A 72,089-nucleotide genomic window follows, 5' to 3' on the forward strand; every position below is an offset into this window, starting at 1 on the left:
CTTAATCATATACTGTCTGCATTTCCCTTGATTTCAGTATGCTTTATATCACTGAGATGGAATGTTAGCATATTGTTTATCATCTATCAAATTATGAAAAACATAATTAGTTGAAGTAAGAAAGTTTGGTTTCATGAGATTAAAATAGATACAATGTGTGTGTGTGTGTGTGTGTGCATGTATGTGTATATACATATATGAACGAATAACTTCCCCAAATATGTTATTTAAGAGATTTAGATTCCAAAGACATTAATTGGATGCTACATTCCATATTTTGAAAGGTAATTCAACATAACAGAAACCAGTATGTCTAAAACATGAGAAAAAAATGGACAGTGTCCACAGTGAAACAAAAAGAGCTTGCATTTCTTTGCTATCATAAGTTGGTAAGACTCTATTAATTTTGATTCCGCTGTCTCTTATTTCAGCATGAAGCTCTGACAGGGGAGGTTTAGGTTGGATGTTGGGAAGAGGTTTTTTCTGGACAGGGTGACTGGGCACAGGAACAGGCTCCCCAGGGAAGTGGTCACAGCACCGAGCACGGCTGAGTTCAAGAAGTGTCTGGAAGATGCACTCAGTCCCATGCTCTGACTCGGCTGGCCCAGTGTGGAACCAGGAGTTGGACTTGAAACTTATGGGTCCCTTCTAACTCAGGAGATTCTATGATTCTATGTTTCTATGAACCAAATGTCTGTTTATATACGGCCATCACAAGAAACAAAATGACCATGGTAACACCATGGAAGTCTCTGTGCATTCAATGTATTCCTCTCATACTTAGCAATTAAACAATGCCTTTAATCACTGTAAATAAGGTTTGCTTTTTAATAGGCTTTCAGTATGAAATACGTTGCTTTTCCATATAAACCATTGGAACACAACAGCAGTTTTTGCAGCTGCCTCTCCTGGTTTCTTTGAGAAAGGAAAGATGTTCTCCCACAAACACATAACTTACTTTAATTAAAATCAAACCAGATGAGACTGGTGACATCTCTTTCAAAGTTGATAAACAGTTATGACATATAAAAATATCTGTTTATAGTAGGGGTTACTTGTTAGAGGTTCTGCAGAATCAGGAACCAGAAACCAAGCTGTTGAGCTCACAGAAAAAAAAAAATCTAAACTATATAAAAGATTTATGCATAAAGTAAAAAAAAATAGTGCTAAAATCTGGGTTCATAGCCTTTGTTTCATTAGCAATATTCCTTGATAAATAAAAAATAAATATATTTTATTAGTTTATTTTAAAAAATGACAAAATTTACTGGTTCACATTGTTTTCTTGCTCCTTTTCACTAGTTTGTCTCAGGAATAGTTCAGGTGGTAGGTCCCGATTTCTTTCCAGTTCTCCCTGAACAAAAAATATCTATGGAGTTATGTCAGCACAAAACCAGAGTGAGGAAACAATAAATTAGACCCAACAGAAATGGATGTATAGACATCTGAGCTAAAGATCACAGGGAAAGCAATGCTGAGCAGCCACTGAATTCGCCAAAGAAGGAACAAAATAAAACCTCATACGTCAGATCACACGAGTGTGGGACTTCACTAATTGCTCGTAACAAGTGTACAAAGAAACCACTTGAAAGGAACTTCTGTATATCAAATATTCTCACTGTGGCTTATAAAGAAAACAGAGCAGAGGCTTACTGCCACTATGTCATGAATATTGTCTTTCAAGATCATAAGTTTGATCAGTTCCTTTTTTTTTCTCCCTGCACTTCCTTGAAAATGTTTTTCTCTTGCATTACGTGTATTTCTCTTGGATAAAACTTTCTTACACAGACTTGATACTTATGAGGAAAGCGGAATTGCATTATGTGGAAAGCTGAGAGCATAAGAGGTATTCCCAGAAAAGGTAACATCTGGCAAGATGGTTTCACAAAAGACAAAAATATCAAGTAACAGTCACTTGTTTTTTTTTTAAATAAAACTGGTCAGGTGTGTAGTCTTATTTGCTTGTTTACTTATTTGCTTGTTTTTCCTTAATTTTTGCTCTCTGTCCCTTGTACTTTGCTTTCTCAGTGACCCCTGGGAGTGGCTGATATAGCTGTCACAGAGCAGTATAGACTGTGTGACATTAATTATTAGTGTTAATCTCTAGCAATGTCGGCCACTTCAGGATGCCATAGTGATTTTCTTACCTTTCAAGTCATTGATATTAAAAAAAAAAAAGCAAACAAGAAAAAGTTAATTCTCTCTTGCACTTTCCTATGTGTTCCTCTCCCTAGCTGGTTAGCTCAATAACTCTCCGAGCTCCATTGGCTATGTCAACTAGATCATTGACTGTAAAAGGATATTTAACATCTAGGGCATATCTTGGTACCTGCATTAGATAAGTAAATTTAGTCTTTCCCTGAACTGCACAAAAAATGCTTACAGAGTTCTTGCTACTAATTGATAAGAAAACTGAAAGATGTACAGCATTCATTGGCCCATAAATTTGGTTTGAACACGCAGATGTTAGGAAAACAGCTTGGTGGTGTCTACAACACTGTAGGCAAAGGTGCAGGCCAGGTGCCAGACCTTAACATCAAGCGTGGGCATCCACCACCTCTCTGGGAAGCCCATTCCAGCACCCTACCACTCCATTGACCTGGCTCATGTTAAGTTTTTCATCCACCATGACACCCAGGTCGTTCTCAGCAGGGCTACTCTCAAGAAGCTCTTCTCCCAGTCTGTATCTATGTCTGGGATTCTTCCGGCCCAAGTGCAACACCTTACACTTGGCAGTGTTGAACCTCATCAGGTTCACCCAGGCCCACCTTTCCAGCCTGTCAGGATCCCTCTGGATGGCTTCCTTTCCATCTGCCAACCATGGTCCACCCATCAAATCCACATCTCTCCAATTTAGAGATAAGGATGTGGTGGGGGACTGTGTCAAAGGCCTTGCACAAGTCCAGGTAGATGACATCGGTCGCCTTCCCTTTATCTACTGATGCTGTCACTCCATCATAGAAGGTCACCAGATTGGTAAGGCATGACCTTCCCTTGGTGAAGTCGTGCTGGCTGTCCCAGATCACGTGCTCATCTCTCATGTGCTCTAACATGTCATCCAGGAGAATCTGTTCCATGATCTTCCCAGGCACAGATGTGAGGTTCACTGGCCTGAAATTCCCTGGGTCCTTCTTGTTCCCTTTCTTATAAATGGGAGTGATATAATCCTTTTTTCCAGTCCCTGGGGACCTCGCCCATCAGCCACGACTTTTCAAATATGATGGAGAGCAGCTCAGGGACCACATCATTCATTGACGACCTTGATGAGGGAATAACATCCACCCTCAGCAAGTACGCTGATGATGCAAAGCTGGGAGGGGGTGGCTGACACACAGGAACACTGCGCTGCCATCCAGAGAGACCTGGACAGGCTGGAGAGCTGGGCAGGGAGAAACCAGATGAGATTCAACAAAAGCAAGTGTAAAGTCTTGCACCTGGGAAGGAGTAAACGCTTGTATCAGTACATGCTGGGGGATGACCTGCTGGAGAAGAGCTCTGTGGAGAAGGACCTGGGGGTCCTGGTTGATGACAGGTTGGCCATGAGCCAGCAGTGTGCCCTGGTGTCTAAGAGAGCCAATGAGATCCTGGGGTGCATCAGGAGGAGTGTGGCCAACAGGTTGAAGGAGGTGATCCTCCCCCTCTACTCTGCCCTGGTCAGGCCCCACCTGGAGTATTTTGTCCAGTTCTGGGCTCCCTGGTATAAAAAAGACAGGGATCTCCTAGAGAGAGTCCAGTGGAGGGCTACAAAGATGATTAAGGGCCTGGAACATCTTCCCTATGAGGAAAGGCTGAGTGAGCTGGGACCGTTCAGCCTAGAGAAAAGAAGACTAAGGGGGGACCTTATTAATGTTTATAAATATCTGAAGTATGGGATGCAGGGGGAAATGGCCAGCCCCTTTCCAGTGGTCTGTGGAGACAGGACAAGGGGCAATGGCTGCAAGTTGGAGCACAGGAAGTTCCGCACCAACATGTGGAAGAACTTTTACACAGTGAGGGTGACAGAGCCCTGGGACAGGCTGCCCAGGCAGGTGGTGGAGTCTCCATCTCTGGAGATATTCAAGACCCGTCTGGACGCCTATCTGAGTGGTATGAGCTAGGGAGCCTCCTTTGTCAGGGGGGTTGGACCCGATGATCTCTCGAGGCCCCTTCCAACCTCTATGATTCTATGATTCTTGAGGCAGTAATAATTACAGCTCAAGGCTATAGCAAAAATCATCCTGACATGAAAAGGTCTAAAATCCTAAGTGTAAAAAAATCAACAAAAAGCAGAAAATCTGCCGACACTGCAGTTCTGCAATATCAAGGCACAGACTCTTCTGGGAAAGACCACAAGATGATCCTTCCTCATCTGACTGACACATCTCTGGCCAGCAAATCCTCATCTAGCATCTAATCAGCAGTGGCGAATATATTAATGCTTAGCCTAGTAGCTCATTAGTCATAACTATCCATTGTGTGTGTTGGCCAATACATAATTGCTTTGTTGTGTATGTACTCTTGCACAGTTTCTTTGCTCATCATAAAAGAGGCCCAAGCATAAATAATCAGAAGGGGAGGGTTATGGCTGGATTTACAATGCAGGTGCTTAAATGCCAGTTGATATGCAAAACAGCTATTTTATAGCCTCACCAGGCACCTCTGTTAGTACCAGTCCAATGACTATGTCATAGTTTTAGTTAACAGATCTGATGAAATTAATTCCACAAAGTGATAAATTCATGAATATATTGTGGGGACTTAAAGGTCCCACATCTATGCCAATTAGAATAACTTCAGCAACGCCACTGCTAATGTTATGAGCTGAAAATTGGCAGTAGATAGTGTTCAGTTTTCTAACAGACTGGCAAAGTGCTAGACAACCATTTATGATCACAGTGATGGCATCTTGTTGATAGTGTCCAAAGTAAAGCGCTTTCCTGTTTGGAATGTCAGGTTTTCTCAGACCACGTTTGGTACAGATTGCTGGTCAGATCATCAGCAAGCAGTGCAATATCCCTAGCTGTCTGACGCTTGCACAACAGCCAGCAAATTCTCATTAAAATACTAAATGCTGTGTCATTCAACACAGCAGTTACAAAAAAGAATATGATTGGAAAGTAAACTTGTTACTGCATCTGTTCAAATACAAGAAACATAGAAAATGAAAGGTCTCAAAGATGCATTATAGAGCTTCCCAGAAAACTACCTCTGTTTTGTCAAAGATAGCTCTTGGGATGGCTTTAATGGAAACGGCAGTTCCATGGTTCACTATTAGATGCATGTACTTCATGAGGTGGGGTAAAAGATTTGTATAAACCTTCTCAACACACAGTTCAAGGAAACCCGAGAAAAGTTTCCTGTCCTGGAAAATAAGTGATGCACAGGGAGGAGTTTCAAGACACTGTTGATCAAATAAAAAATTCAAATAGTTCCCTGAATTTTTGAAATCAGTCTATTTTCTTAAATCCTAACTGGTGGTGTGCCACTCAGTAGTGAAGGTGGTCTAATACAGCTAGGTAGTGAGAAGAATTCCCAGCAAATGTGTTCAACAGTTTATGCAATTCTCTGTCTTCCATCTCTGATGGAATAACAAGTGAAATACAGTGGGCAGAAAACTGCAGTACCATGTACTGTGCTGGAGATTTTCAAAACCATGAAACAGATGTCACAGTGCAAGGCTAAGTACTGCTGACACTTCTGCCAAAATAAACAAATCTGGAGGTTAGGATCTAATCATAAATGATTGGAGCTCTTCACTGCTACACGTTAAATGAGAGTCCACAGTAGCTGAATGATGCAGATGTCATCCACCTTCTCAAACTGAAATCTGTCCCATCACAGTATGATAATGACCAGGATATATAATTTCTGCCAGTTGCTGGGGAAATTTTGCTTCAGTAGATCTCTGCAAGCTTGAGGCTGAAAGTGGTCCTCAGGAAGTCAGCATTAAGGCATGGTTTATGTGACTTTTAACACCATGAAGATTTAAGGATATGAACAGAACAACAGCACAGTCTGTGAGTGATCACTGTCAGCCAGCAAAAGCCTTTGGCCCTATGACTATACTGTGACTACTTGTCAGGATATCTTGGAGAGAGCTTTACTTCATTTAGCTCTCCCTATTTACAAGCAGACACTTCACTTATTTCACAACGGCATGACAGCAACCATCCTTCAGCAAGCGGCAGCGCTAGGGTCTTCTGCTGTCACACATGGTCCTCAGTAAGGCCCTGTTGTTCCCTGAGACTGCTGTGAGCAAAACTGCTTACATTTAGGCACCATGCTGTGCAGCCCCAAGCCCTTTAGTGCGGATGATGACATGCTGGACCCACAGAAACCTGAGCTGACCTAAAAGCCACAGAGCAAGTAGTTCCTGATAGCACAGGACTGCTTCTGGCTCAGGCTGCAGACCTCATTCCTATCTGCTTTTCTTTATTTGCACCATTGAGCATCTCAACCTGCACCTCAACATGAGGGAAAGAGCAAACCTGTCTCTGGCTCTCTCAGCCCCGTGCACTGGCAATACAGCATGGAAATCTGTAGACAAGCTCTGCCAGTCTAGCAGCATCCTCTCTCACCACCTCTCTTGATGATGAAGTCCCTCTTTTGAGAGATTAAATCATCATATCTGGAATTAGGACCTCTGACTTCAAACAAATGTCCAAATGCAATGTGTGATTGTCACCATTCTTCTCTATGGTTGTAATACTGTGACAATTTAACACTTTTCACATCAAACTCTCCAGCCAGTTCCAAGTGAATCATCTTTATGTCCTTAATGGTGTTAAAATGTACAGCACCATGCAATCCCAAGCACTACTGAGGCAATGTTTCTCCAGGGCTGAGCTACACTGATCCAAGCTTCTGATGCTTACCTCAGAAAAATGATTGCTCAGAGCTATTTTCTTATTTTAAAATGTATGAACAGCTGAGAGGTTGGCCAATGAATTGTTAACCAAACATGCTAAAAGCAAATCTTCATCCATGTGGCATTAGCTCTACAACATGGGACACTGCAGCTAAAAAAATGATCTTCTGTGCCAGTGATTATGAGCTGATGTTGTCAAAACCAATGAGCAAAACTGATTGAGATTGTGTGGCAAAGAACATAGCAAGGGAAAGCAGAAGGCTACCTCTCGTGCATGTAGCTCTATTGATAATATCAGGCATATACCCCACCAAATTATCCATAAAACCAGAATCTTCATATGACTAACTAGTGGAAGATGGGCAATAGCATTCTCCATGCAGATACTTCAGTTTTGAAGTTTATGAAATTGCACATCTCCATTTACCCATGAATAGAATATACAATGGAAAGGCTGATATAAAATTATTTTAATTCTGTGAAAAGTGCAGTTGAAGATAGTGACTGGGGAGGCTGAAACCCTTTGGACAAAAAACTTTAATTTTTTTTTCTCATGAGGATTTTTTTAGGAAAGAAATCTGCTCTGAGCAGCTCTTTATAGACAAGTGAAGTATATAGCAGTTGTTGGAATCTTTTAAAATCACGTCTCTCAGTTGTTACCTTTTTTATTGTTGCAGTTCAACATTCTGCCCAAAAAGAATCTATGGAAAACTGACATAAATTTATATTTGCAGGAAAATATTTTCATAGAAGATAAAAATATTTTGGGATTAGCACAATCTTTTCAGCAATCTTGGGATTTCCAGACATAAATCTTTCACAGATCATTTCTGTTCTATGAAAAAAGTAGTGTAGTGCTTTCAAAGTAAATTTGTTTCTCATCCATTGATGCCCATTAGGATGAGAGGAAATGGGTTAGGATGAGAGGAGATGGCTTAAAATTGCACCAGGGGAGATCTAGGTTAGATATCAGGAAGAATTTCTTTACTGAAAGTGTTGTCACGCATTGGAATAGGCTGCCATGATCCCTGGAGGTATTTAAAAGGCATGTAGATGAAGTCCTGAAGGACATGATCTAGAGGTGGACTAGTCAGTGTTAGGTTATGATTGGACTTGATGATCTAAAGGGTCTCTTCCAACCCAGGTGATCCTATGATTCTATTGTGTTTGGACCCATGAACAGCAATATCGATTAAGTAACCTTCATACTAAATTATACTTTTTTTTCCCTGGCCTTAATTTTAATTTTTTAACCTCCTGAGGTGACAGCATGAGTCTTTCACGCAGCACATTGTTCACAAGGCTTGCTTCAAATATAATCCAAGATGATTATTCTGAACAATAAATTTCTAGGGTTTTTTTAGTAGCTTAAATTAAGCCAGCAGTTTCTGTCTCAGGAGCTTGAACACTGGTTGAGGAATAGAGTTCCTGACTGCCAATCTTGGCATAGCATTCTCTAGCTCTCCTAAACCTGCTTTGTCCTATGTGAAAGGACAGCATTAGAATAAAGAAAAATGCATACCTTGGACGAATACTAGAATAATTTTTTTTGGCACATATTTATAAAGTAATTTGAAAATAAAATAGATCCCACCTCTCTGACAGTGTTCAAGGCCAGGTTTGATGGGGCTTTGGGCAATCTGGTCTAGTGGACGGTGTCCCTGCCCATTGCTGGGAAGTAGGAACTAGATGATCTTTAAGGTCCTTTCCAACCCAAACCAGTCTGTGATTATATAATTCTATGATAAAAATACCATTGTTAAGGGTAAATATTAATGATGTTACTGCAGTCACTCTAAAGCACAGGTAGCTCAAATATGTTTCAGAATAGAGTCAAGAAAATAGTACCCCAGAGTAGATATTATGGGCATAGTCTCAGTGGTAGGCAGTTCCTGAGCTTCCATCTAAAATTATAACAATTTAAGCTTTTGTGAATTTGCTTTAATTTTCATAACAAAGTCTTGCACCTGGGAAGGAATAACCTCTTGAATCAGTACATGCTGGGGGATGACCTGCTGGAGAAGAGCTCTGTGGAGAAGGACCTGGGGGTCCTGGTTCATGACAGGTTGGCCATGAGCCAGCAGTGTGCCCTGGTGGCTAAGAGAGCCAATGGGATCCTGGGGTGCATCAGGAGGAGTGTGGCCAGCAGGTCAAAGGAGGTGATCCTCCCCCTCTACTCTGCCCTGGTCAGGCCTCACCTGGAGTATTTTGTCCAGTTCTGGGCTCCCTGGTATAAAAAAGACAGGGATCTCCTAGAGAGAGTCCAGTGGAGGGCTACAAAGATGATTAAGGGCCTGGAGCATCTCCCCTATGAGGAAAGGCTGAGTGAGCTGGGACCGTTCAGCCTAGAGAAAAGAAGACTAAGGGGGGACCTTATTAATGTTTATAAATATCTGAAGTATGGGATGCAGGGGGAAATGGCCAGCCCCTTTCCAGTGGTCTGTGGAGACAGGACAAGGGGCAATGGCTGCAAGTTGGAGCACAGGAAGTTCCGCACCAACATGTGGAAGAACTTTTTCACAGTGAGGGTGACAGAGCCCTGGGACAGGCTGCCCAGGCAGGTGGTGGAGTCTCCATCTCTGCAGATATTCAAGACCCGTCCGGACACCTGAGAGATATGTGCTAGGGAGCTGCTTTGTCAGGGGGGTTGGACCTGATGATCTCTCGAGGTCCCTTCCAACCCCTATGATTCTATGATTCTATAGCTGACAATGGAAAGGTACTCAGATCTCTCAGAAGTTGGTTTTGTTTAAATTGGAGTGGATAATACTTTCAAACTTTTAAAATGAAGAAAAAAATTAAAGGGAGAAGGCTGCTTGAGCAAGCTCGTGCCCAAACAGTCACCTAGTCTTGATCTGGCATAAAAAGATAGGATTGATAGCATATAAGAAATTTGTGGCCCACGTTAGGGAGAATTATGATAAATAATCTGATGAAAGTTTAAATGTGTATTTTAAGAATAAGAATTTAGGAGAAGATTTTTTTTATTTAATATTTTAATACAATGATAACAACAGCAGCAGCAATAATAAAAATATACCAAAATCTGATGTCTTTTGTATTTAAGTTTTTAATTTTTTTGTTTTGTTTTAGGTTTTTTGTTAAAAGTTAATTAGTATTTCTTAAGATTCTCATACCATTACATCACTTTTCCTGGGTAAAATAATTAAGAAGCAAAAATGTCCAACCCAAAATTTATAACATTTCTATATACATTTTACTTAAGAGAAAAAATTGGATGATATTTACAGGGAAGTGAAGATAAAATTTCATATGCATTAAAATCATAATGTCATGCAGAGACTTTGCCAGAAATTATTCTGGAAGTTTGCAGTAATATAGTTATATAGTAATATAGTTATAGGCGAGATTTAATGTCTTCACAGGCATTATAAGAGATGTAATGCCTCCATTGCCAACCATGGCCCTTACTTATAACTTTAGTGAAGTTATAAATTGGTATTTTCCTTTGATAAAGGATTTTGCTTTCATTGCACGTTGTTCATACAGATGTAACCTGGTAAAGTCTATAAACTAGAAGATTGATTCTAAACCTCATGGGAGTTAATTCTGGAGTAGCTTCCAAGTACCAGGAGATGAGGAAAGAACCTGTGGATATTTAAATAGATGTTGGTAAATTTGTGCTAGGGGTTAGGTGACAAGCTATCCTGGAAACTCTTCTATGATGTAGGAAAACTGCTCTCCCAAACTATGTTGCTGTAAGATCTTTATTCTGTGCTTAGTATATTGTCTGCTGGTAGCCAGCTTTTAACACTTCAAGAACAAAAAACGCACTTAGTGAAAATGAGATGGCTTCATGCTACCTGGCTTTAGATGTCTAAGATTTAGAGAAGAGTAGCTAGTTTTCATTGTACAAAAAGGTCATAAAGCCAGTTTCTAGTGTGTATGAAGGCTATTTACAGAAGCAGTCCATAATTAAATGACTTACACATATTTCCCTGGTTTTGGTACATCAAACATAAGATGCAGCTTGAAAAATACATATAGATCACTCTAATTAGGTACAAATTTCATTATTTAAGATCTGCTTTAAACAGTTTTATACTTAAAATCAATAAAATTGACTTTACAGTCATACTGATGTTGAAAAATTTTTCCCCATTTGCCGTATCATTTCGCAATTAAATGTAGTCAGCTAGCCTATAAAGGTGGAAGAAGGGAAAATATATATCAAAAATGTGTGGATTCAGAACTGGTGGATTCTGTTTGCTTTTTTTTTTCTTCTCCTTTTTTTTTAAATTTATTTTCTGCAGCCCCTACTTGAAAAGTATAAACTACCCCATTGTGCCCAGCTTTCAAAGCAAAGACTTTTTTAAAACCTGTATATTGTATTGAGTGATATGATCAGATTTTGGTCATTTCAAAATCCAGGGATCAGGTGGTCACAGACTAAGTTGCTGAAAGTCATCTACTAACTAGTTGTGCCTCAGAGAACCTATTCCCTTTCATGACCTTTGGGATAAGTGCTGGGTGCACTTATATGTACAGCAGTGTGATATATTGGGCATTTAATGCTGTTGTCACTATAGCAAATGTTCATTTTCCTGATGGATGAATAAGATCAGTTTCTGCTCACAGATTTTTTTGTTATGGAAAATTATTTTGCCTTAACCAAAATATTTCCCTTTTCTCACTGGCTACCCTGATCTTTATATTTTTACACTATCTGTATGCTTATGTTCTCTTCTCTTGTTGCTTCTATAAGAAAACAGGGACAGGTAAAAGCTTCTCTAAACTGTGAAATTGATTAGGCTATGAAACATCTGTTAACTCTATGTCTAAACCTATATGTTTTTTGAAAATGTTAATTTTCATGAATTCAGCTTGTTTATTTGCTAAATAAAGGGTTTTTTTCCCCTCATAACAGTTCCCCAGCTCTCCAGTAAAACCTGAAAATTTAGAAATCATAGCAGCCTCCTTAATTTTAGGGAAGAATGTATCCATTGTTAGAAATGCATCTAAAAACCTGCAGATGCTTGATTACAGCTTCCAGGAGTAATCACCTTGTTAAACTGTAAGTGGCTTAGCATTTGCTGAACTTTATTATCTCTTACAATAGCAAACATTTCCAAGAAATTGATTTTTACATAAGAATAAAAGATTTCTGTAAAATATAGGTAGCATTTTCAGAAATCACTCCCAGCAATAAATTTCCCCCCAAAACATCCTCTCAATTTCGTTTTTTCATGTGCTTTCAATACATTTCTGATAAACTTCAGAATCAACTGTGAAATGTGAAGCTTTAAAATAATAAACAATCGTTATATCTGATCAATTTCCTTCATTTAGACTAAGATAAAAATTACAGTAATCTATAAAAAGCCTAGACGTTATGATGGACTGGTATATTTTCTGTTAATATTCAGGCAAAAATGTAATCAACATCAATAAGAAAAGTTGAAATTAACATTTAAAATAAAAAAACAACAAACCCCCAAGCATTCCTTTGAAACTGAAAACACTTTTAATGTAAAAAATAAACTAGGCTCTGCTTTTGCCACCACTTACCAAGCCCTAATTTATATAATCTAGTTGGATGTCAGTGTAACATTGTTATCCGAAGTAGACTAGCTTAAATCTATATCTGTGAAGAAATGATGTAAATTTTATTGATGTTAGAGAACCCTACATGACTGCTGTGTACCATAGCAATGCTTCTTTTTGCACGCCCTATGTATTGAAGGTTAATATTAGATATGTCATTACCTGACTGATATTATTTGGAATAGGTACACATACCTGTGAAGTGGAATGACTAAAATACCATTCATTTGCATAGTAACTGAGTTTCCCAGTCTGTTCTTCCAAAATTAATTCAAAATTACTGACAGTGATTATTTATGCATGAACATTATGCAGCTGACTGCTTAGTCGATATATACTGTAAATCAAAGATTAAAAAATCATAAATATGGGTACGGTGCACACCACCATGAAGAATGTCTTTGTTTACACTGGGTCTAGGAAGATCCCCAGTCCTTACTGAATTCTTCAGATTTCTGATCATGTACTGACTTCATTGGTAGGGTTGTTTCTTCCAAATTAATTTCTTTAATTAAAAAAATACATTCTCTGCAAATACCTCTTCCATTTTTATTGAATATTGTTCTAATATCTCCAATGACCGAACATTTAGTAATTTTATGGGAAGATCTTCTGCCTCTATGCTGTCCCCGTCCTTTATAACAGCAAGGTTATCAATCTCCAACTGTGCAAAGCTCTGTAACTGAGAGAGAAGTTACATTTTGTCAAACATCTGCCCATGAGAAATGCCATGATTTACTATGGAGACTACAGCCAGTCCATCTTTGCTGACCCTAAGTCTGGTGGAGCCAACATAAGAAAAAAAGGCTGAACAGAGCTCCTTTTGCAGTGGTTCTTCAGAGCTAAAAGTGATCATACCAATTGAAGAACCAGAAAAATGAAGAGCCTGAAAAGAGACAGAAATTGGGCTTATATTCAATTTTTAGATCAAGAGGAAGGATTTTCTTTTTTTTTTTTTTTTAATCTGAAACAAAATAGGTGTTATTAGAGTGATCTTAAAAGTAAAAAGGAAAGATGGAAAATCAAAAATATTATTTATCAATCAATTCAAATATCATTTATCTAAATGAAGGTTAAAAAATGCCTTTGAAAAATATATTGAGTTTAGAAGAGGCAATTGAACTAAATGCCACATAATGTCCAAAAAATGATCTTAACATCACTTGGAGAATAGGTGGAAAAATGGATCAGAATTATACAACTTTGATTCTGGGGGATGCACATTTCTGCACTGTAAGGAATTCTGCTCAAAATGGAACCCCTGAATCCCATCTTGCAAGAGAAGCACATTCATTAGATCAAAGCCAAAATATCCAAAAGTTGTAATCTTTCTAATGACCATCCAATCAAGGGCCAACCAGTGGTAGAAAAATATTTTCATTAGTGGTAAAAGCTACAGAAATACTTCTAAATGTAGATCTGTAAGATTCAGATTCATTCCCTTCTGAATCAGGCAGCAGATACATTATTATAAACACACAAAAAATAAAGTTCCTGTATATAATAAATCATGGAAAGATGTCTGTGTATCACATTCAGAAGTTATTAGACAGTTCGTTAAGTCTGATGGTGAGTTCTTGGTAAAACTTACACGTTATCAGACTAAACATTATATAAGAGGAAGGCTCTTATTCAGACATGGCTGAATGTCTCAGTTTCCCCTGAGGGAGACCCAGACCTAACGAATTTTTTATTGATTTTTCTGATATAAGTTTCCTCACCTTAGTAAAATAGTTCGACTGAATGTGTTGGCTTGTCTTATATGGCTCCGAAGACCTAAACTAAGAGAAGAAACACTATTGAGAGATGTAAGCAGCCTACAGAGACTTCGTAATTTGAGACATTGTTAACTTTGTGTGGAGTTCAGACATTATTCAGCTGATTTGTCTTAATTCTGTAAACTATTATTTTTTAATGCAACCAAATAAGAAAAAAAAATTTAGATTCATTATATGTAAATTTTTTTTTTTTTTCAGGCGGTTAGAACTTCGGAGTGTGACACCTCAGTTAAACAAGGAGACTTGTGCAACATGTTCCTATATTATTAGAAAAGTCAATAATATTAGAGACTGTTAAAATGATGAATAAACCTTACGGAACTTAATTGGTATATAGAAAATTCATGAAATGCTTTAATCTACTTAGATTGGAGATGTTTTTAAATATAAAATTGTATTTATACAGAATCAATTAAGTTGAATCTGATGTGAGTTAACAAAGGCGCTAACAATTATTGATATTCAAGCTGAATTTCAGTTAATTTTAGAAACATTTTTAAATACTAATTTGGGCACACGTTATCTCTTATGTTTACATAGTAAAATAATGTTCTTAAATCATTTCTTCTTCCCCAATGGATACCAATAGGTTTTATTTAACATAAATAAATGTTAGCTGGCTTTTCCATCTTTCATTGCTTCAGGCCTCAAAGTTTTTATGCAATGCAATGCAATGTAATGCAATGCAATGCAATGTAATGCAATGCAATGCAATGTAAGGCTTACCGTATTTCTTCAATTGTAGAGATTTTAATTGCATCAGACATATCTGCCAAGAATTATTCAGATGAAGGGTATTTCTTGGTAACTAGGTGCTATCTGTACATGGAACCTGAGTTTATTGGGATTCGTTTGACTCGAATTGTATAATAGTCAAGGTGAACAGTCTAAAATTTAAGGCTTCAAAGTCAGTCAGTGAACAGAAATGTCAAATAGCATGTCCTGATAGTGTTTTGTCTTAGCCTAATTTTAGATAGATAGGTGTAGTGGTTTGTGGTGGCTGGCAAGCTGTCTTCCTCGACAGTGGATTACCTCAGGTGGCAGCTAAAACAACCACACAGCTGTTTGCTCCCTCCCTCCCCAGTGGGATGGGGAAGAAAGCGGGAAAAAAAAAAAAAAAAAGAAAGCTAATGGGTTGAAATAAAGGCAGTTGATGATGGCAATAACAACAGCAGGAGTAGAATATACAAAACAATTGGTGCACAGCACAACCACTCACTACTTGAAGCTGATGTTCAACTTGTTACTGACCCACCTCCCAGTCAAGCCTCCAGTTATATATGGAGTATGACATTTTATGATATGGAACATGCCATTGCCTAGTTTGGATCATCTGCCCTGCCCGTGTCTCCTCCCAGCTTCTTGGACATCCCCAAACTTCTCATCAGCAGACCAGTCTGAGAAGCTGAAAAGTACTTGACTGTTTGGCAACAACAAACAACATCAGTGTGCCATCAACATAATTCTCATCCTAAATCTGAAACACAGCACTACAGCAGCTGCTGGGAAGAAAATTAATTCTATCCATGCCAAAACTGGGACAATGGGTAAACTGTTTACATGAGCATTAGGAAGAGTCTAACTGACAAACTGAGGATGGGCATCTCAGTGGTATGCTCCATGGAGAATATTCCCCAATATTTTAGGATTAATATAAATTTTCATTATTCCCTAGGTATTTGCTTAAGTGTTGCATTTTTCATCCTTCATTCTGAAGGAACAAATAGCATTCTCCCACCGCTTTTTTACTTCAAATTATTTCAGCTTATTTTTTAACTCTGTGCTATGTCAGTTTCTTAGGAAAATCTCAGTGATCAATTTCTTCTTTAAGTTTTCTAGGTTTTAGCAGTGCATGGGAAAATTTTCTGAATATGGAACATTTGGGGAAAAAATTACATCCTTTAAAACAAAAGGATGTGAGAAAGAAATTATTCTTCAGGGACACTTCATCAGTCATCTATAAAGTATAAAAAAGCAATGCTACTCTGGTAAGAAAGTCTTGGTGTCACCATCCACAAAAGAAAATGTTGATGAAAGGACTAAGAATTATTTTTATGGTGCTGACAATTAATTATGTATGATATGAATGTGGAAGGAAGATCACATGAAAGGGTATCAGTATTGTCACATGGAGGCCATCAGTTACTCCACAGAACAATTCTAGAAAAATTATATTGAAGTACTTGCAGAGCCACATCTTTGAACCTAATAACCTATGACTAAAGTAAAAGTAGTGACACTTCCATGACACATTAATTAGACCATAATCTATTTGCTTTTATATTCATGCTACCAGAAACAGTAAAGAAAAGGCTATTAAAGCTTTTACAGCACTGTTTCAGCCAATATAAGATGGTGAGGAAAAGAATAACTTTGATCCTAATAAGCATAAAAATTAATTCTATTAAGAGAGAAAGAAGGATTCTCAGTAACAATATAAAATCATTACTTTTTTTATTCTGAATACAATTTCTCGTAAGTAGCACTAGGAACTTACCTGCCTTGAATAAATTCTAAGTCAACTTTAACAAAAAAACCCTGTAAACTCTGAGTGTAATGATATTTTCTTCTATTCGTTGTTAATAGTTGTGCATGAAAAGGTGCAGAGTCTTCACAGTTAAAATATATGCCTTGTAAATCATTACCTCATTATATCATTATATTGGTGAGTCCCAGTAAAGGATTTTTGCATCCAAACAGGTAGAACCTAGGATCAGGAATCATTTTATAGCTATGCAAAAGATGACTTAGATGTCCTAGTGGTAATCGAAGAAGTCATATTGGTAAGCAGCATGCAGAAAAGCACCTACAGCTAACCAAAAGGATAAGGAACACAGCGTGACATATCTTATATTTAATATTCACATTCCAAACTTTGGGCTGCAAAAAGACTTTTCTGCTGCCTTGGTACCCAGAACACAGGCTTTTTGAAGAAGGCTGTCTTCAGTATTAGAAACTCCAGGAACTTCAGTATTAGGATTAGATTTTAATTTCAATGATCTAGATTCTAACAGACGGCATGATCTTTGAGGCTATGACAAATTTTACTTTAATGGTGCTGAGTGTTGTTTTTTAGTAGGGTCATTAGCTGCTATCCAATCATTAATGGTAGGAAAAGAGATAGAAGGATCTTCAAAACAGAGAACGGGTCAAGGGAGAGCTTTGTTTGGTAAACCACTGAATTTTATAAATATTCAGACCACTTTTATAAGATAATAATTTAGAAAAGCTAATAAAATATGGGACATAGAAGCTGAAATAACTTTCCTAAACAAGTCAAAACATCTATTTTTTGTGCCTTGTCTTTACTGGTTTTGTACATTGGTGATCTTCTGACTAGTTTTCTTAGGAGAATTTTTACTGCTGTGCCCTTATGATGATGATAAATGGAAAGATGAACAAAATTTAAAAGATGAACAAAATGAAATAATACATATTTGGTGCACCCTTTGATAATAACAACTATTGTAAAGCCTCAAAAATTCATTTTAAGGCACTGCTCATTTCCATGACATTTACTTTCTGTATCCACAGGTTTATCAGCTCCTTTACTCACGTTTACTACAAAATGAACTGCATATTTTCCATGGATTTTTTTCTTTACAGAAAAAAACCAAAATCTTTCCCTAATTTTGTAATGTCAATTGGGAGGGAGAAAAGTGCAGAGAGTACTAAAATTCAAAATAATTTAGGACCATAGGGAACAACCTGTCAGCCTTTCCTGTTACAGTCTGCACTCCCAACAGCAACCACTGAAAAAATCTCCACCAATAACTATTAAACTCGTTCCTCAGTGTGTTATAACCAGAGGAAGATTTGGTGGGGGGGGAAGGGAAAAAAACTGAAAAGGAGCACCTTTTTATGGTAGTAATACATGAATCTAACTTCTAAGCTATCTCTTCCAGTTAATATTGTTAGTTTCAAAGGCCATAGGCTATTTCTGATCATGATTTAATCATATTAATATCTTCACTGGCAGACAAAAGGATGGAGTCATAATAACAGTTTCTTTAATTTTGCTCCAAATAGATATTGAAATAAACATTGACTCAGTTTTCTGAATTTCTAAGAAAGCAGAATTTGGACTCAGAAAACAGAGCTAAAGGGAATGCAATTCAAGGTATATGGCCCTTTAATTTCTTTTCAGTATTACGCAACTTCAGATGGGACACAGCTTTGTATTTAGCATGTCATGTTATTGTCAGATGGCATAGTCAGACTTTGTCATTGTAGAGTTGATGATAAAGAGGAAATAAGCACAGAAATCAGTGCTGTAGAAGGGATGGTCTACTCAGAGATCTTTGTAGTCTTGCTGGTACCATCCAGTCAATGACAGCCTTGTTGTCTGAAAGAAGTAGAGAAGTTCATGTGGTTATCTGAGGGAGGCAGAAAGAAGTCCAGTATATGCTATATTATATATATACATTACATGGCTGAGGCAGGAATATTAAAATCTGGGTGAAAGCTCATGTAGTACTTCAAACAATAATAATGTCCACAAAAATGACTAAGCAAGTATGACATGACACAACTGGATTGGAGGCAAAAAATTCTTCGTTTTGTTTAACTGCAAGAGATTCCTTATAACAAAGTCATATTTTTAGGACATAGCAGAGGTTCCTATCTGAGCTAATTGTCTATACATCCTTTATAAAGTGGAACTTCTGTGGTAATATTAATGTCATCCTCAAGAATAGCTCTAAATTAAGCTACTGGCTACCTTGGGAGACTATCTGATTTTGTCAGATATCTGTAATTCACAGATGAAGTGAATAGCAGTCACAAGTAACACAAGAAAAATACATCCTTATAAAAAGTTCCTTCAATTTATTTTTTTAATTTTCTTTCAAAATCTTTGTTCTTATAGGTATAATTAAAACCATACATATATCAAGCATTTCTGTGTCCTGTGCAGCCATTATTGTCAAGACTGTGATGACCAAATCCCTTTACTAATTCTGTGAAATTCCTTACAATACAGAAGTTGCTCTTAATAAAGTGAGTCTAAACCTCATCTTCACACATGAGGAATTAATGAAATCACACATATATGAAAAAAACCTTTCCTCGATATTTCTCATTGCTATAGATAACAGTTTGTACATGTTAAATTTCAATAAAGACAGTATTGTATAGCAAAGACAAAAATTCAATGAATTCCCATACAGTAGGAGATACGACAAATTCAGGCATTACCATGGGCTTCTGGTGACTCAATACAGATCTGAATGTCATTTCCTCTACCACAGATATTCATTATTTAATAACGGTTCATGTCTGTCTGGTGCTTATTATTCAGGAACAGGCATTTGCTTCTTGAGAATTTTGTGGTGGAGTAGACAAACATGTAAAGGTTAGAGAATAGGGAACAGATGTACTCAGATCTAATATTAAACTTTTAATATCAGTGGTTTGACTAACGTTAATTCCTTTGTAGGCAGCCCACTGCAAGAATAGGTCTATGAGGGATGTTTAATGAGGAATAGGTATGAGTCTCACAGATAAGACCTGGAAGTTGTACCATGCAAATGAGCTATGCATAAGAGGACAGTGAAATAATGACTATGGGAAAAACCGTCAAATGAACTACGGGGATGAGTACTGGGAGTGGGAGTCTACAAGAAAATTAAGAGAGAGGATAATGTAGGAAGAACAAAATTATTTATAACATTGAAAAGAAATACATTTTTATGTGAAAATGTTACAAATCCATGAGGTGTTCAGAGACATGTTTTTTAGCATTCTTGGCAGACTCTTAGATGCTACTCCCTTCTACCTATGACTGCACACCTGCAGTCTTAGAGGTCTTAATTCCCAGGAACTAGGCAGTCTTTTTACACTAGAGTCTTTTACCCAGATGCACCAGAGTGTTTATGGTGCTATAGTGCGGAAAATACACTTTTACTTGTTCTTTATTGTGCTACATGTTATGATTTTTCTTCTGCTTGATTTTATACCATAGCACACACTTCATCTGCACCCTCTTAGACAAACCCGGATAGCTGCTGAGTTTGTGATGAGCAAGTGGCCTCCAAAGATCCCTAAAGTGAGGTCATTCATTAGCTCTGAGTTTTGACCCACTCATTATTTGTCTATTTAATTCCATATTATTCCTCGTATGTACAAAGTTGTAATTGCATTACTGGACCACTTGGAGCTTAAAATTTTCCTCCAGAGAAACATACTATGCTATTCTTGCTTTTCCCAAAGTATTACAGATCTTATATGAAAGGCACACTATTTGCTATGCCACAGTATCTTAATCCTATTTTTTGAACAAGAGCTCAAAATACCCACTATTCCTTTACTATGCAAATTCTCAATAGTGCTTACATATTTTACTCATTTTCTACTTATCTGCAGTACAGTTTGAAGTCAAAACTAAAATATGCATATACAATAATATAATACACATTCATACATATATATACACACAAGAATACAGTGAAAATACATTCTTCTTTTCCTAATGTACAGTTTCCCTTCAAAACCTTTTTGCCACTGCAAAACTTGTTTATCTGATTTCTGAAAAAAAAGAGTAGAGTTCAAGTAAGTATAAAACTCTGCTCAGCTGAGCAAACAGCAAAAAGTCACAGAAGGAGAAATAATGAACATCACTGATTTTTAAAGGTCTTAAAGAATCAGAACAGTGATTAATTAAGTTATGCATGTTTGTTTGCTTGATATAAACACAGAGGAAGTTTGAAACACAGTCATATTCTCTTACTGGTCATTATTTTATTATTTCTTTAGGATACTCTTTATACCTAAAGCATAAGCAATGGTTTAATATAGATGTTATGCAAAAGTGTAAATGAAAATAATGTAATAAAATTTATGTATATCACAATAAATGCAGACTACATTCACTGAAAACTATTATTAATACCAAAGGCCAGTGTGAGTCTGTAAGATATTTCAAAATTACCACAGCTGTAAGATAAATGACAGTGAATCAGTAAATTCAGTGTGGCTGAATGACAAAGTCTGATGATAGTTATAATAGTTTTATAGAATCATAGAATCACTTAGGTTGGAAAAGACCTTTTAGATCTTTGAGTTCAACCATGAAAAATGCTGTGAACAGTATATAAGTCTAGCTGCCTTCCTGAGAAGTAAGAATTCATGTTTTTGACAAGCAGTTTCAAATGTAGAAGAATAACCTTATGATGTGTTGATGAGTTTGGTCTAATGGTAATACAGGACAAGTGAAATAAAATTACGCAGAAGGAAGGTAGGTATATGGCATAATCATATTAAACTTTGCATAGACTTGTGTACAATTTTAAGAGTAATACTGTAATTGGTAGCAAAAAAGAATAAACCCATTCAACAACTGCTAAAACATTATGGAGTCAAAGTGTTCTGCAGGCATGCCTGCAGAGGAAGATACGAACATAGGACAGTAAATTTTGGTATGTATGAATGTGTTTGTAGACAAACACGAGTGAGTTCTGTTTGAAATATGTTTTGACTACACAGGGGAGTTTGTCCATTTTTGAAATCACAAGAAAGGAATTCTCCTGCAATAAATCATGGCATGTGTTTACTTAAAAATGTCCTTGTAGACTATCTTACAAATTTCATTTTAAAACATGATAGTCTGTCTCAGAAAGAAGACTGTTGAAATCTTTGCCTTTTGTTTTAACAGTGTCCCTAGAGAAATTAAAACAACCACACCAAATATTTCTTTTATCTTTTTCATTTTAGATTGTGCCTTAAAAGAGAAATCCGTCTAGCTGTTCATTTGTAGAGACAGTTTCTTTCGATGTAGTGCCCTGTAATTAATGGGTTCAAAACTAATCAGAGACATAAAAGACTTTAATGACAAGTTAAATAGAAAGTAGAATGAAGGAAAGGTACAATAATCATCCTTAAATGGGTTTATATTCATTTCAAGTGAGAGCTTTAATAGATGGATTAGCTTAATTGATAAAGGTGTGATCATTTTTTGCACTTTTTGGGTCTAATTTAAGGAGATGAGTCTTGGAAACATAGCTGTTAATCAACTCTGTTAGGCATTTATGAGTAATCTTACCTGTCTGTCTCTAAGGACTACATTTAGAAAGTAAGTTTCTGATCTTCATTTAAACCATTGTAGCAGCATGTTAGCTGAAGCGCTCTAATGGCTCATGCTTGAGGGTTTCTGACAATAAATGACAAATGGGAACCATGCTATGCAATGAAGCAAAGATGAGAGTAGCTGCCAAATTTGTGACAACATGTGATTATGCACACAACACTCTTGCTTATAGATCCTGAAATAATTTCTGTAACATCTGGCAGTAAAGTGGACTAGATTTATCAATTTATTCTATTGGAGAAATCTGCTACATTCAGTGGCATACATAGCAATAAAGATTTATTTTCAACATTTTTAAAAGTCAATTTTCTCTTAATAATTTTGGCTATGGTTCACGGATTTATATTTCTTTTAGTTCTTTGCTTCCATGCTGACACTTAAAGGGGCCAGAATTTCCTCCTCATTCAAGCTGAATACCACTTACTCATGTAAGTAGCTCAATAATATGCATTTGAGTTTGTTGCTAGTAAATCTTTTTTGTTCAGTATATGGAATTATTTATTTTTGGCCAGACTTGCACCTACATTGTGTATTAGCTACTACGATAACTTGCAAGACTAAGTACAAGTCTGTCTGACCTTAAGTAAAAGATTCCAAACTTCTACTAATGAATGGACTTACTGCCAACAATCTTAAATCCAATTATTATCCATTTATATATTATTATCTTTATATATATTATTATCTTTATATAAGTAGGATTTTCAAACCACTATAGGGAACAGCACCTTGGCAGAAGATCATGTTTGCTAAAATGACACGAACATAATAATTACTGGAACAAGAGAATGTGATGTTCATTTTAGCAATGTGGACAAAGCAATACTTTTGGGTATCTCATATTTTACATATTCTCAAGAAAATGTAAAGGGAGAGATTGTTGAGGTTTTTCATTCCTTAAAAAAAAATATCATAAGTTACTTTGTTTTAATATCTGAAGTGACAATCAAAAGACAAAGTACCGTAAATAAGAAGTCCAACTAGTTCTGGCTCAAAGAATCTGTCTTCCATACCTCATACTTGATATTACCTTAGAGACACTCTCCAGACTGCCGATGCTGCAATCCATCTCTACTACAGTCTGTTATTTCAGTAATTATCACTGCATACAAATGTAATAATGCAAGAGAAGAGGCTTTTTCTCCAAGGAATTCTAATAAGGAGACCATGAGTAGCACATGAAAATATAATTCTTTTAGAAACTAAGCAGGATGCAAAGTGGATGCAACCTCAGCATAATGTGTTCATCTTTGTCTCTCTACTGTATGACATGTTAAAGGAATATATCCTTGCATCTTTGTCCCTCTAGTTAATTCAAGTCTACATGAGAAAATGAGATAGTATTCATAGAGCAGCTGGCAATTTTCAATACAAATTCCCCAGACAGGGACATATACAGAAGTATTAGAGAGTGAACACCTCATTTTCTCCCTTTAGTTTTCTGAAAATATATGATACAGTGATGGTATGGGCAGGGTTGTAACTGGAGCTCATAGAATGTATTTTTATCTGTTAAAAGGCATGTAGAACAACTCATACCCTTCCTGCGAAAAGGCCTGTCATAGCATCCATGGTTCCTTAGAGGATGTTCAGTGGCCTGAACTACAGAGCAAGAATAGCTCAGATGAAGCTCTTTAGACTAGTATTTACTGCCTTCTCCCTTCCATGCATAGCAGACTCACCTCTCTGATATGAATGACTTAGTGCTATCTCATCATCTGCTCTTTTGATGCCTGCCTTTGTGCTGCCATGTTCCATGATTTTCTAGGACATTTCCAAGATGGCAGGAAGGCTGCAGCATTGGATGAATATAGTTTGGCAGATGCATACCAAGAAACAGTCTATAAGGGCTATGCTGTATTTCCCCTTGGCTTCACATGACCCATGGCACAAGGCAGCATCACTCTACAGAAACAGCAGCTATTAATAAAAATAACAGGCCATGGCTCTGCCAGTGTCCACACAGCTACCCAATTGCATGGCTGAACTCAGCCAAAGGCAGCCTGGTTGTTGTGGTCTCTTGTTCAACTCTGTCCTCTACCACGTTGAGAGACGGCTGTCAGCTCAGGTCAAGACAGAACTCCAGATCTTGATGAGTGTGCAAAAGCCCTGAAGGCTCAGCAGTGCCTCTTGAGCCTGTGTCTTGACCCTGTTTAGTTTGCTTGTAGAGACACGGTGAATTTGTCCTACTACGAGTAAAAACAACTGAATAGTCATTTATACAGGCATTGATCATCTGAATAAGTGAGCATCCCCCCGTATTGCATTTTTGGCGTCTTTTAATGTTTCAAACTGGGTTATAAATGCTACGTGTATGCAATTCCAGCAAAATTTCTAAGGTATAGAAGTTCAGTATACTCATCCCTCACAATAAATTCAGGAAAATTATCCAACAAGAATTCTTACTTTTTTCAAAAAAAAAAGGCTCAAGGCATCAAATTCTTTACTCAAAAATCCTACACATGAAATATACACATACCTCTGTTGAGTTATAGGTAATACCTCCTTGCAAGCTATTTGTACTTAAAAAAAATTAAAAAACAACTTTTCTGTAAAAATTCTGGTTCCATTCCAGATGGTGACAAGTTTTCAGTACAGTGGAATTTCATAATCATCTCCTTATGCTGCCTGGGTAATATAGCTATTACCCTGATTTGACATGTGTCAAAATATCCCTATAGTCTCTGTCGTGCTGTTTAACACACCTCAGATGACAAGCTGCCTTAGGTCTTCAACAGTATGAGTGAGGAATATTAAGTGAGCATCATGTCAATTCCCAGTTCTATAAAGGTTAAGATATGACTTTTTAATAAACTTATATTACATCATCACAATTAAAATCTAGTGCTGCTTAACATTATTTAATAATAGTAGTAACAACAATAATTTGTATGTTCCTAAGCCTTGAAAATCTAAAACCTTTCAAAATATTTTACAGTCAGTATTTTTAGGAACCACTTTTCCCAAGATAAAATTTGACTATACACTAGGGTTCTACTTTTCAATTTAAATATTAGCAACTAAATCAGTATTTTAGAGAGAAAAAAGAACAAAATTAACTGTTAATAAATTATATATTTCTGAATATCATAGCAAGAATTTTCCAAATGTGTTAGTTTTGAGGTCAAAACCATAAAAAAATATTCGTAACTGGAGGATTTGTATCCACACTATAAGTGGATTGGCCTCAGCAAATCCTGAAAGATTTGCCTTCTGTAGGATAAATTATCAATTTCCATTAATACAACAAAAAAACCCAGTGTTTTCACAAATTGATACAAGTGATTTTTCTGTTTTTTCACTCTGTCATGAGATTTTTGTGAAACTAGCTTTTGGGATTGCTGAAAACAAGAATAAATAGGATTTTTATCGGTAAAACTATTTTATCCAATAAATACAAACTTATATTTAGATACCTCCTTAATTGTAGGCTTCAGAAGTGACTTAACTTTCCAGAACTCATTGAATATGATAGATTAGGAAAACGATATTATGACCTAACAGCTGGACTCTCTGCATGAAACAATTATTGCCAGTGAGGAAAGATGTGAGCAATTGGGTACAAGCCTAATGGAGACAGAAGGGAACCTTTTCAACCCAGAGGTAATAATAGAGAGATATGATTTAATTATTTCTAAACTGAGTAAAGCCAATAAATCTTCAAAATCTAAACTAGACTTGATTAAAAAATGAACTACCGAGCAAAACAGTATTTAAATATGGAGGTTTTGATTCAAAGTTTTTCTAAAGATACGACACTTCATATTAAAATGAATGGCAAAAGTATTTAGAATTCTTTTTCATTATTCTTCAAATCCAAGCCATTTTTCCCTATTAAGAAGTGAAGTTCTGTGTTCCCTCCAGGTGCAAAGAGTGAACTCTGTTTTGAAATGCCATCTTCCCTTTTAGTCCAGTAAGAAATATGACCAAATACGATAGCAAAGGAAAAAAAAAGAAAAAAACCAGAAATTTAAACAATAAAATGCAGGGCCTTATTCTTAATAAAAGCCACTTCTTTAAGAAAGTACTTCATGTGAATGATGCAAAATATCAAAAGAAAAATATGTTGGTGATAATAATAATAGCAATAATTATAATAATTCTGTCTCACATCTTGAATATTCAGAAGTTTGTCAAGTGATAACATTAGAAAGATGGTTGTATTCACAGCAGACTAGAAAAGTTTGAGACAAAAAATAAAGTTATTTAAAAGAAACGTGCTATACATTTTCCTTGAAGTTATGTAAAACTGATTTGCTGCAGATTTTTTAATGCAAAAATCAATTAGTCTTAAAATAAACCCGAGAACTTTAAAAATTATTATCTTTTCTTATACACTTCTGGACAGTTGTAATAAAATTCAAGCCAAAGAAGAAGAAAGAAAAGCTTGATAATTGTGAGCTTTTAATGGGAATCCTTAATTCAGTTCTGCATCCTGAAATTTCAGTCTAGAACCCCTTCTCCCCAAGAATTTAATTTACCACGGTCCACCACATTCCAGGAAATGCCACTCCTAGTCTTTGGTTTTGAACTGTTCAATCTGTTAAGGGTCTTTCTAACTAATTCCAACTAATTTCTTGTCTCTTTATCTAGATGAGATTAATACCCTCTGTGCAGGCCTGAGGATCACAGCAGGTTGGAGGAAGAGGTCACTGAGCTTTAGAGCAGCTTTGCCCTTTGGAAGAACAAGCTGGAGGAGTGGATCAGTGGATCAGTCTTGAATCTAGAAAGAAATAACCCCAAGTTAGCAATACAGCCTGGGGCCTGCCTGCCTGAGAAGTTGCCTTGCTGAGAAGTCCTGGGCTGTGTGATGAGACTGTAAAGCCAAACAAGGTGATGAGACTACACCAGTTTTGAGTCCTCAGTAGAAAGACCTGCAAACGCACAGTAGAAGATGTCTAGGGGTGTAATGCAAAGGATATATGAGAAAAGGCTGGGTAAGCTGGGTTTATACTTCAGAAGAAGAGAAGGCTTAGAGTGCATCTGTCTCCCATGTTTCACTACCACAAGATAGGTTATACAGAAGATGGATCCAGACTCTTCCCAGAGGTGTAGAGTGAAAGAAGCAGGTTCTGGTAACAAGTTGCAGCAAGTGAAAGTGCAGCTGGCTACAAAGCAGCAGTGCTTCATCATCAGTGAGGTGAAGTCCTGGAGTAAATTAACCAGAGACACTGGTGTATCTATCCCTGAATTATTCCAAAAAAAGAGTTTGTAGAAGGAATAGAAGAACTTAGTACCTGTCCATTTTTTCTGCTGTGTGTACCTCTGTGTGTACTGTCAATTCTCGGCCTTGTTCAGTTCAGAACAATCAACAGTCAAGGAGCCAGTAAAATTCATCATTTCCTTGCCACAAACCCTACCTTATAGTATCATAAATAATGTTATTAACACATTTTGAAGATGCTAAAAAGAAGAAACTCTGAAAGCAATGAAATGTTAGTAGGCAAAAAATAAAATAAAATACCCAAACCATAAAACCCCCACGTTACACAGAACCACAGTTCAGCTGCTAAAAGATTCTGGCTTTATCTGGGCATGCTGGAACTAATGAACAGTAAAGAAAAGCAAGGACAGAAAACAGAAGAAAAGAACTGAGTTCTGTGAATACTGAGCTCTGAAATTGAAAACATTATATATTCATTTCTCATGGTTTTCTTTTAGTATATAACCTTTCCTTCTTTTTAATGTTTCATACACTTAACTTTTATCCTCTTGGAAAAAAAAAATATATATTCTCTGGTCCCTGAAAAATAATTGCCTTTTTATAGAAAACCAAGAGCCAAATGCACAGAACACTATGCACTTTACGAAGTCAGCTGTATGGGTTGAATCTACTAACAGTACTTGGTGTATGTCCTGGTTCTGAGCAGACCAGAATTACCGCCCCAAGCAGCCAGCACAGAAGAGCTGAGTTAACCCGGGCTGTTTTCACACCACCTGACATCATTTCCCCATAAAAGCAGCTGACTGGGGATGGGTATGGGTTTGATGCTTCTAGGGCAATTTAAGTGTGGCTGTGGAGGTAGGTAGCACTCTGTAATCCTTGGGTTGGTAAAGTACTCTGCTTTATCACGGGGTGTGAGTGTAATTGACTATTATTTTTCTACTTTCATGGTGCCTTTGTCAGCAAACTGTCCTTATCCCAATGCACAGAGACTCTGCCTCTCTCCTGAGCGAGTGGTGTGTGGTGGTCAGCTACTGTTTGGGGCTGAACCACAACCGTGTAAGAGAGTTTATTTTGGAAGCTGGGGTATGAACGTGGCTATCATCAATACTACGTGAAAGCTGGAAATGTAAGGCTATTGCTTCTCTGTTTAAAGCTTTTCAAGTGTTTTTTGTATGAATTGCAACAGAAGACATAATTAGAGGGTTTTATGAGAATTGTAAAATGAATTTAGGAGTAAATTTGATTTTTTTTTTTTCCTGAAATATGGAAAGATAGTGTGGGTACCTGCATGGCCACCACTAATGAGTCACCTGAATCACAATAGCAGCAAAGATTAGGCTGTGAATGCAGACAGTGGGTGTGGATCAAATACATAGAACTATGTGGTGGGTGTTTGCCCCAGGCTGGCTGTTTGAAGTGGAAGGTGGCAACCAGAAGGATTAAAGGGTAACTGTAGAGCTTCAAAGAGATTGAAACAACAAAAGGGTCAGCTGAAAGAGAAGTAGATAAGAAACATAGAAATTTGTAAAACAGGAGAGACCTTGGAGTACAAACAGCAGCAGCCAAAGCCTAGTGTGCCACTACCAGAAATTACCCCATGGCATCACAGCCTTCCTGTGGACCATCATGAGATACCTGTGCAAAGCTGGGTAGTATGTGTTGGGGGAATGCGTGGAGGACTCACTTCTTGGTGTCCCTGTGGAACTTTGCGGTTTTCACCAGTGTAAGCCTCAACAGGCTGTAGGGAGCTTCAGGGACACGTGCAAAGCTGGAGAACTCGCATCTTCAGTTGGAGATGAAAGTGTGTAGTGAGTTAAGGGGGGTGTGTGTGTGTAGTCCAGGAGAGGGGGTGCACATGTAACCCCACACATGTGAGGGCAAGACAAGAAAGATGCTTATAAACTCCTAGTATTTATCAACATTTTGTGTGTGTTTAGTATCATGACTTATTTGTCATATTACTTTCATTAATCCTGGAGGTATAGTTGACTTGTTGGCAATTAATTATGTATTGTTTTAAAAAAGAAACTTCTTCGGCTCTGACTTATTTTTAAGTATGTGAACTAAGCAGCTCTTATTTGTGACAGATATTAGCCAATTTCTGTATATTTTCATAAAATAACCACCTTTATGAACATAGCTTGAGAAATTGGTACATTTCACTGCAGCAGTGTTACTTTTTTTCTTGTGATTTTTTTTCTTGTGAAAATACGATTTTTCTTTTCTGACTGAGCAAACCAAAGTAGGTCAGATAATGCAAAGTGAAACAGGGTAAGAGAAAGAAGAATGGCAGATGAGGCAGTAAACTAGGAAATTGAAAGCATTTTTGGTTGAAGTTGAAAGCTCAGTAATGTGGCTAGCAACTAGTCCTCAATGCTGAGAAACTATGCAGAGGTGTCCTCAGCACCAACAAAAAAAAAGGCAGCCAATTTTGGGGGTTAAACCTCTAAGTATAATCAGAAAGTTACTAGCAAAGTATATCCATCTAGTCAGTTTTTGGGATCGCACAGAAAACATAAAGAAGTAGATGAAACCGATGTCCGTCCTCCATCACTATCATAACAGAATCATCTATGATAAAAATAAAGACATAGAAGATCTGACCCTATGTTATTATTTTCCATATTCAAGTATATAATTACAAATAACTGCAGAACATTTTTTCATGTACTCTTGAAGAACTGAAAATCAAGACAATCCCTGTGAAAAACTTCATTTTCCTTTCTGATGTATTCTATTCTCTAAAGTTGCTGCTAAGTATTTTCATTGTGATGCTATAAGAAAATAAAATTGTGTAAATTAACTGAGAATTGCTTCACTAGTTCATACAATGGAAATTAATTTCCTGATTTTAGTTTCTCTTATCAGAATGGAAAGATTCTGAATTTCTTATAAAATATGTCTGATATGACTAGAAGAATAAAAGTGACAATTGCATTTTTGTGAAGTTTAAAAAAAATTGACCTCTCTAATATTTTTGTTTCCATAAAGTTTGGAAAAAAAAATGAAGGGGAAACAAAATTATCTTTGCATTTGAAAACAACCCCCAAACATCTGAAGGAAGCTTATGCTTTCAACATGAACTTCTACATTCTCCAACACACAAGATTTTTTAAAAAAATGAAACATTTGAAAAAAACCCTCATACTCATTTTTTGACCTGTTCTAACCATAACAATGTAAGGTGATCTACCAAAAAAAAAAAAATTGAAAAGGTGTCAAAACTGATAGGACTCGTAGTTAGTTTTTTAGTTCCGAAATGTTACTTTTTGATGCTCTCTTCTCTGAATTTTACATAGAGAATCTAGGCTTAGTAACACAGACATATAGGCTGATTTTGAAACATTTTCCAATTTTGTCCAGTAGGAAAGTATTAAACGATAAATAGGATCGCACAGAACTTTTCTAACCTTTTATTTTGTGACAGAAACATAGGTATTACACATTATCTAGTTTCTGTGATATTTTATCCTTGTATAAAAAATTAAAAATATTTTAAGAAACAATATTTTTTAATTAATCAGTGAATCTATGATAAGTTTTTATTGATCAGCACCTCAGTAATAATTTCCTTATTTCCTTATTTAAAAGAAACATGGATAAATGAAAAACAACAGAAAACTAACAAGATATATTCAGTTGATATAGTACCAAATTATGTCCATTTATGTGACAAAATGATTAATTGCAGATTGTTCCAGGAAAATTGGTTCAAGAAAATTTTTCAAGACAAGCAACAATGAACTGGTCATATTTTATTTAGATGGAATACCTCTGTTGGTTGTTTTTTAAGGGGTTTTTTTTTGCTTTATTTAAACAAATGAGATAAAACCAGTGTGCAGACAGTATATCTGGTAGCATACTGGGATAAGACTTCTAGTTAGTTCTTTTTGTCCATTAATAACATACATTATCTGATCTATGTTAAGATCATTGCGTAGTCAATAACTGCTGAAAAGGTATTGGCAGGGGTGGGGGGAGGAATGTTATGCTATACTGCATTGCTTTGCAAAGTGTAGAACTGGTAGGGAATATTTAATTAGGTATTTTTTGTTCCTGGCAGAAAATTATGTTCCCAAGGTTGGTGTGCTATGTACTAATTTTGTAAGGCCTCAGAACTAAGAATTTTCAGATTTGTTGTCTAAACTTGTGTTAACTTGCCTGGAGTTTTATTTTACTTGTAGGAGTAGTTTTATAATTACAATGTGTTATTACCTAAGTTGTTTTCTTTTTGCATTTTTTCTTAATTGAGGTGTATGACCACAACATAATTTAAAAATTGATAGCAGTAGGAAATAACTTTTCTGTGTGGAAGGAAATATTTGTGTAGTGTCATCACACAGAGTAGAGGAATACAGGTATTGAATGAGAGTAAACTTTTAGGAGCAGGAACACAGGCACAGGATGCAGCAGGGAGTAGACTAGGCATGGGCTAACAGTGGGGCACAGGAGGATTCCATTTCTCCAAGCCTGCGAACAGCTTACCAGTGTTCAGCTGCATAAATGACAGCTTAGGAGTCAGGCCAAGCCAGCTACAAGGGTAAGAGATAACAAAGAATATATATGCAGATTATTTCACATTCTGTATACAGAAAGCTGAGGTTTAGTGTGGCATTTTAGATCACTACAGAACGAACAAGGCCTGAAAAGAGTCAGGAAATATAAAAAAGTATAAAAGTGGATTCTAGAGTATGGTGCAGAAAACCATCAGTATTAATGTCATACTCTCCCGATGAAAGAGTGGGAATGCTGTAAAGACCCCAGCCACCCTGATCTGAAAACAACAAACATAGGATGTATGAAGGCATAATGCTATAGAAAAGTACAGACGCCAGGAAGCTTGAGTATAACAATTTTGACCACATTGTTATTATTGAAGCTTTTCTTTACTGGAGTTTTGTTATTTCTTTTTTCTTTCTCTTTCTTTTAAATCTGATTTGAACTAATAAAATTCTTCAGTTTGATTGCAAAGATTTTGTCTACACTTAAGAATAAATTTCTGCCTTTGCCTGTGTTTCCTTTGGCAGGATTTTGAATGCAACAAATGAACACCACAATCTGAGAGAGTCCTTCAGGACTGAATGGATCCAGTCACAAACCAGACAAGCACCAGGAAAAACCCTTTGCTATTCCACAGGTCAGATTTGAGAAGGAATATTCCAGTAAACCAAAATTTTTATGCCATTTCAGTATCATTTATGAAATAACCTGTAACTGAAGTATTATAGCAAATTTAAAACTTTACTCATCAGTGTATTGTCCTTCAGTGAAAACCTATGTCCACATTGCCCTGGAAATACCCACCAAACCATCCTGAGATAAGCCAAGACTGTCTGGTCAGAGCTCATTAATTTTGTATTTTTGGGTAGAAGTGACAGGAGCAATATGTGTCTATTTATATTTATCCTTATTTAACTGAAGTAACAAATAATGTTCTTACATTTGAAATAATTCACATTGACAAAGATGTAGGCCAAGATTCTCCTCACATACTTGCATGTGTCAATCAGAAGTAGGTCTATTTAAATACATGAAGTTACACCCATATAAACTTCCTGTAATTGCAAGGAGATAACATTTCCAGGGTTATGATAGTAGAAAGATGTTATGTGAAAATGACAAAATTAATTTTCTCCTCTTCTCCCTGGTGAAGTTTAGGGAAAGGTGGTGACAGCTCAGAGGTGGTAAGAGATGTGACAAGGGACACAGGGAGGAGGAGGGGGAGAAGGAATGGCTGAATGACCCTCAGTTGGCGACTCTGCTGTCAGCCTGCAACGGTTTGAGCTATAAGTGGTGAAGTCAGGGCAGAAGGATTTGAAGGCCATGTAGGGAAGAAAAGAGTAAAGCACAATGTTTAAGTAACCTAATTAAAGCGGAAGAAGTTTTTTCAGAATTTTTATGACAGAGGCCTGGCAGGTGGGGAGCCTCTTGGCCAACAGGGACAGCTAACTGAAACAGAACATTTTTTTGAGTAGATGGCAGAGCTTCCCAGACAGATACAGTTATCCACTGAAGTATACAGGCTTCTGTAAAATATTTTAAAAATATTGTTTAAAAATAATCCAGCCCAGTTTCCTGAAGAGATGGGGTCATGGCCCCTTCTATCTTGCCCTGATAGGGCCACAGACTTAAAGTGCTGGCTTAATCCTCAATTTTTCATGCCAGTGTTTGCCCAACACCAATGATTAATAAATTTAGGAGAAGGGAATGCCAGATCAGGTTGCTTACAGGGTAAAAGCGCATTCCAGTGGCAGGCATTTCTGCACAGCCTAAACAAAGCTGAGGAAGTCACATTTTATGACTACAACTACTTATCTTGAACAATTATTTCAAGGGAAAAAAAGTGCCAGGGAGTGACTCTATAACATATCAATTAATTAAACTGTAATAACATATAAAATTGATGAGACTTTAATTCTGAAATAGCTTATTTTTGAACTTTCAATACTTCTGATACAGTAAATGAAACAAAGAGAATATATTAATTTATATAAGTGTAAACTTTGAAAGTACAAGTATTATTATTCTTTTAAGAACACTTTTTTCCAGTGATCCAAAGGAACTTTGACCTTTTAAACTTTTCCCATTTCCTAATAAGCTGCAGAATGAAAAGCATAGAAATAAGTTTTATCACTCTTTTCAGAGGGGAAGAGGAACATAATCTGAAAGTTGAAATTACTTCTTTCAAAATGAGACCAACATCCTTGCCAAAAAAACATCCTAATTTAAGCAAATGATTGCATAAATCAAAATCAAAGTTCCTTTTAAAACTTGTTTTTCTTGAAAGCCGCTTTGAAGTAGTATTTTTAATTTGTTTAATTAAGAGTGAATAATCCAATTTAGACTAATTACCAGGCCATATCAATTACAGTGCCATCCAGTACTGAAAAAACAGATTTAACAAAGTCAGTGCTTTGTATTATGTGGTATTGTTAATGCCTGCTTGCTTATAGTGCAAATCTAACACAAGCAAAAAAAACCTGACAGAACCTGACCCATTGCATTCCTCTGAGTAATTCAATAACTGAACCTTTTTTTTTTTGTAAAAAGATCCTTCACTTTACACATCCAACTTTTATTTAAGTTCTTATTTCATTTTGCTTAGTTTGGTTAAAATAGAAAACATTATAGGAAGACACACTGATTTGTGAATAATGCTATGACTTACATGTGTTTATTACTGACATAATGAAAGTATATTGTAGTACAATTCCAACAGGACCAAGGCGCACAGAAGCTGAAAACCTGCATGCTTTATATACTCCCAGGCAAGTGAAGTAGAAAGCAGGATCCTTCTTGTTGCAACAGAAGTACAAGCAGGATTATTATAGGCATAACAATCATAAAGTAACAAGCATTGGAACAGGCTGCCCGGGGATGCTGTGGAAGGAGGTTGTAGAGAGGTGGGAAATGACACAAAGCTGTGCCAGGGCAGATTCAGATTAGATGTCAGGAAAACATTTTTCATTGAAAGAGTTGTCAGGGCCTAGAACAGGCCGCCCAGGGAGGTGGTTGAGTCACTATCCCTGCATGTGTTTAAAAGACAGGTAGATGAGGTACTTAGGGACATGGTTTAGCATAGAACAGGAATGTTTGGACTTGATGATCTTAAAGGTCTTTTCCAACCTTGTAATTCTGTGATTCTGTGAATCAGCACCCTGGAGGTGGTCCAAAAATGTGTAGATGTGGCACTTCAGTAAAGGGTTACTGGGCACAGTGGTGTTGGGTTGACCATTGAACTTGATGATCTTAGAGTTCTTTTACTACCTTAACAGTTACATAATTCCATGATTCTATACCTAAATTTTCCTTTTTACTGCTGAATTTTCTGTACAGCTTATCCCTGACTAACTACAACAGAATTTGTACATATTTCAAGGAAACTGGGAAATAAAATTTGAAATAAAATTATATATTTCTTAGAAAATATATCTTTTTGCCATAACCCATAGAGCCAAACTGGAATAAATAGCATACTCTTTCAAATACAATGACTGATGGACTAAACTGAAATAGTTCACATGTTGTAAGCTAAGATTGCATTGTACCCATGTTGTGTTGACATGTCACGCCTCATACAATGTCAGGGTGATAAAAGTAATGGTGACTAAGGAAATAGCTAAGACACTGCAGCCCTTCTTGAGGAACAAATGTCTGCTTTATCTCTTCCTTCCATCTTCCTTACAAGGATTCACTGACTCAAGATTGGCTACCACAGTCCACAATAAAAAGAAAACTCTCTTCTTTTTTTCAAACACTGTGGTAGTGGCACAGGAATGCAAGAAGCCATGATGAAAATACCAGGAAATCTAAATTAATTCTATTTCAAAAATATTCTTGTGTTTTATGTTTGCAACTTCCTACTTCAAAATAAGGAAAATATAGATTTCACAAGTGAATATCTATTTATTATGCATAGAGAGAAATGCACCTTTGTATAGATAATTTGACTTGGACCAGCACTTCAGTAATAGGTACCAAATGATCTGGATAAAGACTGTTGGCTTCCTATTTTCTGTAGAGTAACAGCTGGTGGAGGGCAACATTTCATAGAAATTGGGAATGCTCAGCTTGTGCAGAGTAAGAGAAATTTTTAGCTGGACAGGAAGAGATATTCAACAATCATAAGGATAGGACTGAAATAAATGTTTTGTCTTTGTAAGGAAAACTATACCTGGCACCCCACTCCCTGCAGAAATGAGGCTAGTCAAGAACACACTGATCCCTAAGCTTTCTGGGCTGCTTTCTCCCTTCTCAGTCACAGACTTCACTGCTTTTAAGCGTAGATAGAGCCCTGACCTACCTGCTCTGCTGTTCTCTGAGTTGTAGCATGCAAAACAATTTTCTTGCACTCCAGACTGTCATTCACTGTCAGTGATCCACAGGCCTGAAATGCACTTGGATCTAACCCAGATTGACAGAAGATAGTGGGTAAAGAATATGGGATCAAGACAATTTACTTGACATATTTAAATCCCGTGTCTAAGTCAAATCAGTGCTTGTGGGCTGGACTGGTCAGTTCTGGTCGAATCTGTTAAATGGCTGCTGAAAAGTGAGTGAGCTTCAGCATGATTAAAAATCTGTGATAAAATTATTTCCTATACTTTTTTTTAGATAGATTAGTAAAATCTATAAAAAGACTGTTGTGCCTTATTTTTTTAAAAAATACAGCTAAAAATGGGGTGCTACTGAACTGTATCTAACATCATTGCTTTAAAAAAGCATGTCACAGTAAAAGAATTAGTAGGAAAGGACAATCAGTTTGACTTGTACTATAAAAGCTGCAAAGAAGGGTCACTTTTATTACAAAAGACTCCTTATTTCAATTTTTGAATCTAACTAATGAGCAGAATGCTTAACAGCAAACAGACTAATTGCCTTTATAAGGGCTCATCAAAGATGAAGGAAAAAAATCATAAACCTGCAAAACTATTGTTGTCGTGCTAAGTATATTTTATTTCTTTTGTGGAACTTAAGCTAATAAGACTATAACATTGTCAAATACACTATATATAATGTTTAGCTACATCAACAAAAATGGGACAAAATTGAGTATAAACTAAAAGAAATATAATTAAGAATTATCACATTTAAGCAATCCACATGATGTCTATGCTTTTTGCGTCAAAGAATAACATTAATTTTCATTCCATCAAGCAAAAAACATATTACAGAAATAAAGAAAAATACTGGCTTACTTTTAGTTTCATTGATCCATCACTGAAAGCAGCGAAACTGATGAACTCTAATTTGCTTATATAGGGTTATGTAATGAATATTGAAGAACTTGAAAAGTATGCATATAGGTCACTTTTGCTGAAGAGAAAAGTTTACTGTAAAAGATGTCCACTGTAAATAAATGTGGTAGAGTCAGCTATCAGGAAGGCAATAGGTCCTGGTTAGCATTTAGCAAGAATCAGAGAGAAAGCTGCTTGTTAATCTTGCTGGGTAATCATAACTATAAGTGGTTAGAGAGTCCATCTGCTTGCAATTAGTGCTCTAAATCTGCTTCGGGGACCTGATTAGTGAACACCTTCCTTTGCCCGAGACCTTCACCAAGCCTATGGAAATTCTTGCCATGAAGGGACAGTTAATCGATTAGAAAGGGCAGAGAAAGAGCAAAGCAAAAAACCAGAAAGTCAATTACAGGGCAACTATCAAGCTACCTTTCAAAATAGTTATGCCAATGCGTTGCCATTTTAATATAAATTGTATCAGAACAGTGTTCTTTGTGGAGACAGGGAATACCTAGCTGTATTGAACCTTCAGGAGAACATTGTTCATTTTGTGAAAGGCATTACAAATTGCAGCAGCCCTTAATAGAAGGTATTTTTTTTCTGACAAACTAAAAGGTTTGTCTGATCCTGCTTCTTTAGGTCCTAGAGCATGTTCAGAGAAGGGCGACCAGGATGGTGAAAGGGTTGGAGAGCAAACCATATGAGGAGTGGCTGAGGGAACTGGGGTTGTTTAGCCTGGAGAAGAGGAGGCTGAGGGGAGACCTTGTCACTGCCTACAATAACCTGAAAGGAGGTTGTAGAGAGATGGGTTTTGGTCTCTTCACCCAAGCAACATGTGATAGGACAAGGGGGAATGGACTCAAGCTGAACCGGGCAGGTTCAGATTAGACATTAGGAAAAAATTCGTCACCAAAAAAGTTATTGGGCATTGGAACAGGCTGCCAAGTGAGGTGGTTGAGTCATGGACCCTGGATGTATTTAAGAGACAGGTAGATGAGGTGCTTATTGATATGGTTTAGTAGAGAACAGGTATGGTTGGACTTGATGATCTCAAAGGTCTTTTCCAACCTAGTGATTCTGTGATTAGGTAATACAGTAGTTATTTTTAGCATTTTGAAGTATTTTACAGGACAACTTGCTGGAAAGCAAGAAATTCCTATGTCCATGCTACTAACATCTGTTTAAGAATTGCCGTCAAAGAAACAGTTTTTAAAAATTTAAGGTCCAAAAATCAGTTTTTCAAATTTAAATATGGATGTAAATGTGTGGATAAAAGAATTTTTAAGAGATCTGATGTTTTTTCATGGCAAGGTGCTTAATGTTGTACATTCAATGCTGGCGTTGCATACCAAACTCATTGTTAAAGAGGTAAAGTGGCTTGAGTACATGTGCATAAGCATAGACCAGAGCCTTCTTCCCATTCGACTCGTCAAGTTTCCTTTCCATTAGGCATTGCTTTATTTTGCAAACAAATTTTATTTATTTTGTGTTACCTTGACACTGTTAAGTAATTATAAGTCTATAACTTATAAGAAATATATTTCCATTATTTAAAACCAAGACTTTTTTTAAGCATTTATTCTTATTATTTTAGGGTGTTACGGTATTAAATAGAAATAAGGGTAAATTTAATTACACATTCTCAGTTGTTTCCACTTCTCTTGGCTCAAGAGATAGCAAATGATTGGTTTGCTTTTTCCATTTTCCTTTCCATTCAGTGTCTATGTGGGAGTGAGATATGAGTGCTTTAATACCGTGACCAGTGGTTTTGATGACACTACTCATTTGTGTAGGTAAAACATCACAAGTAGACCTGGCTTCAAATAAATGTGTTCAGACCTTTCTGGAGATTACCATAAGTTATCTAAAACTATAAACTTACAAGTAAAGAAGATGCAATCATCAGTCAATTTTTTAAGTCCTTGTGTGAATGGGTATATTTTTCAAAACTACCACTTATGATACCTAAAAGTCAATTTGAACTCTCAAAAACTTTTCCATTTATCTGTAATATTATACTTCTCTGTCATTGCTATGGCAGCCCAGGATAGAAATTTTTTTCTCTACATATATAGAATTCTTTTATTTACTACATCTGCTTATATTGATAACAGCTTATAGTCTTGTTTCTGTGTTGGCTTTGGGATTTTTTTTTTTAAATTATTTTTCTAATATTTTCTCACTAATAAGTAATGTTATGCAGATTTCAAGTACTATACATCGTAATTACTTGTGATATTTTGCTTGGAATAAATGAAATATTCATTTGGTAATTATTTACAAGTTTTTACTTGGAGCAGCATGCTGGGCTTTTTACTTTTACAAAGCTTGGAACCACAGGAGTAAAACATGAATTCTAGGATTTCTGAGGAAAAAACAAAGTTGAGAAACTGCATTTTTCATGTAGGTCTCATGACAAGCTGCAGGAGCCAGAGTCTACTTCAAAGACTCACCTTACAGTGCTAGACCCATACATGCTGGAAAGAGCTCGGTGACACTGAGTGAAAGAGAAGGTTAATGTGAAAAGAATGTGAATTTGAACTTGTTGGTTTTGCCTTTTGAAATTAGATGGGTGCACTTTCCACTTCAGACAGTGAACTTTGTGTATATATCTAGGGCTCCATGGCATAGTAGTGCACCATCTTTGTTGCTTTGACCACCTCAATCCTGTTGTAGTTATTGTTCTAAGAAGAAAGATTTGGTTATCAGTGCAGAAGCAGCTTGAGGATTCATTATGAGAGAGAGCAATGACAACTCACAACCACAATTTGATTTGTTTTGTAATCATCATAATTAAAGTGGTAGCACAGTGTTATTGGAAATATTTGCCAATTTCTAAAAGATTGGTTATTGCTGACTTTAGTCACCACAAGCTAAAGGCAAAGGGCACTGTGATGCCCCATTTCCAGAGGTCTTTTACCCAGCTGCATCAAAGAGTTAAAAGGTTCATCACCTCTACAACAAAACTAGCAAACATCAGCTGATTTTTGCACATAAATGGTGAGTACTACACCTGACTGCTCAGTGACTGATGGAAATGGTTTTCAGTGCAAAGATATTTCTTATTATATCAAGCATGTGCAGTTAGGATTATTCACAATGCAGGGTTTGGATCTGGACAGACCAACTTCCGTCATCTGTCCTTGCACATGGACCAGTGCTTTGTGCTGAGTTGAGTTAATCAGGGGTTTAGGAGTTCTAATTATGCTGTGTTTAGTGCGTTGTGATTATTGTTGCCCAAATGAATGAAAGGCAACAAAATCATAAGCATGGAAAAATATATTTGCTTTTGAATAATATCAGCCACTAATAGTTCTAATATTAACAAATCTTTATACTTTTAATATTTTAATATACGTTAATTAAACCATTTTATATTATGGTCATCAGTGATTTAATATTCCCATTTGAGCCACATATAAGTTGTGAGAGAAGCTTGGAAAACAAATTTTAATAGTTTCAGTAATTAGCTCAAGAGATAAAGCAATCATTTGCCGAAATAAAAGCAAACATATTATTACTTAGGTTAGTACCTCACCTTGTACCTGGGAAATGATGCAGGAAAGGCTTGATCACTTTTTTTTTTGATAATTCAAAAAGGTTCTATTTATGTTTGAAATAAGTTTAGTAAGTGAAAGAAGAAATTTGAGCTATGCATTCTTCTGGAGAGATTATTCTTCTGGACTACATCTTTCAAAAAATTTTAGCTGCCCTGAACACCTAGCTTTCAGCTTTGCAAAATAATGTTGCACCTGTCAAGAAAAAAGAAATACAGACATATTATTTTGCCTTCAGTATTATTACACTCCATTTGTTTTTGTCATGCAGCAAGTCTTACAGTTGGTGTTAATTATTTACCATACTAAGGAATACTCCAGGGGTTGTAAGACCTTTTGAAAGTTTGTCTGAATTATCAGCCTTTGTCTTAACAATGGCATCGTTCCAGCAATTTTAATTATTAGTTACATGGCTTATGTGCTCTGCTTTGTGATTTCCTCGATGGTAGGGAGTGATAGTGGCTCACAGAATCTCCCCATTACCACACCTACCAAGTGGGAATTGTGTTGCTTTGTCTTCCAGGAGGTGGACTGTTTGCTGCAAATGACTGGGAATGTTGCCCAGAAAGCTAAGCAGCTTCAGATAGTTTGTATAACATTTGCTTTTCAGATTAAAAAAATAGCAGTCTTCTTACTCTGAAATCACCAGAGAGAAACCTGTTCCCATTGCAGTGGCTGATATCTCACATGAAGTCTGGGAGAGTCTTCTATCAGGATTAAACTGAAAACTAGACTAAGTGCAAAGCCCAGATTTTACATTTCATTGTTAAAATCACACACACACACATGCACCCCCAACACCTCAATACTGAAGAAAGACAAAAGCTGCTGTCTTGACCCTTGTATGGAACAAACAAATGCAGTGAATTCTGTGTGAAGCAGTGGTCACCCTAAGCAGAGCAGGCACTTCAAGGGAGGCACGTTGTGTCTGGGAACTTCTCGCCCTGTATCAGCTCCTGAAATGCACCTTGTCAGCAAACATGGGTGTATCTCAGTATCCCACAGCTTGTGCAGCGGTGCCAGACACAGGGATAGCTTGGACTCGTGTGATGGGAGGACAGGGTTTTGTGTAACTACAGCAGGCAGAGGAAATACAGGAAAAAATCTGTGGAATCAGCAAATGGTCACTGGATGTCCCTGAGCACATAGGTATGAAAGAAGAGTTCTTCTCTTTCTGCCATCATGTTCAAAGAATGCATTGAGAGCACATTTGATCCAGAGGACAATGTAGGACTTTTTTTTTTTTTTTTTTTTTTAGAAGATGGTGTAGATTTCTGCCATGGAGTCACAGCAAAGTTGTTCTTGGTCGCAAAAGACTGAGCAGAAAGACCTAAGAGAGGGAAACTAAGCCATTATGGGTTTAACACAAACACAGCTAAATACAACAGCACCTAACTTCCCTTAAAGTCCTGGAAATTGTGGGTAGGGAAAAAGAAAACACCCACTGATGAAAAAAGCTTTTTGTGTGTTGGTTAGTAACTGTCACCAATTTCATACTCTTCCACTCAATAAAAAACAAACCTGTTAATTAATCACTGAGTTATTATCAAACTATGGCTGCCTTCATCATTACAAACACATATAAAATCTGACATACTGCTCTTCAACACCTGCATTTAATTCAATAATATTGTTCATTGAATTTTAATTTTATTTCAGACTCGTGAAGTGTAGACTGATCATAGAATTCACACGTATTTATCTGGCAGTTAGTTCCAATGAGGACATAAAATGAAATCAATATAGGAAATTTATATGTATAATCAAATATTAACATTGAAGTAGTTACATCCAGGGACAGAAGGAAAGAAGTGAAGATGCAGAACTCTGCCTACATAAAATCTTAGTTATTAGGAACATATGAATAAAAGGACACTTGCTAGGTCCTGAAATCCAAGCACTTCCTATTGTAAGCAACACAGTAATACAATCTCAACAAATGGCTCTTCTGTCCTTCAGTACAGGAAAAGTGAGATCTTGTAACCACTTTCATACTGTATGTTTGCTTTCTTCTAGTATAGTTCATTGTCTATTTTAAAACCATTTCAAGAATGGAAGATACTAAGTTTACAGAAGTCAAATAACTAGGTATGTTGTTTCACATAGCAGCAGTTAGAGAGCTTCGGTTTGGCCCATGAGTCAGTTTACCCACAGTTTTCTGTAATACTTGATGCTGTGTATACCAAGCCACTTCAATTTCTTGAAACTTTGTCAGTATATGTAACACAGAGTCGTATTTGTGCCATGTACTCGTACAATAGTCAGTGTCTCTGATATTCTCCCCGTGTTTTTCTCATTGTTAGCATTTATGTAAATGAGACTACAGGTGAGAGATATTTCCACCTAGCTGCAGTCTCCTAAGGGTCATATATGTAGCCTAAGCTACTTGTCTTCTGTTTCTCTATAGATAATGAGTATAGATAGGCATCCTACTGAAATTCATCTCACTTGTGCTGGGCTGAGATGATTTGCTTCCCGATGTCATCACTTTACTATAGGAACACAAATAATTATGCTACAGTTGAGGTCTAAAGCTGAGTGAGATGACCTTCTCTCAAAAAATGGTTTTACCCCAGATCAACTTCGTATCCTGCAAAGTCCTTAGCATCAACTCAAAAGATATCAAAATCTAGGGCCTAATCCAAAGAGTCATTTTTTGATACAACCACATTGGTTTAAACAGCAAAAGTTTAATATATGACTGTGTGTAGGCACATGATAGTTTGTCTCCAGGGTTTGCCCTGTTGTGCAGAATTTATTACAATATAATTGTTAGATACTCTTAAATTTTCACCAGTCACCTTAATACCAACTTAAAAGCAGTGCACAGGAATAAAAAAAGTGTATTTTTTATTCTTTTGTGGTCAACATATGACCTGATGGTCTGATGAAAAATGCATAGAAACAGTCTCTGAAAACTTTTTTTCATTCATCAGTGGCATGAATTACAAGCTATATTTCCTTAAATGCCAGGAGAATTCTTGTAATATTTGGCAATTAGTACAGTATCAGTGATTTATGAAATCTCTGGTAAGTGAAAATAATTTTGTCTTTTGCAGTCTAGGCAGAGGATGAAGAGCTGACAGGGTGGGGAGGGGGGAAAGTCAACAACTTTCCTCAGATTCTGGAATGGATTATGACTGGTGATGTTATTAGACTTAGACAGTTAAAATAGCTTTTCAATATACCGAGCATGACAAAAAAAGGGACTGTGTTAATATCAAAGCTGACTACTGCTAGCAAAAGTTCAAATGTATTAGCATTCATCTGTGTCCTGTCATCTTGGCTTTTCTTCATCTGCAGTTTTGTGAGTGGAGATTGAATTGTAATAAATATTTATGTCCAAATCGAGTGCAGGTGGTAATGTGAATATGTGCACCTTCCAGAGTTGTAAACGGAACATATGTTATAGCATAGAAAGGAACTTTGTGATAAAAGTGCCTATGTTATTTAGCTACTTTCAGAAACAGGACTGGAACTTCATGGTGTTAATCAATGGGAATGACGGCTACATAGTTCCTGTATTTAGGTCTTTATGGAACTTTCTAAGTCATTCAGGAGTCAACATCACAGTGTTAGGAGATTTTAATATTCTCAGACATGCACTTCTTTGAAAACTGAGAGACTTATGTATACCTGAAAATGTTCTTTTTATGCTTAGTTATACATAGTCAACAACAGAGAATGGGAGCAGGATCTGAGCTAGGAGAGTTTCTTTTGGTACCAACATATGTACTTCTATGCAGTGTCCCCAAACCCTGAACCAAACAGATAACAAGACACTCTTCTTCAGCCTTTTGTTTTGCTATACTGTGATCTCATGCAAAATAAATTATTTTCTGCTATTTTCATATGAACCTTCACAAAGTGAAAAATGCCCACGAAAGATTTCTTTCTTATGAGATGCAGTAAAATGTGGAGATGTTGTGGGCCACAAAACACAAAGGAAATATTTCCTTTTAACACAGCAAAATCAATCAAACGCACAGGTGAGCTGAGTCAGTCAGAGTAAAAGTTATTTTTCTCAGTCTGTACTTCAACATTCTCAGTCTTATGAATCACTCATCTACTTACACGAAAGCTTATAAGGATCTTACACAGCTAGAAGTCCATCTGTTTTTTAAATAGATCCCTATAAAAGAAAAAAATAAGCCAACATGCAAGCAAGTCTTTGCTTAGGAGCATAACACAATAGCAAAGGAAGAGACTGGAAAAAAGAGTGCCCAACAATCAGTGTGGGGCAGGGTGTGCTTAACAGCAGGATTCAGGGACACTGACTGTGGACACACACAGGTTCTTCAGTCTTCCTGTCTTGGACTCCCCACCCTGACTTATACTTTGGCTTTCCAATAATTCTGCACTGCATGGTCAAGCCCCCTTTTCTTGATCCCTGGTTATTTCATAACCCTCTCTCCTTCCAAGGAGTCCAGTTTCTCCAGGGGATTCCCAAGCACAACCCCTTTACTCTTGCCTGTCTGAAACCCCATCCTCCTTAAGCTCCACATGCTTCTGCATCACATTTTGCTTCCCATCTTCTGCTGTCCTTTTTCTCCTTACAATTCTCCTGAATTTGTAGGACAGAAGAGAAAGTTTTCTAGGAAAGCCTAGGAACAGTGCTAAGCTCTATCTATTCAGTTAAAAATCAATTGATGACACCAAATAACGAAGACAACTGCCCATATTCATCTTTAGACTGGAAAGTAGAAGCTGATTTCTAACTACTGGAGGCACAACATTCCAGGATAGTCTTTCAGCAGGATAAGAGAACTCATATACAAAGACAGATTCTGTGGCAAACTTGCTTACTGGAGCTGAGGTACCCACCACATGATTCAAAAGATCCCTTCTACTCCTACATTGGATCCGATTCTTCATAATTTTGACTTTCTCCTTTGACTTCCTACATTCTGTTAGGCAAATTCTTTGTCTTCTTGCTGTCTCTAAAACCCAAAGACAATTTAATGCTGCATAATAAGAGTGATATTCACCTATGAGCCACATAAATACAGTGTATCTCAACTGGATAGTTATATCAACTCTTGTCTTGCTTTTCTCAATAGTAACATAGCTGCATGGTATGCTCAAGAAGCAAGGGATAATTGTGTGTTTCATGTTGCTGGAGGCAGAATAGAGATATTTTTCTTCACATAGTTTTGAAAAACTAATGACAGGTACTTTGAAATTAACCATAATAAGCAATGCAAGTATCATCTGGTGTTCTGAGCATGCTGTCAGATAATGGATGTTCTGCAGGGTGTATATAAAAAAGAAAGACAGCATAAAATGTTAACTAGAATTTGGCATAGATAAAACTAAAAGTAATAAAAACCCCTCACTATTGAAAACAAAATAGACAAACTATAAAAGTAAGTGACAAAATCAAAACACTCCATAGGAAAATAGTTGCAAAAACCCTATTAAATAATGGATATATATATGGTTTTATTTTGACAGGAAACTAGATGAGGTTTTTTTAGAAACTGGTGGAATATACAAAGAATAATATCTCAAATAAATTCAAAGACTAGGAAAGACTACACCTGTGCTGTTCACCTCTTCCTATTGTAAAGATATGTATTGTTCCATCACCTCATTAAAAAGCACATCTCTTCATTGGTCTCCAGATTTAAAATCTGGAAATGGGCTTATATCATCTTTTCTTCTCTAATGGTCAATGAGTATCCATTTTGATTATCAGATTCTCAAAGCAAAGTTTTTATCCATCTGTCCTGTTAGCCTCTGCCTTAAGAAAAGGGAACTTCTTCTAGAGATGCATATTTAATGTCAGACAAATGGATAGGTTTGGGGTTTTTTTAGAACCCAGAGATTAGTTTATATACACCTCATTTTTCTCTTCCTTAATTACTTTTTAATTTATCTCTTAAAAAAAACCATCAATTTTAATGCTATCTTTAGGTTAATGTAGCAACCAGTGCATTTTTCCATATCACTGTAAATATACCTTTTAAAAACAGTTGTCATGGCCTGTCATGTACATTTCCAATTGGGGATAAACTCAGTACTTTGAACTATGAGATTTGGTGTCATATGATCAGCTGTGTGTTTGTGGAAAAGTAAATTAACAATTACCTTAGCAATACATTGATTTACATGCTAGTGCCCAACAAGATTATCTTCTTACCCTTTATGAAGACAATATGCAACAAGGAATTCAGCAACAATAATGTTTATTATGTTATCTGGTCTCCTCCTATTGCTCACCAACTCCTGAAAAATTATGTAATCCATTGCTTCTACCTTAATTTGTCTTATACTGAATATAAAGACACGTGTAACTCTGCTCAAGGGGGTTTCTGTGTTATATTCTTTATATTCTCTAATATCTAATTAACTAACACTGTTCAGATTCATTTCAAAAATTAAAGCAGCCTGTGATGAAACTTTTCCTTAGCTTTCATTTCCCTTCTTTTTTTCTGCTTGAAAACAAATTTCATTTGGTATCCATATAATCATTGATGATGTATTTCACATCACACTATATTCTCTATTTAGATTATCAATATTTTAAAATCAATTTCTGTCAAAATCTTATCTCTGTGGTATTGATTGCTACAAGTCTTCTGGTTTTAATTATTTTTTTTTTGGGGGGGAGGGAGTGTCATAAAGGTAGACATTAAAAAATAATTCTTGGACCAATGATTTATTTGGGTATTGATGCTGGAAATTTCAGATAGTATAACTGGGTAACAATTTCCACAAAAGAAAGACCTGCTTTGCAGAAGAAAACTCAAGAAGTAAAAGAAAGAATGCAGAAAGTATGGGTCTGAGCATGGCTAAAAATAGCTAGAACAAAAGTAAAGATATTTGGGTTGTATTATTTCCCCTGCCAAAAGAATAACTTGTGAAACACAGATGTTAAGTATCTTATCCTTTTTACTGTCTTCATCATCCAAAGGATGATATCTATTTATGTCAATCATTTCAGGAGGGAAAAGTCTGTGTCATAAATCAAGATCTTTAAAACCGGCTGATGAACTCTCTGAATGCTAATTTCATATGTGGAACTGTGTTTGTAATTTGTTTCTGGAAAATCTCAGGATTTACTTTCAAAACTATAATTTTACAGAGTTTTGTGAGGAACATTGCTATAGTATAAGAAATATTATCTTGGAACAACCAGGCAAAGAGAGAAAATAAAAGAATATTTCAATCTTTCTTTATATGATGGGAAATATGTTTAAATGTGTGTCAGAAATTCAGAGACCTTTAGGACTTCATATGATGATGGACTAAAGTGACACGCTTTACTGAGCCCTTGAACTGGAGGGGTTTTATGTAGCTTTTCCTGCACAATCTCTAGTTTATCAGCACCACCTTAAAAAAGTTTAGGAAGGCTTAGTTCATAGAATCATAAAATCATAGAATGTTTTAGATTGGAAGGGGCTTCCCAGGTCATCTAGTTCCAAACCCCCGTGCCATGGGCAAGGACACCCTTCCCTGGACCAGGTTGCCTCATCCAACCTTGCCTTACACATTTCCAGGGATGGGGCTTTCACAACCTCTCTGGGCAACCCGTTCCAGGGCCTCACCACACTCATAGTAGAAATTTTTCTTCCTAACATCCAATGTAAACCTACCCTCTTCCAGCTTACCCTATCGCTAAACTTGCTGGTGAACCCAAATCTCACAGCCTGTCTTCATTGGAAAGGTGCCCCAGCCCCCTGATCATCTTTGTGGTCCTCCTCTGCACTCACTCCAACAGCTCTATGTCTTTCCTGTACTGGGGACCCCAGAGCTGGATAACAGTACTCCGGGCTGGGTCTCAAGATAGCAGAGTAGAGGGGCAGAATCACCTCTCTCGACCTACCGGCCACACTGTTCTTGATTCGGCCCAGGACACCATTGGCCTTCTGAGCTGCTGGTGCACACCAGTGCCTCATACTGAGCCAAAGTTTTTCTCCTTAAGGCCGCTCTCAATGCATTTTCCACATAGTCTGTAGTTGTGCTTGAGATTGCGCTGACCCACATGCAGGATCTCGCACTTGGCTTTGTTGAACTTCATGGGCCCATGTCTCCAGCCTGTCAAGGCCCTTCTGGATGGCATTCCTTCCCTCCAGTGCATTGACCTCACCACACAGCTTGGTGTCATCGGCAAACTTGCTGAGGCTGTACTCAATCCCACTGTCCATGTCACCAACAAAAATGTTGAACAGTACTGGTCTCAGTACTGACCCCTGAGGAACACCAATCATCACAGACCTCTATTGAACCATTAACCACAGCTCTTTGGGTGTGACCATCCAAGCGAGTTCCTTATCTACCGGTCCATCTGTTGAATCCATGTCTCCTCAATTTAGAGACAAGGATGATGTGCTGAACAGTTTTGAATGCCTTGCACACATCCAGGAAGGACTGGCTTGTGGTTTCCCAGGTCTTCACAGAATCACAGACCATATCCCTAAGTACATCATCTACCCCTTTTTTAAACACATCCAGGGAAGTTGACTCAACTACATCCCTGGGCAACCTGTTCCAGGCCCTGACAACTCTTTCAGTAAAAAAACTTTTTCTAATGTCCAATCTAAACCTGCCTTGCCACAGCTTCATGCCATTTCCCCTTGTCCTATCTCCTGTCACCTGGATGAAGAGACCATCACCCACCTCTCTACAACCTCCCTTCAGGTAGTTGTAAGTGGTGATAAGGTCTCCCCTCAGCCTCCTCTTCTCCAGGCTAAACAGCCCCAGCTCCCTCAGCCGCTCCTCATATGATTTGCCCTCCAGCCCCTTCACCAGCCTGGTTGCCCTTCTCTGCACTTGCTTGAGGACCTCAAATGTCCTTCTTATGGAGCCCAGAACTGGACACAGTACTCAAGGTGTGGCCTCACCAATGACGAGTACAGGGGCACAATTACTTCCCTAGACCTACTGGCCACACTGTTTCTGATACAACCCAAGATGCCATTGGCTTTCCTGGCCACATGGGCACACTGCTGGCTCATATTCAGCCTTCAGTCAACTAACACCCCCAGGTCCTTCTCTGCCTGACAGCTCTCCAGCCAGTCTCCCCCAAGCCTGTAGCTCTGCATGGGGTTGTTATGTCCCATGTGCAGCACTCTACACTTGGCCATGTTAAACTTCATCCCATTGGTCTCAGCCCATTGGTCCAGCCTGTTCAGATCCCTCTGAAGAGCCTCCCTACCCTCAGGCAGATCAACACTTCCTCTAGTTTAGTGTCATCTGCAAACTTACTGAGGGAACATTCAATCCCTTCATCGAGGTCATTGATGAAGATGTTGAGCAAGACTGGACCCAGGACTGAGCCCTGGGGGACGCCACTTGTGACCGGCCTCCAGCTGGATTTGTTTCCATTCACCACCACCCTTTGGGCCCATCCATCCAGCCAGTTTTTAATCCAGCTGAGGGTCCACCTGTCAAGGCCAGTGGCAGCCAGTTTCTCAGTCAGAATGCTGTGAGAAACTGTGTCAAAGGCTTTACTGAAGTCCAGGTAGACCACATCCACAGCCTTCCCCTTGTCCGTTAAGCAGGTCACCTTGTCATAGAAGGTGATCAGGTTAGTTTGACAGGATCTACCTTTTGTAAACCCATGTTGACTAGGCCTGATCCCCTGGCCATCATGCATGTGCTGCATGATAGCTCCCAAGATGACCCTCTCCATGATCTTCCCCGGGACTGAGGTCAGACTGACAATTTCCTTTGTTTCCTTTTTAAAAATCAGGGTGACGTTTTCTCTTTTTAGTCAATGGGAAGTTCACTGGAGTGCTACCACTTCTCAAATATGATGTATGTATCTCATCAGGTCCCATAAACTTGTGCACCTTTGAGTTTCTTAGATGCTCCTGAACCTGATCTCCTACAATAGGCAATTCATTGCCCTGGTCCCTGCCTTTGCCTTCTGTAACTTGATGGTGTAGCTAGATCACTTGCCAGTGAAGACTGAAGCAAAAACATCGAGTACCTCAGCCTTCTCTCTATCCTGGGTAAGCAGGTCTCCTGTTTCCTTCCAGAATAGGGCTACATTTTTCCTTGTGTCCCTTTTATCACTGACATACTTATAGAAGCTTTGTTGCCCTTGGCATCCTTGTCCAGGTGGACAGGACTTTATCTATATTCCTACCAGGCTACCTGCCCTTGCTTCCGACCAAAGTTTGCTGTCTTGAAGTCCAGGGTAGTGAGTTTGCTATGCACCTTCCTTGATTCCCTGAGGATCTTGAACTCCACCATTTCATGGTCACTTCAGTGAAGGCTCCCCTTGAGCTTTACATTCATAGAATTACAGAATTCTTTCATTTGGAAAAGACCTTTAAGATCAAGTACAACTATTAACCTAGTACTTTCAATTTGTCATGATCCAAAACCATGTAGACTAATTTGGCAGATGTTAAACCTTTTTGCGTTCCAACTGACCTTAGATTGTTCTGGGTGGTTGGGGGCATCTGGGCTCAATCCCTGAGTCAGGTTCAATCATGACCAGAACAGAATTAAGACTCAAAATGGAGTCAAGTGTCAGGTCACTGTATTTGGCCCACAACAAGCATGCAAGAGAAGGGGTGAAGAACTGGAATAAGAGTGGAAAAGAGAGGGAAAGAGAGAAAGAGAGAGAGATTGCAATAGCTACCACCACAAACCTACAGCATCCTTTCAGTCCGACATCTTCAGGTCCAGTGGGTGAACATTCCTTTCATATTGCAATAGCTCTCCAGGTCTGGTGGGGAAGTGTTCCTTTTTTCAGTATTGTCTCATTGGATACTCAATAAGTCCTTCACATAGCCATACCTTCCACCTGGTGGTGGGATGCATGGCCATTGCCATCTCCAGAGGGTCCCCAAAAATTCAAGAGAGGATGAGCCCCCACAAAAGGGTCCAAGCCCCCTCCTCCTTTGTCCTTAGTTGATTCTGGGCCTGGATGCATAGCAGAGGACTTGGGCTACATTCTTTGAGATACCCATTCCTGAAAGGTGGAATTCAGTGGAATTTACTTTGTTGCTTGGTGATGAGGTTCAGCAATTTTTAGGGTGATTGAGAGAGAAGTATGGTGATTGAGAGCAAAGAAAGAGGGGGGGGTCCAGTGACTGAGAGACAAGAGAGAGGGGTACTGTTCAGTTAGCAATTGGTAAGGCATATCTCTAGTCCCTTACACAAGTCCATCATCAAACCACACCCCTAAGCACCACATGTACATTTCTTTTGAATACTTCCAGGAATGGTGACTCAACTACTTCCCTGGGCAGCCTGTTCCAATGATTTATAACCCTTTTAGGAAATAATTATTTCCTAGTATCTAATCTAAACCTCTCCTGATGCAACTTGTGGCCATTTCCTCTCATTTTATTCCTTGTTACTTGTGAGAAGAGACCCATACCCACCTGTCTACAATGTCCTATCAGGAAGTTGTAGAAAGCAAGGTTTTCCCTCAGCCTCATTTCTCCAGATGGTTCCCCATCAGCACCTTAGTGAGAACAAGGTCCAACATGGCACCTTTCCTCCTTTTCTCCTCTATTATTTGGAGAAGGAAGTTACCAATGCATTCCAGGAACCTATTGGATTGGTTGTGCCCTGCTGTGTTGTCTCTTCAACAGATATTGGGCTGGTTGAAGTCTCCTGTGAGGACCAGGACTTGTGAATATCAACCTGCTCCTATCTGTCTATAGAGGATGTCATCCCCTCAGTATCTCTTGTCAGTTTGCCTGCCTCATACCCACACTATAATATTCCCTGTCCCTGCTCTGCCTTTAATCCTGACCTAAAATCTCTTGGTCAGCCCCTCATCCAGCCCCAGGCAGAGCTCTACGCCCTCCAGCTGGTCATTGACATAGAGGGTGACACCCCCTGCTTCTCTCCCCTGACTGTCCTTCCTAAAGAGCCTGTATCCTTTCATTCAGATGCTCCAGCCACAGGAGCCATCTCACCACATGTCTCTGATGCCAATGAGATCACAGCTCTGCAGGCATGTGCATGTCTCTAACTCCTCTTGTTTATTCTCCATGTTACATGTTTTTGTATAGATGTTTGCATATATAGTTACAAGCCTGTTATGAGAAAAAAAATCCCACTTTTTTACTTTTTTAGTATCTTTCATTTGATAATCTCAGAACATTTAATGAAAAATAATGAATTAATAATAGAATTAAGCAATGTAATATCCTGTAATGCAGATATCTCATATCTGAAAAGCAAAGAAGCTCAGTTTTATCTTGATTGAATTCAGCTGATACTAACAGAGTACAAATGGTGTGAATTTAGCACTAGAGGTCAGATTTATGAAGATTTCCCAGGTGTCTAAAACTAGTAAGATTCCTTTGTAACTAAGCTTAGTTGATTGTAGCATATTCCTGAAAGACATGATATAAAGACAAGATTTCTGTGACATCTGCTGTAACTAAAAATTGCACTAGAAAAAACTCAGTTCTTACATTTTTTCCCCTTTCATGGTCTGGATTAATTACTTAGACTTTGAAGAAGTAGGTGAGGAGGTTTCTTTCTAAAAAGCAGAATTAATTCCGAAGATGTTAAAGATCATTATGAAAGGAGAGCATTGATTCTCCTGAAACCAGCAATTATTCACAAAGAAGTCTGTGGACCTGAAATCTGCCATTTTATGAAAATTAGGAAATGCTCTCTCCAAATTATACAGGTAAAGCTGACAGTCTGGCAGCAAAAGGGCAGAGTGATTTATTCTTGTGTAAAAAACAACTCACATCTGTCACACTTCCATACCTGGAAATCTATTGTATCAGTCCTGGCATATGTTAACCATTCAAATTCTTTTTATGTCTGAAGTAGGTAACTAGAAGTAGAACAAAGCACGAGTATATAGCAGTTAATTATTACTACAAAGTTCCAGTGCAAAGCACTGTAGGAAAATGACTGAATGATAGTAGATAAAAATTATTTCCAAGCTGAAAAATTAACTTGAAAATACTTTTAAGCAAACAGCTTCATATGTCAAGTCTGAAACACTCGGAATGAGGTTCAGTACGCACTGAAGTAAAGGAATGATTTCCCCTTGGTGAACACCAGACAGAATGGGAGTGAAGGACTTGCATGAATTGTTTGGGGTAAAGTCAAAGTTCACCTAAAATTGCACTGGAGTACCACTCAAATCTGCTTTGCTGTTCGGTGGGTGTTGATAAGGTTTTGCATACCTCCATATATCCCTGAGATTGCTGAAGAAAGGAAACCTGAAATGGAAAAAATATTTTGGAAACAGCCGAAGAGCCTGAAAAATATGTAAAGTAAACTTCTGTGTTTACTAGTGAGTCTGGTTCTCATCTAACTCTATAAGAAGTTTAACAGTGCCTCCAGATTTATTGTTGCACATTCACCAGTCATATTTTTCTATTTTTCCTACAGAGATTATGTTGTTATCTCTATAGAGACAGGGTGTTAGCAGCCTCAAACCTCCTGAGTTCCAATATATATCTTTGGCCTAACTACTGAGACTATTTCCTTGACTGTGGTTAGTTGATCACAAAGCATACATGTAAATTCAGCAATTATTTAATCATGAAATAGTAAAGAATTGATAGCAATATTTGTGGATTACTAAAATGTGCAATGTGTAAAATAGTGACAGCAAGAGATAATACAGATTCTTTTACACAAACCCCAAAGAACACTAAGCAGAAAGGTTTGTTTCCAAGTGTGAAGCAACACAATTTTTATCTGAAATTTGCTGAATAGTTTCAGATTAGTGAAGCTCCTCAAAGCTTACTAGGGACGGGATGTCCTGCTAGTTTATGCAGTAATCAGATTTTATGATTGCAACTGTTAAATATGAGCATTTTATTACTAAAATGAGAAATGAAAATTTTAAATTAGTAAAAAAATCAAATAGCTCAGTAAAAAAAAAATTACCTAAAAGTCAGATGACAAATAAAATATTCATAAGCCATCTGGACATGGTCCTGGATGTGTTCAAAAAAAGTGTAGATGAGGTACTTAAGGATATGGTTTAGCTTAGGATGGGAATGGTTGGACTTGATGATCTTCAAAGGTTTTTTCCAACCTTGTGATTGTGTCGTTCTAGGTGAATCTGCTTGAGCAGGGGGTGTTGGACCACATGACCTCCAGAGGTCCCTTCCAACCTCAACCATTCTATCATTCATTGATTCTGTGAAGCACGATTACCCAATAATATCCTGATATATTAGCCAGAAATATATGAATGAAGGTAAACAAGCATGACTCGTTTCCCTTGATAGATTCTGAAGGCATTTTAAAAGTGACTTGTAGGCATTAGTATCAGAAGGACATGACCGATGTAGAAATGCATCCAATCAGTTCTCTGTTCCCTTTCCTTTCTGTTCCTGTTTCATTCTCATATTTTGAGAGATCAGTTCAAGTCATACAAGCTTTGTGCTCCCTCGACAATTTAGATGGACAGCTAAAGACTGTCCATCTAAAACTCTTAGAATTTCTTTCTGATCATGTTTGATAAGCAGTTCTTTAGAGCCCCTGCTGGATGTACAACTCATTCAGTGAAATCCCATCTGAAAATTAATCTCCATTGTTTTACTTGAAAATCTGTTTCATAAAACACACATGTGCTTATACACACACAACAGTACCCATTGAAATATATAAATAAGCAAATAATAAAAATATTATTAATATAATGCTAATTCACTTTTTTGTTTGTTTGTTTTCATTACTCAGTGAATTACCTCTAGCAGCAAGTTTCTGTCTTTTATCTGTAAAATGGCAAGCATAAAATAGACAAAAATGGTAAAGGGCTTGTAGCTCAAGAAAAGATTTTGTCCCTCAAAGCCTGAGTATGTTATCTAAAATAGATTTCATATAATTCAGCTTCACATTCTGTTGAAATGCAAATTCATAAGTACGTGTATATAGAGAACTGCGATGCTTGAATGATAATTCACAGTGAGAATTTTTTAACAGTAAGTCTGATGCATATAATGCACATACTTGCAGAGCTAAAACCACCCCTCATTTCTCAAATGAATATTGAAGATATCTTTAGAAGCTCAGTGAAAGAGTTTCTAATCAATTCAAATCAATACACCATCTGATTTCCTCCTTTTCTTTTTGCCTATGTCCTAAGCACAGCTCTGCTGCTTAAGACTCTTTGAAGAGCATATTCAATGACTTGAATACCCTTCTTTCATCTGTAGGTTCAGTAAAGTATTTTAATATCCATGTCTGCAAGGCCTTTGATTTAGTGTTGTCTGTCCCCATGTAATACTACCTAGTCTATTAAGTGGGGCAGGTGATGTTGCAGAGTATTGGGATATTTCTGACCAGAACCTAGAGACTCTAAATTATTACAGATAGTTAAAAATCCTGTCCAAGAAGGAAGACAAGTCAGCATCTGTCTGAGCAAGGGAGAGCAGTAAGAGGTCCCTTTCTGCCTGAGAGGAAGGTCATGCTAGGCTAGTTGGACTATGCTCACCACAGTTGGCAAGGAAAGGAGTGTTTTTATGCCGTGCTTAAACATCTTAACTAGCTAAACAGAGTAAGTCACAATAGAGAAGTTATAACAGGGGAATTACAGATTTTACAGGAATACACAAAATTTTATAGAAGAGAAAGGGGAAAAGGACAAGATCTGGAATGTGAATCAACAGATTGGAAAGAAAGCAAAAGAAAAGGAATGCATGTAAACATTAGTACAGGGAAGGGAAGGTGGAAATGAAGGCTGCAGAAGGCAGGTGCTCATTGTTTCTTTTCATATTTACTATGTTTAACACTCTTCCTCCTCCCCTCCTAGTATGCTCTTTACTGAAATGCAAATTGGAAAGAAGTCTAGTCAGCCTTGGGTCTGGTCCTTTTTCTTTAAAAAAGGCTTAACTTTCAAAGCAATCAATATGTAAATCATGGAGTAATGGGGAAAATTGTTTGATAGGAGAAAAATCTGATTTATGATGTCCCAGATTTGCATTAAGAGTTGACACTTTTTACAGGATTTTAGACTGTGTCTTTTCAATTTAAAGCGTGCAGGTTCTTTGCTGTTTTCCTAGGAGAAACAAAGGTCTAGAAGAATTGCATCATTCAAAACCATTTACATAAATAAGGTCCTTTACTATTTATTTGAAAATTGTAAGTAGTTTAATATACACGAGAGAACAGCAACATCCTCAATTCTAAACTCACAGTAATTAAGTACTTATCAGCATATCATTGTTATCATATCAATATCTGTTTATGCTGAATCCTGGACCTGAAAAAGAGAAGACTATTTTCCAGACATTATTATGTATTATCTATGATAATATTTCAAATTATTTTGACTTAGCTATGCTTGTAATACTTATGCTATATTCTTTAATTTCAGCTTTTTCCCTCTGACATTTACTTTGGTTTTTTTAATAGTTTTTAATTAATCTTTAATTCAGAAGAGAATTGTGCAGTACACTGGAAGACCTTTAATTTCAAGGATAGTGCCGGTTTTCTTCTGTGCTGCTTCATAAAACAAATTGCTCCCTGTAATCTGTAAAACAATAAACAGAATTATTATACCTTAGCCCATTCATCCTCTACTGCCCTCCTGAATACCATTTTCTAAATCAAGCAGTGGAGGAAATTACCAAGGTAATGACAGGGAAATAGAAGACAATTATTTTGAGGAGATTAAAAAAAACAGAGAATATAAATTAAGCTTAAGTGAGATGAGAATTGTATTTATGATACAACTTAATTTTAAACTAACTCACTTTAACTTTTTCTTTTTTAAAATATACATAAAACTAGATATTGGTTTTAAATTATATTATTTCTTCAGGAAAACATTATTTGCACAGGTAAACTAACACTGCTGGTAATGTTCTATGCTATCATCAGTATAGCATGAGGTCTGAGAAAGGGCTAAAAGAGGTTAAATATCCCAGAAAAATCAATGTAAAGCATTTTCTTTTGAAATGTTTCCTAATGCCTAGATTTGTGATTACCCTATTTTGGCTATTTCAAGAGCTTGATGCAATTACTTTTGATTTTTTTCATTCATTCAATGCCATCTACACTGGCAGGAAGACCACCCTCTGATAGCAAAACAGGTGGAGGCAGTCCCTTACACTGTTGTTTTGATATCAATTTGTCTTCTCCAAGGGCCACATATTTCCCCCCCACCCCCCACCCCTCCTTGAATACACTTATTCTTGGGGTCCTATTAGATTATTTATAGATGTAGATAAATGTCACCTAGTGAATGAAAACATGATCTTAAGCTGTCTGTATGAAAAATGTGTGCCCATGAGCTCACATGTCAGCTCCAGCTTGTCAGAGGAAAATTGTACATTCATTCAATACAGGGGGAGGCTGATCAGAAACCTTCCAATGAAAATCCATTGGTGATTTTTAAGAACAAGTGTTACGTTCTTCAACTTTTTAGTAAGGCTACTGATCTTTAAATACCTAGGAGATACAAAGCAGAGTTGATGTCTAGGGCAAGGCATAAGTCCCCTAAAACCTTTGCTTATCCCTTTTGCTCTGAAGTCCTTATATCTGTAGTCTTCAGACACCTTCACCCCTGCTCAAACCAGTTTTAGAGCAAGGTGCAAGTGCATAGATTATTCTAGCTTAGTTGGTTAATGACCCTGAATGTAAAGCAGACGTATGTGATGAGTATTTAAGGCACATTTTTTCTAAATGCAAAATGATACAGATCACTTTTGCAGCATTCACTTAAAGTTCTGGCTAAATTGAACTAGACTTTATGTTTTCTGCCTGTCTAAATTTCTAGAGGAGTTTCAAGGGGACACAACATTTGTAATTTTCCAACATGAACACAGCTTTCTGTGGGTTTTTTGAGTGTTGCTAATTTTCACCCTAGAGTTGCCAAGATTTCAGCGTTGAGAAAGTGATCCTTGCATTTACAATTTTTAAATAGTTTGTAAAATTTACATCATATTTTACTGATATCTTTGTTTGGAATATGCTATGTAACTGCCAGTTGCTATTATTGTCATGTCTGAGCTCAGACACAAAAGTATTTACTATAGATACATTAGATATGCCTTTGGAAGGCCACAAAAGGTTTCATAATACTTTCCCTATAATCAGAAATAATAACCTCATCCTATCTATTCAGCAGTTTGACTTGTTATTTGGTTTTAAAGCAAATAGCATGTTTTAGCCAGAGAAAAACCTGATGAGCTTTTAACAGTAAAATTTTGCTTCTGCATTTTACCATTCCTTTAACAGGTTTAACATGTCTAACAAGAAAACCTTTGTCTGACTCAATCCCATTTCAATATTAAAAAGTGTTCAAAAATGAAATTATTTACAAAAAAAAAAATATAAAACTGCAACACAAATATAAGATTTCCTTGAAAACTAAAACTCTCTCTAAGTTCATATTTTACTGCCATGTCCATCCACATGGTTCTGGAGCGTTAGCTGAGGTATCAGTGGGTTACAGACTAAATTCACAGTGCAGCACAGATTTAAGGACTAGATGACAAGACCATTTTTCTGCTCAGGGTAGGGACCATGTGATAAATACACTGAAGTGCATGAATGCCTTCACATTGCAAATTCTAGTTCTTATGTGCTCTGTATTTAAAAATAAAAAAGTAAAGAAGAAAAAATGTTTAATTAGGGCAAATTTCAAGGAAAGCCCTTCTAAAAAAATCACGTCCAACTTTTCCTTTCAAGAAGTATTCAAGTCAAACTATTAGAAGATACAAGAAGAACATGGAGAAACTTTTACTCTAGAAGGGATTGATTTGTTTGGTAAAACAATATTAAAACTTGCATTCATATCAAAAATCAAGAAAGTATTTCTTCATTTTTAATAACATGTTGGAAAATTGATTTCAGCAAATTTTGGAACAATTCTGAGAAAGAAATAGATATATGAGTCTCAACAAGTATATAAGACATTTTCTGATAGCTAACGTTATTCCTTTGTGTTTCTCGACTAGGATGGAAACGTTTATTTTAATCGTTCATGATAAACAGATAAATACTTTATCAATATTGATTACTTTTATAAGCACTGTTAACAGTCTAACATGCTTCCTTGGTGACGTATGAAAAGAAGTGGAACTTCCTTCCTTGATTCTTACAGAAAAAATGAGCTTTAAAGGCCCTTAAAAAAGCATGATCTTTATGAAAATCTAAACATATCATTTTAGGTATATGAATGCCATGTAAGAAAAGTCATATTGAATTTCTTGGAGTTTCTACTCAGAAATCTCCTTTAGATGTATAAAAAATCATGGTGAGAGTCCAGAGAACAGCCAGGACTCTGAAAAAGTGTGTGATGCTGCACTGTGTAGGCTTAAGGAGAATGACAGCTCTAGATATGCCTAGTGACAGCTGTCTCTATGCTCACCACTCCTTTCTTTCCCCAAATTGCCCCATAGAACTTTTGACTGTCTGTACTAAAATCATGGACTCATGGAATGAAAACTTCCATATTCTCTATTTCAAACAAGATTGAACTAAATGAATTCTTGTTGTTTATGCTATGCAGAAGGTCAGATAAGATGAACACAATGGCCCCTGCAGGCCATGTAATGCATGCAAGTAGTGTTACAATAAAGAATATTTCTTCATTTTATGTTCTGCTGAGGCTGCAAAGTTCATAACAGAAGTAGTTCTGAGATAACAACCCTTATTATTTCTAATAAGCTTAGTGTATTTGGACTTAACTCATCATTATGCCATAGGTTTTGTTGCTTATGTTTTAGTTTCACAGAAGGCTATTACATATGTTGGTTTTATTGATACTTCTTCCTAAACCTAGTTTTCTTACTTGCTCACCCAAACTTATGCTGCTCAGATATTGACCAGAATTAAAATAAGTTGCTATGTGCAAACCATGCTGTATGTGGTTTCAATTATGCAAAACATTACTATTAATGTTTCAAATTATTTGGGAAAGTCCTTCTTTCTGTTTGGTACCCACAAATGCTACAGAACCTTCCTGAGGGCGTTGCTATAAATATTATAGCAGGTAAAGTCTAGTGCAGAGATTTTAGTTACATTATTGAGAGACATAGCAAGTAGTAGCTATTTTAAACTGCCAGGAAGTAATTCAATTTGAATGGGCTTTATTTATTTTTAGAAGGTCATGTTATTACTCTGTTGATATCAGTGTGATTATTTGGTTTTGTTGGTGTATGCTTAATAGAAACAAATGGATAGAATGTATTTCTTGATGTTGTGAGGGCATTTATAGATATCGAAAAGGAAAGCATTATGATAATATATTAGAAATGTCTAGTCTGAAGCATTCTGATAAGTAAAAAATGCATTTTTAAAACGTTGAGTACAAATGTATGAGTCTGATTTGTGGTTTTGATTGGATTTTAAGTGGAAATATATTTTGAAATGTGGAGAGTTCTTGTAATAAAATATTCTGAAGAAGGCTTCTTAATTAATATTACTGCTGTATTGCCAAAGTCTGTCACAACAGATGTTTTGGGAAAATTTTAGAAGACCTAATCCTCCGTATCTCTTCCTCTGACTTCTGAGATTAATTTGCCATGAGGATTGCTGTGAAAAGTAATGCAGGAAATTTGCTGAAAACCATCCATACCAACATCGGCTCTGTATCACTACACAGAAGACAATAAACAGCTCTAAAGAAGTAAGCTCTACAAGTCTAAATAAAGAAATAAGGTGTACTAGTCCTTGCTTCACACCTTGACAAGGAATGGGACCTAGCTGTTTTTAAATTGCAGGGCTTTCCTACTTGCTCCTTAGCAGTGACTGCTCATATGCTTTCTACGGCAGAGAAACAGAAGTTTGTTTTTGCACCGGCCTATGTTGGTCTGAAAATGACGTTTCTCTACCTTTGTGTAACAATGTAATTTTTTTCATCAGTAGTCATTATTAATCATCAAACACTGGCCACTTCCCTACAAATAATAAATGTGTTCAAAGCCAGAAAGCACAGGTGGTTTGAGAACACAGACAGTTGTCTCCTGAAGTGTTACCTTCTAGTACTTTTATCATCACGATGGCAGCAGAAACAGCCAGTCTCAGCTTTGCTGTCTACAGTGATACTTGACTGGTCTAGGGGTACTGCTGTCCTCTTTAAATTTTATAATTTCTTATTGTATTAGTCACTGCTTTTTCCTTGCATGCTTGAGATTTTTTTTGGGGGGGGGGGAAAGCGGACTCTCTTTCCTACTGTCGTGGTTTCACCCCGGCTGAGGGCCAAGATCCACGCAGCTGCCTGCTCCTTAAAGGAAAAGAGCAGGGAAAAGGGAAGGGGGGGGGGGGGGGGGAGAAGTAAGGGAAGGGAAAAAGAAGAGGAAGGGGCAAATAACCTCAAAATCAAGAAATAAGAGGCCCGTGGGTTGGGATAAGGATAGTTTACTAAGATAACAGAAAGATACAATGTAACAATGCTAACAGGACTTCAGAGCAAAAATATATAAAGCTGTTGATACACAATGCAGTTTTTCACCAAACCACACAACTCAGGCCGTGCCACCCAGAGCCGTCCCAGAACCCGACCGTCCCCCATGAACCGTGCGTCCTGGAGCCGCCCCAGGCCTTCCTCCCGTCAGCCCCCGATATCCTGGGCAGGACGTAACTGGCGTGGAATACTCTCTTTGGTCAGTTGGGCCACCTGTCCTGGCTTCGCCCCTCCTTTCTCATGAAGAGCTGAGAAAGTCCTTGACTGTCTGACAGCAATTAAAAACGTCAGGGTGTTATGAGCACTACTCCCATTTTAACTCTCAAACACAGCATTCCATCCGCTGCTACAAATGAATTTAACTCTATCCTGACCAAAACCAGGACACCTACAAACACACATTTATTTCCCTTGCAAAGAAACTTCTTGCTTGTGGTCTTTCCTTGAAAATAATTAATCTTAGGCTCTAGCAAACACTTCTTTTATAGGTGATGTGTTTATTGTAAATAATTTCTTGATAGCATGCCTTTTCTTGTTAGCATTGAAAGATTTTTTTGCCCCAGTCTTTCCATTAATTTCTCTGCTTGCTCTTTTCCTCCCTTCCTCCCTCCTTTTTGAACTGTGATGCCACTCAGTGACTCATGGCAAGAAGGCTAAGCAATAAGAACACAAGATAATGCTTGCAACCAGTTATATAGTCTGCAGCTAAGCTTCAGCACATGATCATAATAAGAAATATAAGCAAATCTCAAGGCAGTTCTGTCACTTGCTAAACTGTTATTTCATGTACCATTAGGCTGATTTCTGTCCATTTTTATGTGCATGACAGCTAATAAAAAAAATCCATTTTGCTCATGCCCATATGAATAGATTTTTGGCTCATAAATGCTGTTTCAGCAGCAAGCAAAAAGGGACTTCAGAACTTGTAAAAAGTATATTTTCTCAGATATTTAACATGAATATGCAGTCTATAATGTCACTTGAGAGCATTTGCTCAACCAGGAGAGCAGTCAATAAGTAACTAAGACCAAGAATAATCACACATCGATAAACCGTGCAAATGTCTTTCTGTAATGATAGTGCTGAAAGTGATAAGACTCGCAATCAACATGTTACTCAGATTAACTCTTACTAGATTTTTTTTGTAATAAAAATTGCATCACAGGAACACCTTCCTTTGTTTAGATGAAATACATTTATAAATAAATGACTAAATAACTACTAAAGAAATGCTTAAGCAAAATAAATTGTAAAAAAGAGTCTAGATTCTGAGAATATATTTTAACCTTTTAGGAAAATAGTTTAAAAATTTAGTAATTGAATCTTTTGAGTTTTCTTATTTAAATAAAATAAAACACCTGCTTGTTAAAGTGCTGAATGGGATCATATGCATGTTCATACAGAATCATAGAATGTTAGACTTTGGAAGGGACTTCAAAAGATGATATAGTCCAACCCCCTGCCAGAACAGGATCACCAAGATTGGGTCACACAGGAATATGTCGATGTGGGTTTTGAATGTCTCCAGAGAAGGAGACTTCACAACCTCTCTAGACATCCTGTTCCAGTGCTCTGCCACCCTCACAGTGTAGAAGTTTTACCTTATGTTCACATAAAGCTTCCTATGGTCCAGCTTGTACCCATTGCCCTTGTCCTATCACTAGACATCACTGATAAGAACCTGCCTCCATTATTCTGACACTCACCCTTTACATATTGATAAACAGTAATGAGGTCACCCCTCAGTTTCCTCTTCTCCAAGCTAAAGAGACCCAGCTCCTTCAGTCTTTCACCTGTTGCACACCCTTAATCATCTTGGTGGTCCTCCACTGCACTCTTTCAATGAGTTCTGTGTCCTTGAAGTGAGGGGCCTGGAACTGGATGCAATGTTCCAGATCTGGTCTCTATCAACCTACTAACCACATCCCCTCCAATACACTCCAGGATGCCATTGGCCTTCTTGGCCACAAAGACACATTGATGGCTCATGGTCATCCTGCTATCCACCTGGACCCACAGGTCCCTCTCATTTATGTTGCTCTCCAACAAGTCAGTCCCCAACCTATACTCATACCTGGGGTTGTTCTTCCCCAGATGCAAGACCCTGCATTTGTCCTTGTTGTATTTCGTTAAATTTCTCCCCACTCAACTCTCCAGCCTGTCCTGATCTCACCGAATGGCAGCACAGCCTTCTGGTGTGTCAGACACCTGTCCCAGTTTTGTGTCATCAGCAAACTTGATGATGCACTCTGTTCCCTCATCCAGGTCATCAATTAATATATTGACTAATAAAGGTCCCAGTACCAACCCCCGAGGTACTCCGCTAGACACAGGCCTCCAGCTAGACTCTGTCCCATTGATCACAACTCTTTTCTGACTTCTTTTCTTCAACCAGTTCACAATCCACCTCACTACCTGATCCTCCAGACCATACTTCCTCAGTTTAGCTACAAGGATGCTTTCGGAGAGAGTGTCAGATGCTTTACTGAAATCAAGACAAACCACATCCACTGCCCTACCATCATCTATTCAATTCACAGTATACTTGGAGTAGTCAAAGTAGAAGGAAAGCACATTTTCCTAAAACAGAATAAATAGCATACATCTCTTTTTTGCCCTGTGCCACTCTGATACCATCTGAAACCTTCTGTCAGGCAATTCAACTCATCTAGCAGAGATGTCTTAATATTTTTACCAGATTACTTCTTGCCAGATCACTGAGTTGAACTGTCACAGAAAGGTATCTAGTGAGTACCAGATAACAGGAAAAGTAAAACTACACAGATGCGGCTATAGAAGAGAAGAGCACATTAAGGGTTGGGGGATATGAGGCTTCTTTTTCTTTGCTAAATATCCTTAGACGTCTTTCTTAATTTCAACATCATGCTTAGTTGGGCACACTACCTTACAGAGTCACTGTGTATAGCAAACATGAAATGTGATAACTTCACTGAATGAAGAAGATAAACTGATGGCTTACACAATATTTAGGAAATATAATATGAATATTTTCTAATGTAAAACAAACACTCAACATCTTAGATTCTCTAATTTGAACTATTTTCTGCAACTGGAGAAAATAAATCTAACATTTTCTTGTTGAGGAAGAAAAGAAAAAAGACATTATCAGTGTCCACTGTAAAGCAATCTCAAATATATAAATGAAAATACATCCATCTTCTTTGAAGAAAGCCCAAGCTTCCAGGATATTTTTTTTAATCTCCATCAATGAAGAGTATAGTACACACACACAGACAGGATCAGCTCAGCCAGCTCATACTTTTTATTGCAATTTGCTTTACATTTGAAAAAAAGTCAGATTTAATTGTTTTATAATCTGTCTTTTAAAAAAAGGACTTTTAAACCACAAAACTTTATAGTGTGTTGAAGGAATTGTTATACTTTGTAAAAAGAAAAGAAAAGCATCAATCTGTCAGGTTTTGCAAACATGAGTTGCTTTCTGAGGAGCTAATGAATAAACTGGACATGTTTCTATGTTTCTATGCATGTTTGTACTTCAAAGGGAAATACAAACTACTGTGAATAAGGAATAAATCGATGTGAAACGATTTCAAATTTTCTGATCTCTATTCCCATATCAGCTTGCTTATGCAGGGAAGCAGATATACCCTACCAAACTGAAGGCCTCTTAAGCCTTTTTTCTGGAAGTGTGTAGTCCTTTCTCGCACTCAGTTTTACATTTTCACAATAGCATTACCATTTACTTATCTACTTTTGTGATACCTGGCAAAATTTGAATAAAACCCAGTAAGATGTTAATTCAAGTATCTAGTTTGGGTGCTTTTAAATGCTAATGTGATTAAATGGTAATAAGATCACAATAATCACTTTAAGAAAAAATAAAACAATGAAGGATTGATTAGAGCATTTTAAAAAATAAGCGTGTTGTTCAAAGAACCATCCAGAATGAAAACATTCAAAAATACACAGCACAAACACCACAGCTGAGGAGGTAACATGTCCACTGCCACAAATCTCATCTCAACATTAACTTAGAAACTCAGAAAACTGTTCATTTTTCACAGTGATTCTAACCTTGAGGTGTTCTGATGTCATCACTCTTTTAAAGACAGCTCTTGCTACACAGATAGCTGCTGTTTTGAATAGTTGGTTGTGGTTTCTTTTGGTTGGTTTGGTGTTTTTTGTTTTTTTTTTTTAATCTGAAGAAACACCAAAGCTCTGGGCATGGACCACCTTAATACCACTGTTTAGTAACTTGCAATTGGTCTGCTAATGTGCTAATGTGCAGTAACAGAATGAATGATACCAGCCATCAAGGAGTGGCTCCTGACAATGTCTGAAGGCATGTTGGTTTTTGTAATCAGTTTGTAGAGTATTTCCAGATGCTTTACAAAGCACATGCAGTCCACTGACCACAGGCTGAATGACTGCCTACCAAGCCCAGCTACAATTTTTCTTTATTTATTTTCAACCCTTCAATCTTAATGACTTTACCGGAGGCCCATGGCTTATTAACTGCTGATTAAGAGGTGTAAATGACAGATGGTAAAGGGATGTTACTGGGACTACATTGCTTGCATTCTAGACTCTCAATAAATCTCTTTTGTAATGCCATAATCTGTATGTACTTAGAGTAGAGGATCACTCTCACTTAACTATCTCAGAATTAAATCTTAGTTCTAAGGAATTTATTTTGTTTTTTCTATAATCAGTTGAGGGAAACTGGATTCCCAGAAGTAGTTTTATCCTTTCTAAAATAGGCAGATTGAAGTAATTGCTCTGGGAGGTAATTTTGATGGGCATGCATATCTTTCTCCACTAGAGTTATCAAAGTAGAAAGAGCCTAAAACTAAACCTAGTACTTTGGAGGACTGAACATGACATGTAATGCAGCTGATTTTAGGACTGTTTATCTCAGCAAAACATCATAAAGGATAGTTGCCAGATCCAAGGCATAGGTTGAATACCTAATGACCATTTTACCCATCATTATACATTACAGTATGTTATATAGACCTACAGAATATTTCTGTAAAATTAAAAGGACATTCTTATGGCAACTTTCCAATTCTATTACTATTTCCCCTTATCTCATACCCCTGCTCTGTAACTCAGTCCAGTTAGATTGTACACAAAACCAAAATGTATTTCTCAGGAGCACTGGGAACACTCAGGTGGTAAGAAAGAAATATGAAGCTTTTTGTTTGGTTGGGGATTCAGTGAGCCAGTAATACAAAAGGTCTGTTTCCCAACATAGACCAGATAATATTAATATCAAATTAAATTGAATTTTTAGTAGTGAATTCAAAAGCATTTTCAAATTTTTTGTTCCAAAAACATTTAGAAAAAAAATATTTTTAAGTGTAACTCAAGGAAAAAATGTGTAAGTAACTTATACAAAATTTAGGAAAGCATTTGGGAGGAGAGCTTCTTCAGGCTTCAAACTCCTTGCAGTGAGAAATTATATGCTTAAAATATTTCACTTCCTAAGGAATCTATTTTTCATGACTTAAAGCATTCTCTGTACAGTAAAAAACTTAACCTTGCTTTTTGTTTTGGGTTTGAGTGACAAGGTTTTGGTAGCAGGGGAGGCTGCAGGAGTGGCTGCTGTGAGAAGCTGCTAGAAGCTTCCCTTGGGTCCTATAGAACAATACCAGCTGGTTCCAAGGCAAACCCACTGAAGACCAAGACTGAATCAATCATCAGTGGTGGTAGAAACTCTGTGATAACACATTTAAGAAGAAACAAAAAAACCCAAGTGGAAGCTTTTTGCAGCCCATGAAAGAAGTAAGAATCACAGAATCATAGAATCACAGAATTGTAGGGGTTGGAAGGGACTTCGAGAGATCATCGGGTCCAACTCCCCTGTGTAAGCAGAAGATGTGAGGAACACTGCAGACACCAAGGTAAGTGAAAAAGAAGGAGAAGGTGCTCCAGGTGTCAGAGCAGAGATTTCCCTGCAGCCCATGGAGGATGATTGGGAGTACAGACTCCATGTAAAGCCCATGGAGGACCCTATGGTGGAGCAGGTGGAGACACCTGCAGCATGCTGTACCAATGCTCAAACAAGTTCCAGGCAGGACCTGCAGCTTGCGGAGAGAGGAGCCCACACTGAAGCGGGTTTGCTGGGGGAACTTGTGACGCTGTGGGAGACTATGCTGGAGCAACCCGCATAGGTCTGAACTCCATGGAAGCCATGCTGGGGCAATTTGTGAATAACTGAAGCCCCATGGGAAGGACTCACATTGGAGAAGTTCATGGTGAACTATCTCCTGTGAGAGGGACCCCACGCTGGAGAAGGAGAAGAGTGTGAGGAGTCTTCCCCCAAGGAAGAAAGAGTAACAGAGATAGTGTGTGATGAACCAACCACAACCCCCCCATTGCCTGTCCCCCTGTGCAGTTTGTGAGGAGGAGGTAGAGAATTCAGGAATAAAGTTGAGCCTGGGAAGATGGAAGGGGTGGTGGGGGAGGGGGGTGTGTTTTATGATTTGGTTTCATTTCTCATTATCTTACTCTGTTTTGATTTGGTAATAAATTAGATTAATTTTAGATTAATCTGTTTTGCTTGTGACGGTAATTGCTGAGAAGCTGTGGCTGCCCCCTCCCTGGCAGTGTTCAAGGCCAGCTTGGGTGGGGCTTTGGGCATGCTCATCTGGAGGAGGGTGTCCCTGCCCTCCCTGCCCATGGCAGGGGTTTGGAACTGGATGGTCTTTGAGGTCCCCTCCAACCCAAATTGTTCTGTGATTCTGTGGCTTTTGAGGATTTTGTCCTAACCATTCCTGAAAAGCTTTTGCGGTCTGTTGTAAGGCTGTATGTTTCTTGGGACAGCTACTAGTGTCACTGTTTTACACATCCTTCCTGCTGGGAATTAAGATCCCACTGCTGGCCATTACTCACAAGGTTCTGTCTTCTCCCATATTGCTAGTGTAAATTTTGATGACAATATTGGCACCTTTTTGTTAAAAGCACAAGAAATGCTTCCTCAGGAGTTGAAAACCAGTGACAGCAGGCTATCCTGGCATTCACGCTGTTACCTTGGCTCTCAACGTGGCGGTAAATGAATGAAAGGCAGCAGGGATCTGTGACCTTAGGTGTGTGCTGCAGCAGGTAGTGCAAATGGATTAGACGTATCTTGTTTCAGGGTTTAATTTTGGACTTGCAGAATGTGAGTGTGAAGCATACAGAATAAAATCAAAGAATCCTCAGTATCTAATTCTGGCATGCACTAGTGTGGGTTTCTCTCTCATTTCTCTACCACTGAAAAAAGAATTGATCAGATCGCTTCCTTTAAAAAGATATCAGAATGATGGCATTCTACACCCCTTTCTCTTTGTGTGTATTTTATCTCATTCCCTGCACTTGAACTGTGAAACCCCTCAGGTTATGATACTTTTCAAAAACAGACAATTTTTGGAATAGATCACTGGGCATGCTAGTCTATGAGAAACTTTATGAGGCTGTTCTAGAATATGTAGAATTTGCCTAGTGTGTGTAAGTCTCTGGTTTTAGTATCTTGTAAAAATATTCATTACACATTTATATTACTGCTATTTAAAGATTTAGGAGGCAGGACCAGGAATTATGAAATTGCAGTATCAAATTATTAAAATTAACATATCCAAAGTGATAATACCATTTGGAAACCTAACCTAACTTTCCTTTTTACCTGCACCAGCCAGTGTATATGTCTGTGTAGGTTGTGGACCTGGTTTGGATGCAGGAACTTCTCAGCACTTGTGTAAACATGGAGCATGACAGACAGTATCAATTCTTTGACTTTGCCCTGTCCTGCCCTCAATTTCCTCTATTGTATTGAACGAGCTAAGTGTTCATACAGAAGATCAATCAATGTCTGAAATACTAAAACAGCTTTTCCTAAAATATTAATTTTTAATTTATTAATCTTTCATTGCTTCTAAGGCAACATTCTTGCATGTGACAGGAAGTATAATTAAACAAAACCAGAAAAACTATACTCAGTTCATAGAATCATAGAATATGTAAGGTTGGAAGGGCCCTTTAGAGGTCATCTAGTCCAACCCCCTTGCAGTAACCAGGGAGATCTTCATTAGATCAGGTCACTTGGAGGCCCATCAAGCCTGACTTTGAATATCTACAGGGATGGGGCCTTGATCTTTGTTCATAATTGACAAAACCTTCTGTCTTTCTGACTTCCTCTGTCATTTCTCATGGGAAAGTCTCTTGGTGGATTGATAACAACTTTCAATATCTCTTCTTTAAAGATCTTTTGTATTAAATGTGACAAAATTTATAAAGGCATTTGATAACATTATCCCCATTTTGCAGATGGTCAGAATAGAACAGAATAGCATATTTCAGTTGGACGGGACCTGCAACGATCATCCATTGCCTGACTATTACCTGATTATTTCAGGACAGACCAAAAGTGAAAGCATATTATTAAGGACATTTCCCTGATGCCTTTTAAACACTGCAGACTTGGGGCATCAAGTACCTCTCTAAGAAGCTTGTTCCAATATTTAACCCCCCTCTCGGTAACAAAGTGCTTCCTAATGTTAAATCTGAACATCTGCTGCTGTAGCTTTGAACTATTCCCATGCATCCTGTCATTGGATACAAAGAAGAGATCATCACCTCCCTCTCCACTTCCCCTCCTCAGGAAGCTGTAGAGAGAAATGAGGTTGCCCATCAACCTCCTCTCCAAACTAGAAAAACACAAAGTCCTTAGCCACTCCTCATAGGACCTGCAAATATTGATTACTCAACAAAAACACTGCCACAACACTACAATATCATACCTGGTTGACATATTCATCTCCTCAATAACTTATTTATAAAAGAATTACTAATATAAAGTAGGCCAGACTCAAATTAGAATAAAATATGTCTCACTTTATCTTAAAAATGGTTTTAGAATTTTTCTATAGAGTATTTGATCTCTGAGATACAGCAACATGAGAAGTCATAACTGCAGACAGTCCTGTTCTCATTGGTCTAAGGCCATCATCTTGGAGAGTTCCATGAAGTAACTGAGATCCTCTTAACAACTAGGAGGTTTTACTAAGACTCAGAATCTCAGTGATATGTTGTGTAAGGGCCTTCCATTTTAAGTGTACCAGTCACTAGGAGAGACCTGTCTGATGCTGGTCCCAGATCTGGTAAATTGCTTTCTTATCCATCAAGGAGTATTGCCACACTACTAGCATAATATCAGGTAATTAATTCATGTACATGTCTGTTGAAAGCATGTGCTTTATTGCACTCTGTGTATGTGAGTAAAAATATATCCCTAATTTCTTTTGCTGTTGGGAGTTTTCCAGGATCATAGTATCATAGAATGGCCTGGATTGGAAATAACATTACTTCCAACCTCCCTGCTGTGGGTAGGGATACCATCCATTAGGACAGGTTGCTCAAAGCCCCAGGAGGGAAATGTTCAAGTCCAAATCTTCTCTAGGCAACTTGTTCCAGTGTCTCACCACCCCCCATAAAAATACTTTAAAAAATGTTTTTCAATTTATGTAATCTCAATATACCCTTTTTTAGTTTAAAGCCAATCACAAAATCACAGAACCTTAGGAGCTGGAAGGGACCTTGAAAGGTCATCTAGTCCAACCCTCCTGCCAGAGCAGGATCACCTAGACTAAATCACACAGGAATGCGTACAGGCAGATTTTGAATGTCTCCAGAGAAGGAGACTCCACAACCTCTCTGGGCAGCCTGTCCCAGGGCTCCGTCACTCTCACAGTGAAAAAGTTTCTCCTGACATTCACATGGAACTTCCTATGCTCCAGCTTGCACCCGTTGCCCCTTGTCCTATCATTGGCCATCACTGAGAAGGGACCTGTGACTACAATCCCTGACAAAGAGTCCTCCCCATCTTTCCTGTATGTCCTCTTTAGGTACTAGCAGGCTGCAATAAGGTCTCCCCAGAGCCTTCTCCAGGCTGAAAAACCACAACTCTCTCAGCTTGCCTTCAAGGGAGAGGTGCTCCATCCCTCTGATCATCTTTGTGGTGGCCCTCCTCTGGACTCACACCAACATTCACATCTTTCTTGTACTGGTCTGCATTTGCACATTG

This window comes from Gallinula chloropus (genome assembly GCF_964237585.1).
Source record: "Gallinula chloropus genome assembly, chromosome: 3".
Classification (NCBI taxonomy): domain Eukaryota; kingdom Metazoa; phylum Chordata; class Aves; order Gruiformes; family Rallidae; genus Gallinula; species Gallinula chloropus.